Source organism: Astyanax mexicanus, chromosome 18 (assembly GCF_023375975.1).
Source record: "Astyanax mexicanus isolate ESR-SI-001 chromosome 18, AstMex3_surface, whole genome shotgun sequence".
NCBI classification, from domain to species: domain Eukaryota; kingdom Metazoa; phylum Chordata; class Actinopteri; order Characiformes; family Acestrorhamphidae; genus Astyanax; species Astyanax mexicanus.
This window is the reverse complement of record NC_064425.1, coordinates 24,978,066-25,050,154: the sequence shown is the minus strand read 5'-3', so window position 1 is coordinate 25,050,154 and position 72,089 is coordinate 24,978,066.

Here is a 72,089-nt window from a genome sequence, read left to right as displayed (position 1 = left end):
GCAAACCGATCCTTTGTTGACTCCACCCCAAACAAACCCAATCATTCAAACATCAAATAACAATTTAAATATCAAGCCAAATATACAGTATATGGATTCAGTATTGTGAAATCTGATCAAAATGTGCACTATAGAAAGCACAGATGTGTGTTTCTGTACAATGACCAAATTTGTTGTTTTGCTCAAAATATTGTATATTTGGGAATAAGACAAATTTAATTTATTATTTCCCCTGCAGAATTTTGTGCGCTATACTCCAGGCAGCATTCACCTTAATACATGCTATTATTTTTTTATTTAACTATTTATTGTTAAAAATGTAAAAAAGGTAGGCTATGATATGCTGCCAAAATGCTGTAAAAAGTGAATGTAAAAATGATTAATTTCAGGTAATTTTGGATAATTTTACTGCTCCATCCATCAATACATTTTGAGACAGTGTAAGGGACAGTTTGTGTTTTCAAATTATGAAGTAAACTTAAAATCGAATGTAAAAAAAATTGCTGATATGTTGTCTTGCTTCTGCATGACATGTCTTTAAGTTCTATCTTCTAAAGCCTATAAAGTTCTATGGGAATGCAGACCTCTAGTATGTACAGGAAGTGATTTTTTTTTTCGTCCTTCATCTTAAATTACAACTTCAAACATTTTTTAAAAAACAAAAATACACTGGAATTTTTTGATTCAGTGCAGCCATGGCCAGAGACGTTCTGTCTTCTGTTCCTCTTGACTCTTGTAATGTGTGAGTGTACAGGCTGGGGTAATAGTCTCCAGCCTCGTCCTTCAGCCACCCCTATCAGGAGGTGATGGCATGTAGATACGTGAGCTCCATCTATCAGTCATCAGAGATTTTCATTAGGGCTGGAATGAATGTGGAAGGTCGCCGGCGGAGTGGGAATGAGAGACTTCCTGCGCAGACGTTTCAATCTCATCTCGACTCCACCTGAGTTGCAGGAGCTAATTGCCGCCTTTGTGTTTGGAGGAGGAAAGTATTAATGCTTCCTTCATCACAGCTTCGGAGAGTAAATGAATCTATCAGGGACTAAACAGCACGGCAAATATCTTAGTGTGTGTCTTGGCGAGGCGTCTAGTTTTGAGACGTGTCCACTTTTGACTTTTGAATTAGGGACTGAAGTGAAAGGCATGGCGGCGTGCAAGCAAATGATTGCGAGCGACGAGTCGTCGATGTTTGAGTTGTAATCACGGGCTGGACAAACAGCCGGGGGGCGCTTTATTTTTTTCCGCTTTCTGACGAGTGTGGTCCTGTTTCCACGCCGACGCTCGAGAGGACCTCATTATCTCTTTGCGTGCGCCACTTGGCGAGTTTGCTTTGCGGATGCTCGTCTGATATTTCGCCGCTTCCCTTCCTTCCCAATTTCCCTCCCCAGTGATCAAAGGCCCTCCTTCGGCTGCTCCAACAGGCTCCGTGCCACCCCCTGCTCTACGCGATTGTCTTACAGGCAGGCTCAGGACACCCTGCGGGGGCCTTTATCCCCCCACCATCCACTACTGCACCAACCACTGCTGAATTACTGCGATTGGCTGCTTCTGTCACAGTGTGTGATTGCGACCTCTGGGTGACCCAGCGAGGATATATATCGGCCCAGGTTATCTACATAATGCACAGGCAGAGGGCGGCGAAGAAGCCATCAAAGAGATAGAGCGAGTCCAGACAGTCCTTTTCAATAGACAATGATGTCTGCTAAATGGCTAGAAAGGAATTTATACTTGGTGGTGACAGAAAGTGCTCCGTTTTGGGCCAAACACAGGTGGCCCAGACTGTAAGGGTCTAGTCTAGCGTAGGTCCTCTCTTTGTCAGCCATGCAAGATTGTGTGTGTGTTTGTGTTTGTGTTCGTCACAGATGTGCCAAAGCCGGCGCTTTCGTTTCGTCAAAAAGGCTCCCCCTCCGCTCCTGCATGCAAGTGCAGAGCATCTGTATAGCTGTGGTGAATGAAGCCTAAATGACAGATAAAAGCGGCCCATTGATCATCTCCCACCGCACATGATGCTTAATCCCCCCATAATGTGTCTTCGGTAATCATCATGACGAGTCCCGCGAACGCGCGCAAATGAAAAGCCAGCGCAGGAGTAAATAGATGAACATGCGCGCCGTCTCGTTTTTTAGGAGCGGGTCATTACGACACAGTGCCCAATTCCTTTTTTTTATGATATCGAACGATCAGTTATCCAGATGGCGGGAAAAGCGAAGCCTCACCCCGCAAATCTGCTGCTGTCCTGTTTTTCTTTTTGTTTTTTTTTTCTCCTCACTCTTTTGCTTCCATAGTCATCCACAGTCTGCAGAAGGTAATAAACAGCTGTTACCTTTTGTATTGGTTTCATAGGCAGGTATTTGGCCACATTGCAGCTCCCTGACCGACGACTGTGCAGCTGACTGGCATCTGCTGTGGAGCTCACGGCTGAGGGTTTAGGGGGGCTGCCCTGCTGGAGAGAGATGCTGTTAATGTAACAGCAAACTGAGAACAGAATGAAAGAACCTGTGACTTGATTTCGTTTGATTTGGACTGAGCAGATCACTGTTTCCTACATTAACCTAGATAGGTTTAGAGCATTGTAGAGCATTTTAAGCCCACCTGTTTCACTGAACTTAAAGAAAGACCTCCAGGATATGTGTATGGGGGGGCTCTTGCATTGAATGTTGAATTGCTTTTCTGTTTACATGGACAATTCTAGCCGGATGCCACCAGACACAATCATTGCCACCCAGTATGCTGTCCAATGTGGTTGATAATGCCTTTTTTACTGCCATATTCCCAGTACACACGTAACTTCACACGTCAACTGAGGAATGATAAGTGCTTTTTTTACGATTTCAGAAATGGAATAACCCATCCATATGGCATCCCACTATCAGGCCTCCAATATACTGCAATGCTAAACTTCTATAATTCATGAAGTTTTACCATAGGCATGGTGACCAGTGTTTAGCCTCACTCACACTCACACCATATAACTTATACAGGTGTGCATGTTACCAAGCCGTCTCCTGAGGTAATGATTTTTCAATAATCAATTTAAATGCTTCTATGTTGAGACTTTTGGCATTCCGTCTGTTCCATTGATTCAAAAGAAAATGATTTAAAACTAAAGTATTTCACTATTTTTTTATGTTTTTTTAATTTTTTTAATCCATGAACTAGTTGAAAGGCTCCAGACCCACTTCAACTCTGACCAGGAGAGGCATATTTCCTGGCAGTTGTTTTTTAAATGATGGCATGATAAACGCTCCAGAGTAACATGGAATAATTTCTTTAAAAAATTAGAAAGGATTTTTCTTTTTAAATTTTGAGTAATTACAAAAGAAATACAAAAAGAAATGTAGGTCTGCTCTTCTTTGCAGTATTGTTTTAATTCAGCCACACATGAGAGTTTTGAGCGTAAACAACCTGTTTTATATCATGCTACAGCATCTCAATCAGACTTTGACTAGGACACTCCAAATCCTTCTTTTTTTTATCCATTCGGAGGTAGACTTGCTGGTGTGCTTTAGGTCATTGTCCTGCTGCAGAACCCAAGTACACTTGAGTTTAAAGAACATTCAAATACATCTCCTTCAGGATTGTCTGTCAGAGAGCAGAATTCATGATTCCATCCATTACAGCCAGCTGCCACATTTGACTTTCAGTATGATGCCCTTTTTCTGAAATTATGTGTTTTGAGTTATGAGTTTTGTGCTACACAAGTTCCAAACAGATAATATTTTACTTTTTCCACATAGGGCAAAGTTGATTTGGATTGCTTTTTTCCCTTAATTAATTAAATCATGTAAAAAAGTGTTTTTTATATTAACTCTGTCAAGGATTGTGTAGCAGGAGCAAGGAGAGGACGTGGAGGATGGAGGCAAATGCGAGTAATTTATTAAACCACAAACAAACAAACAAACAAATAAAAGAGACCTTAAACAGAAACTCAGAGAACACAGAGAACAAAACACAACCTGAACCGACATAAACTTATACAAGAACCGACAAAAGAAAACAGAAAACACTGAGGTATGTATACACTCGGAGGGAACAGAAAACAGGCAACACTTGGGGGAAGGTAATGAGGGGGCGGAGCTACAAATTAACACAGGTGGGAGCACTAAAGACATGGGTGGAGACAAGGAGAACACAGAGAGGGCCATGTACTTAGGAAAGGTACGTACACAAACAAGAGGGCAGGAAAAAACACGTCTGATTTTCAAGTTTGAAGTTTGTTTGATAATCCAAAAAAAAATAAAAATAAGTATGACCAAAAAAGCAAAAACTTTTTTTATGCAACTGTACATCTTTTAAACACAGGAACTCCTTGAACTTTGTAATGAGCTTCTTCCTGCTAAAACAGAGCAGTTTTTAAACTCAAGGTCTCCACTCTGGCTCTGCTCTGAATTGCACGGAAGAAACAGTTACGCGTTCTGGACGTTGGTGTTTCTGTTGGTTTCTATTGTATTTGTTTGCTCATCGTTCACCTATTAAGTCCCGGCTGAGAACGAGGGCTTGGGTTTCGGATCGGCCGCTCCGTTAAAGCGTAATGCGCGTGTCATTTCATGAGGAAAATGGTGCATTTGGAGAAGCAGGTTGTGAAAATGGCACCTGATATGACCTCCATTTTAGAGAATGGTAGCAGGATAATGGAAACCCCGGGAGGTAAAGAGTGCTGCCTGCACCCCTGCCCTGCGAGCAGACCCCAGGCCAGGCATTAGAGAGGATGAATGACAATGTGGGGAGGCTCGGTCGCTGCATCTGCGGGTGCATGCGTGTGCGTCTGCGCCTGCGTCTGGGTTGGAGGAGTGTGGAATGGGGTTTGGGGTGAAAGTTTGGAAGCGATGTGCGCAGTATGGGAACATTCTGATTAATGTGTATCTTAATCTTAATCACGTGGGTGTGTCATTGCTTTGGCTTTTTTAAACATATGTTTTTACTGACAAACTATTAAACAATGACGAATTCAGCATTTGTATTTGCCTTGACCGTATGTGTCATCTGTGCTAGAGGTGGGCGGATCGATCCAAATATTGATAATATTGATATTATCGCTGGTATCGTAAAAAAATCGATACTCAAGCTTTTTTTTCTCAGAATTGCACTGAAAGGAAGAAAATTCCTGATTTTTTAAATTGTTTTTCTTAAGAACAATTCTATTTGAAAAATAGAAAAGAACAAGAAAAGATGTCTACTGAGGGGAAATTTTTAATTTTATTTTTGTTTTGTGGTTTCTCCTTATCTACCTCAAAAAATATATATATATTTCCTTATGTTTTGTTACTTTTCCATTGTTTCTATACAAAAATGTTAATTATGATAAAGTATTTTGTTATCACGTACAACTTTTGGATTCTTTGGATCTATGAAGCTTAAATTTTAAAAAGTATCAGTAGCAATATCGGCAACACTGGCCCTGCATTTACTTGGTATCGGATTGATGCCAAAATTCCCGGTATCGCCCACCCCTCGTGTGTGTGTGCAGAAATAATAACTTTTTTTTAAACATGAATTTCCGCTTAACCGTTATTTGTTTGCCCGTGGCTCTCTTTGTCTGTGAGCTGATCTCTGGGAGTACAGTACATGTATTCATTTCCAAAAACTGGCTTTTAAGTGTCAGTGTGGCGGACCCCCCGTTGCGGTAAGCCATCAGCTTTATTTGTTGATTTGTATGTCGCTCCCTCCCTCTCGCCTCGTGAAGGGGAAGCAAGCCTACTCGTGGGTGACCATTAGAGGCAGATAATCTGCGGTGATTAGATAGGTTTTTTTATGTGGCTTCACAGGCCCGGGCGCAGAGAGGCGAGAGAGGAGAGAGAGAGAGAGAGAGAGAGAGAGAGAGATAGAGGGAGAGAGATAGACAGAGCTTTTCAGAGCAGAAGAATAGAACGAGCCGCTCCAACAGCCTCTCCAAGCTGCTTCTGCCTTTTAAAGCGCAGCGGCCAGGACAGCTATTCACACGGGTCTGCCAATTAAGCACATTCAGCGGGGTGCTGGAGAGACGCCCAGCCAGAGGTAGGCGAAGGCCTCTTCCCTCTCGCTCTCATCTCATCTCATCTCCTCTCCTCTCATAATCTCTCTTTCCCCTCATCCCCTCTCCTCTCATTCGCCCCTCAAAAACTGCCATCCACTCTTTACCTGCTACTCCTGTGAAAATGACTGTGCGAGGGTTTACTCGCCCATATGAACCGCTATATGAACTTTTCCTCTCAGTGAGGGAAAAATGACCACACAGCACACCACAGCAGAGATGTTGAGTCTCGAATCGTTGGGTGCTGGTTCAAGTCACAAGTCGAATCTCAAGTCGCTTCTTCATTCTTTTTTTTATAATTTTATTTCTTTTTTTTAGCATTTCCAAGGAAGACTTGCTGCTTTGCTTTAGGCCATTGTCCTGCTGCAGAACCCAAGTATGCCTGAGCTTTTTCTGGTAAAGAACAGAATTCCTGGTTCCAACAATTACAGCAAGTTATCCAGGTCCTGACGCAGCAAAGCAGCCACAGACCATCGCACTACCACCCCCATGTTTGACTTTTAGTATGATGTTCTTTTCCTGAAATTGTTTTCCCTTAATAAAATTAATCATTTAAAATGCAGTTTATATTTACTCAGTTTACCTTTGTCTGGTATTAAAGTGTTTGATTATCTGAAAAATGTCAACAGTTTTTTTACCCAACCCACTCATTAGGACTCCCCCTATCACTAGTGATGCCCCAACACCAGGAGGGTGAAGACTAGCACATGCCTCCTCTGATACATGTGAATTCGGCCACCGCCTTTTTTTCGAACTGCTGCTGATGCAGCATTGAATTGCTTGGAGGAAAGCGCAGCGACTCGGTTCTGATACATCAGCTCACAGACGTGTTTGGAGTGATGAGGGGAGAAATCGCCATCTGCCCACCCAAAGAGAGCAAGGCCAGTTGTGCTCTCTCAGGGCTCTCTCGGTAGCCAATGGCAAGCTACATGAACAGGATTCGAACCGGCAATCTCCTAATCATAGTGGCAGTGCCTTAGACCGCTGGACCACTCAGAGCCCCCGCTTCTTGGTTCTTTATTACAGAATTTTAGTTTTTAGGTTTTAGTTTAGTTAGTTTACTGTAATTAGCTGCAGGCATTGCATTACACAAAACTGAACCCCTATTAAAAACCTGTCAGCTTGGACAGGGCTTCAAATAAGCATTTTAAATCATTGTATTATAATTATATATATATAGAAAACTGAATTGCTACACACAGTAAACAAGTTTGAAATGGTTGACTATTCTGTAGAAATTCACTAACCCAACAACAGTTTTAGAATATCTTAGGGCATTTTCATTTGTTTCACTTTATTCTTCCAAATATGAGTCTGTATCCAGGTCCAATTCCATGCTTCTTGCAGGATGTCGAAGGAGGGAAGATACATTTTGGTTTTAGGGATGGATGCATAGATGGATAGATTGCGTTTTTCAAAAAGGAAATAAGACAATTAAGACTGTTGGCTTAATAGACTTAAATAAAGAGTTAAAATAGCTTGAATCTGAACACAAAACACAACAAAACCCGAACAACCTTTCAAAGATAAAGCTGATCACGAGACGTGACGAGACACAATATTGAGTTCACAAGAAATAAACCAAAAATCTAAACTGCAGGTGAATTTTTAAATATATTGTACTTATAATCTTTCATAATAAACTTTGATTATGAATTACAGTATGTATAGTTCATCATACGCAGTAAAATATAGAACAGTATACACTCAGTACTTCAGCTGATTTTACCATAAACCTAATAACTTCTTCTTCTGTTATCAGAATTTCCCCCAGTGAGGGTCTATACAGACCTGGCAACCTATGACCAAATCTCCTCCATGTGTGTTCACACACGTGTTCACAATTGTGCTTCACTCTGCAGTTTAAACTGGAAAGGTGGGAACGTGTGGGTGGGAACATGAGACTCAACGGACCACACGATTAACGGAACACTGAACAGCGGATTAAAGTCAGCTGTTTGCTGCAAAACATGATCAAACATTTGTTTTGGTTACCTGTTTCGTCACCTGACAGGAAATACTATGCCGATAATATATCGAGAACTCTTGGCACAAGCCTTAGTTTATTACATCCCTTTTCTGCACAGATATTTATGTTAATATAAATTGTTCGATCTAGGTTAATTCCTCTATTGCCTTTCAGTGTTTTTCTTACAAAGAAAGATACAAAGAGAGTGTTTAACCATGCAGTCAATAAGTTGAAGCAGTCACATGACAAAATATGACCAATCATGCAACCTCACACAAACACACACTATCAATTAGTTCGTAATTGATAGCTTTCACGTTAGCTTGAAGTGAAAACTATACCAATGTTTTTTAAAGGGCCTCTTAACCCCCTGATTTTATCTGATTCCACCCTCAGCTCAAATTTGAAAAAAGGTTTGAAAATGGAAGGGCTAGTTTGGGAGGGGCACTGGGTGATGTATGGGTTTAGAGGCAGGGCAGGAGGGAGAGCTGATTGGCTAAGCTGTAGCAACAGCAGTGTGCCTCTTAAAATGGGGAGACGCAGATGGATGGACGTCAGCAGGCGGTAGTTATTACTAATTGACTGAACTGCATATTGTGATGTGTCTGCGTACCAAAGTATAAGGGACACATCATCCACACTTTTAGCCTATAGCACAGTTAAACCTGAGAGGGCGCTGCAGAGGTTTTTTAAAGGTTAGGATTTTTTTTTTAAATTAAGCAGGAATGGTATGTTTTACCATTTCAAATGAACACATTTCAGCTTTTTTAATGGAAAAAATATGCTTTAGTGTTCAGTGGCTCTTTAAAGGGCCTGGTTCAAAAATGAGTTGGTACAGAATTTTAGTGTGCCCTCTATGTAATGTCATATTTGTCACCCTAAACATATGAAAACACTGCTAACCTCTTAAGGGTTTTGCTTTATTTTAATATCCCAAATAAAGCTGTTTAGATTACAATCAATTTACTGAGATTGCAAACAGATTACCAGTGTCTTTTTAGGTTTAGGACCAGGGTACAGTTGGAGGTAAGTTTTTGGGAGGAGAGTGAAAGAATAGCAAAACTAAGATAAATTACAATTATGTTTAGTTCAGTTGGATAAAATATTCGGGCCACTGATGATTAAATGATCACAGTGTTCTGGGTCAGACTGGAGCAGATAAAGTGGGAAGTCTGCTCTAAATACATGCTCCTATACAGAAACAGACTAGAGGTCCATCTGTACCGGACTTTACCTACCTGCCAAATATGCAGGTAAGCCTGATACCACACACACACTTACACACTTACACACACTTACACACACACTCGCACACTCTCATTTGCACTCACAGGTCTGTAATAGCAGTCGGTGGAGTAGCCATTAATACTCTGAGTGGCGTAACCACCGTGGGCTGGCTAGTTAGTAATAGATGCTGTGACCAGTAATTAGGGTAGAGGCTGGTGTTAAAGTGTCGAGACTTTGGGAGACCGATTTGTGGAATAATTAGTCTCCAGCAGTTTATTGATGGCACTTTCATACTTTTCAATGTGTTCCTTCTGGCCCCTCGGCCCACATTAGCGACCCTCTGGGTCTCCCCAAACAGTCATCCCCATCTAATTAATTGAAATTAGGGCAGATCAAATGCATTTCAAGTTTCTCATATTGAAATTACCTGGGGGAATGAATTTCCAATTTAGAACTTGGGATTTCTGTCTTGTTAAATGGTGCTAAACGATGGTCTTAATATGCACATAGCAGCAATACAATAGAGTAATGGCTGCTAATGTCAGGGCATTGTTCTTGTTGCCTCTCTATTTGCCATTGTTCCATGTTTGTGCTTCTTTGTTTGAAGGACTTTGTTGCACAAGCCTTATTTGAGTCTTTCAATCACTGTGATGTTTAAGAAGAAAGCATTACTATTAGCAAAGAAATTAAAACAAATAAATTAATTAATAAATAAATAAATATACTAGATTATTAGATCTATTAGGTCTGTTTAACCTTTTTTAAATAACAATGTTTAAATAATAGAGTTTGTACAGTAGTTATCATTTTTTATTTATTTAAGAATTAATTACTATTAGAAAAAAAAGATTAATTCATACAATATATTGTTAGATTAGACAGTCTGTTTAACCTTATTAAAAATAATAATGTTTAAATAATAAAGTTGTTGTTATTTTCTAAATATTAAATCTACAGTAGTTATTGTTTTTTATTTGAACAAGAACTGATTACTATTAGAAAAAAAGTAAACAAATTAATTAATACATGCGATAGATTATTAGATTAGACAGTTGATCTGTTTATCCTTTTTAAAATAATAATGTTTACATTTTTTTATTGTTTTCTAAATATTACATGTACAGATTTATTTTTTATTTAATAAGAATTAATTACTATTAGAAAAAATATATTAATTCATACAATAGATTATTAGATTAGACAGTTGGTCCGTTTAACCTTTTTAAAAATAATAATGTTTAAATAATAGATGTGTTATTATTTTCTAAATATTAAATCTACAGTAGTAATTAACAAGAATTAATTACTATTAGAAAAAAGTAAATAAATTAATTAATACATACGATAGATTATTAGATTAGACAGTTGATCTGTTGATCCTTTTTTTAATAATAACGTTTAAATAATAGAGTTTTTATTATTTTCTAAATATTATATGTACAGTAGTTATCATTTTTTATTTAATAAGAATGAATTACTATTCGAAAAATAAAAGTAAATAAATTAATTAATCCATACAATAGATTATTAGATTAGACAGTTGGTCTGTTTAACCTTTTTAAAAATAATAATGTTTAAATAATAAAGTTGTTATTATTTTCTAAATATTAAATGTACAGTGGTTATCGTTTTTTATTTAATAAGAATTAATTACTATTAGAAAAATAAAAGTAAACTAATTATTTAATCCATAGGATAGATTATTAGATTAGAAAATTGGTCTGTTTACCTTTTTAAAATAATAACGTTTGAATAATTTAGTATTATATGTAGTTATTGTGTTTTGTGCTAGCTGAAGAATAAATGCAGAATAAATCAATTAAATATGTGTATATATAGATAAAACAAGTTTATACACAATTGTAACTTTAAACTTTTAAACACATTTCTGCACATATTCACATATCACTATTTAATAAGTTAAATCACTATTTAATAAGAATTAATTACTATTAGTTCATAACAGTTAATAAATTAACTTTTCCATGCAATAGATTGTTAGATTAGCCAGTTGGTCTGTTTAAACTTTTTATAATAATAACGTTTAAATATTATTATTTTTTTGTTTTCTAAATATGATATGTACAGTAGTTATCGTGTTTTGTCTTAGCTGGAGTATGAATGCAGTATAAATAAATCAAAATTAAGCCTAACAATTTTAAATGTAAATAATGTTAAGAGCCTTTGTACCCTGTATCTAAACCCTATTAGATAAAACTAGTTTATACAGAATTGAATTCTATACTTTATACATTTCTGCACATATTCACATGAATATTTGAATCGCTTTGCTATTTAATAAATATATATTATTAGTAGTAAATAAAAATAAATTAATAAATTAACTAATCCATATTATAGATTGTTAGATTAGACAGTTGGTCTGTTTAACCTTTTTTAATAATAACTTTTGAGTATTAAAGCTTTTATTATTATATATTATATATTTTTAAGTAATATATGTAGTTATCATGTTTTGTGTTAGCTGCAATATGAATGCGGTATTAATAAATCAAAATTAAGCCTAAAAATCTTAACTGTAAATGATGTTAAGAGCCAGTGCACCCTGTATCTAAACCCTAATAGATAAAATAAGTTTATTCAGATCTGAGTTTCTGAATTCCAGAGCTCTTACACTCTTACACTTTACACACATTTCTACAAATTGTTATCTAGCACATTCTGGACAATTTAACACTTACCAGCATGTAATATGTAATATAGCTCCAAAATATCTTGCTCTAGATAACTATAATAAACTCTATAATTACTAAAATAAACATTTCTGTGTTGATTAGCCTAATAAAGGTTGTTTGTTTAACATGAATGAGGCAACTATATCATCACCATATTGTGGTATCTCCATTTTTGTTGATCTTTAGTTTGCCACGTAATTTAGGCATGAACTAATTATCTTAATTAATCATGGGTGTGTTTTGTGTGTAACATGAAATAAACCAATCAGTGTGTCACATACCTTTTCCTTTAAGAGCCAGGTGTGCTCTGACTTTGGCACATACGTATCTTAACCCTTGTGTGGTATTTATATTTTTGTTACTCGTTTACTTTGTTACTTGTATTTAATTCAGCAAAATTTTACATTAAAATGCTTTACACATGCTTGCTTCACCTAAATTGCAAGCAATATAAACAGCTTACATGGTTAATATTTGCCCTTTACCTTTCTTATGTTACATTTCTTTCAAAAAGTGCTACTCTTTTTTATTGTTTTTTTAATAAAATGTAAAAGAAAATGAATTAAACTCAAGATGTGAGTAGAAAATGTGTTTAGTTTCAAATTTACAAATGAAGCAATGTTTATTAACCCTTGGCCAAACATACTGTATGTAATTTAAATGTGTGTGTGAGGGGGTATACAGTGTGTGTTTATCAAAAATGTGTTTTGACATATGTTTTTCACAAAAAATGAGCCAATGCCAATGAGTTTGAAATATGAAAATATTTGTTTTGTATCATCTGATGAAAAATGAAAACGGGTCCCACAGACCTGAACACCACACAAGGGTTAACAGTGTGGCGCTTTATGCATCTCAGCAAAGAAAACAGCACACCTATAGGACTGATGATAGGATGATTGATTGTTGTCTTTCCTGCTACCAAAATAACAACACATCAGAAATTTACCTGAACACACTTTCCTTTCAGACCACCACACTCATAGTCATTGATGTGGAAACGTAATCAAAGCATCTCATTAGTTTGATGCAAGGCTATTGCAGTACATGTTTTTGTAAAGTCTGTAACATGTTATTAGCAGCTCACAATTTTGTATTTTATACTAATTAAGCCTCTTTTCAGTATGTCAAATGTTTTATGTCAAAGTTAATATTATAACTTGTTCTTTATTCACTTGAATGGTTTGATCCTTGATTGATGGAGTTTGTGGATTTCATAACATGACAATTAAAATGATTTATGTTTAATATTTTTTCATGCAACTGTAATGTTTTAATTGAATAAGTCATACATTCAGAGTTATTTAACATTAATGAGTAGTTACATTCATTTTATATTACATTTGATTCAATTCAAGATTGAAGATTCAAAGAGTTTATTGTCATGTGCACAGTAAGAAACAAGTTTCCTCGTACAATGAAATTCTTTCTTTGCTCCTCGCCAAGTATGCCGCATAAACATAAAAGCAGAAAATACACAATAAAGATAGAATAAACTAACTAAATATAAATATGAAATTGGTGTTAATTTACATCCAGGATGGAAATATATACATGAAAACAGTAATGTGTTATGGATATTATTTACAAGTAAGTACATGTTATCTACAGCAGTGGAATATGAAAAAAGTGCAAAAAGTTCAGTAGTGCAATTATATATATATTATGTATTTGGTTACATTTTGTGTACATTTATAAGTTACATCTGGCCCTTTGAAGACAGCCATTATACCAATGTAGCCCTTGGTAAAAAAGAGACTGTTGATAGGGTGTAATATAGCAACGATCATCGTGACGTGTCTTGCGCAGGGTGAACGATAGGGTCCTTTCTGTTTAAGTGTGTCTCATTTTAGCACTTTAGCACCATTTTTTTTAAGAGTGTGGATGAATTCTCAAATGCCCAAATTTAGATTCTCAATGAACACAAATTGCATTAAAGCTGATACTGATCAAATACTGATTCTGAAATATAATATTCTATAGGTCTGAAGTGCAGACATAGCTGTTTTCTATACACATGTCTTGGTTGTTTCACACAGTGCACCATTGATTCCAGTACAGCCTGTTCTGTTGATGATGCTCATTTTGCATTTACTATTGATATTTTCTCAGTGACCTATAAACACAACCTGTGTTTATTTGTCCTGGTGACCTCTCTCTCTCTCTCTCTGTAGCTGATCTTCTGCAGTGTGAAGGTTGGATCCATGTGCCCTCAAGCTGCTTTTTTTTTTCACTATAGCGAGTTGTGAGTTGATGTCTGTTCTCTGATCTGCTGTTCCCCTGCTGTTGCAGAGCTTTGTGGAGGTGTGTCTGGAAGGCTGCTTTGATTCTGGCTTGTGCAAACTGTTCTGGTCTTGAGGGACTGGCTCTTCGGGGAGAAGCGTTCCGTATGTCCCTCCTAAAAAGTCAATCTTTTCCCCTTGTGTCTTGATTACGAGGCCTTATTGGCATTTACATCTGTATTAATCGGGCCACGCATGACCCCACGTGTGTCCGGCTGGGGCCGGCCCCGGCAGATTGATTAACAAAGGCTGCCGCTTCACGCTTGTCACCGTGCGCCCGGGCAGGGGGCCTCCAGGGCCCCAGCCTGCCCGGACCCTGAGGGACCGCAGGCCTTTGGTGGAAGCTCCGGACCCCGGACAGTCCTATAGCGCCGCGCAGACCCCGCTACGGGGACGGGATTAACCCTGCGGAATCACAATAGACGCACATGTCCCTTTGGCCGGGGCTGGCCTATTCAAGCCTGCCTTACTTACACCCTAATAAGGATTAGGCTTAATGAACTGGAAGGAGTTAACAATAAATGAAGAAGTCCTTTAAGCAGGCTCTAATTCCATTTCGTGTCGTGTCGCTTTTCTTTCCCCCATTCTGTCCCGCTTCTATTTGAACACAAGGTGTAATCCTCTTGAATATCAAAGGTGGGAAGGGAGTATGAATTTAGACTTCACTCTCGCCGGCTCCTCGACACATTAAACCCAGCCACCATCTGCCACGCTGACGCACCGCTTTCATTCCCAGCCTCACTGCCCCTGCCCTTATTTTACTCTAGTTCACAGGACTCGCTCTCAAACATAATGACTTTCATATGCTGTAGTCCACATACATATGTAAAGAATAAGAAGTCCACCTTAAAAAATTAAATAACAAATAAACAAATAGAATTACACACATTTTTGCACAATTTAACGTAAAACGTTCAATCAAAGGTGAACATACATCTCCTCATTCAATATATTTTTTTGATTTTGTGAATGTAATATTAAAGACCATATTAAAGCTATACAGGAACACATACAGAATTAATCTGTAAACAAAAAGTGTTAAACAAAGCACAATATGTTTCATACTCCAGATTCTCACATTATCCACATTAAGCTTTGATTAAAGATTTGCACATGCTAGGTTTTTTAATCTCAGTGTCTTCATGAGGTAGACTCTTTTTTTTTTCCATCATCTTGAAGGAGTTTCTGGAGGTGCTGAACAATAGCTGCTGCTTTTCCTTTACGCTGTGAAGCTCCAGCTCATCCCAAATCATCCATGTCAGTGGATCTGGTTTAAGTCAAGAGATTGTGGAGGACAAACACTACTTTTTGTTTACTATGTAATTATTAAAAAAAAAAAAATCTAAAACAATGTGTCCCATAATTGTTTCATTGTCTATAATATTAATCTACAATATAGAAGATAGAAAATACATGAAATAAAGAAATAAATAAAGAGAAAACTTTTGAATGAGAAAGTATATGTAGTTGTATAAGTAGCTGTCTCAGAACTAGTTGGTCCAAGAATCACATAAAAAAAAACACAAAATCTGGAAATTTATGTAAAATTTTAATTTTTAGGTTAATACATATACGTCAAACTATCAAAATAAATCAATAATATTGTACATTATCATTCATATTCACCAGTCATATTTTCTTTCTAATACTGCGGTAGAACCTCAAAGTGGTCCCTGCCTAATCTAATCCTTATTACTTATATTTATCCTCATTACATTAGGAGATTACTGCATTACATACAGGAGTTAGACAAAAAACAACTGACCGCCATGAGAAAGAAGCTGAAAACTGAAGGAAAAGACAGAAGAAGAGAAAGAGGAATGGTCACTCTGTTGGTCCGCTAGTCCTTCTCCTCCCCTCTAACCCCCGAAAGGGCTTAATGACACCGACATCTGGCTGCAAACTCTCTTCAAAGCGCAGCTCTGCCGGGGAGGGGTTGGCCATCAGCGGTTTTGTGATGTGTCAGAAGTCAGCGTGGAAGCTGATGTTGGGCCGGCCCTTGGCCACTTTGCTCTTAGAATGGAGCAGGTCAGGGTCCAGTGAGCCACACACTGCGCCCTAAGCCATTCGGAACACTGAGGGCCACTTTTTTACGGCTGTTGTGGTGTCAGTTCGTAAGTGCCTGCAATTCAAAGGCAATTACGTATAAACTAACACGGGGGTCTCAACTGATGGCAGATAAGGCCAAACTAAGTTCACCCCCTGTCTCACACTCTCTCTGGCACACACACACTGACCCCCACTTGCTGGGGTCAGGATAATCACTCTCTGCACCTCCCCAGCGCTAACTCTGATGGCTCTAGCTGAGCTCTGCGCTGATTGGATTGAGGGAAATGGAATGGTCAGATCTTTGTGCTCCTACTCTTAAGAGTCAGGCTCTGGCAGTGAACCTGATGGTGGAAAACATCAGTCGCTGAACTGCAGACGATCCTGAAGCCCTTCTCCTCGGCTCATGCTCGCTTTTATTATCGCTACAGATCTTTTCCTTTTAGAGTTCCTCCCAGAGTCTGGTGATATCAGTCAGGGCCCTGCTAATCTGGAGTTTGGCATGAGTCTAACTTTGAGCTGAGCAACACAATTCCGGTTATATCTCAAGCCTTGACTTAGAAATGAAAAAAAAAAAAAAAAAAACACTAAAAACACTAGTCCTTAGTCTTTTGGTTCATTTGTTTGGTTCATGCCACCCAGACCCCCCCCCCCCCCCCCCCCGCTACGCTTGTGGAGCTTGTGGAGCTTGTGGAGGGCTGCAGGACAGTTCAGTTCGGTTGGTGTTGGAGGCCCAGCAGAAGGAAGCTGCTGGAGATCACACTGAAGGTGTTGCTGAAAGGGCGTCATCGCGTCATCGCCGGCATGCACCAGTTCAGGCACCAACATCACCTCCTCACCCACCCCAGGACCAGTCACAGCATGAAGGGTGTGATGCAAGCTCACCAAGCTCAGCGAGGGAAAACCAAAAAACATGAGTGAGCTGGCCTGATGTACTGTTGGAAGGGAAAGAGCTTGATTTTTTTTTTTTTTTTGAAAAAGGCCTTTTTCTAAGAGGATTATGAGTGGTGACAAGACTTTTTTTCTTCTTCACTTCTTCATTTTTCTCAGACTTAGGAGCTCCAGCTCTCCCTTATGCACCAAGGGCTCATCTGGTGTTCAGCACAGACAAAACATCAATTACCGATTTGTCAATGCTGAGCATGCTTTCTAAATGCTCGCTCTTTGTTTCCAAATCAATCATTTGGAAGTATTGGCCTGAGAGCATTTCTTTCCCAATCCCTGGATAGTTATTTTATATTATTTAAATAACCAAAGACAGTGGATGAATAACGCATTCAAATGAAGGCTTGTCTGCAAGCGGCTAGATAGCCGTGACAAAAGCAATTGTTCAAAAGGAAGGACATTTGAAGTGGTGAAATATCCAAAGTTTACTTTTTTCTTTTTTTTCCTGTACATTTAACTTCACGGGCCGTGTCCGCGGAGGCGGCGCTCGTGTCAGAGGTAGGCTGAGTGCTAATTTCTTGGACGTCTCTGAGGGGAAGGCTCCAAATCAATCCCAGCTGTCAGTGCTGTCGACGCAGGTGCACGGACACAGTGGCGGCAGCGGGATTCGGGATGGAGGGCGGTGGCAGCGGCGGCGGGAGGGGGTGGCCGCATTTACATTTATATGTATATGTAGATGTGTACGCCATGTTCTGGGGCGACATGTAAAGACGTTGACACAGTAATCACAGGGCTCAGGGATGCCTTCTGTCCGGCGGCGTGACGAGCAGAGGCGAGCCGGACGTGGGGGAAACAAGCGTCCCTCAGATAACTACCTGCGCAGGCCGTCACTCCTCTGACAACACACAATATTATGCAAATAGGCGTCTGTGTGACGGCGGCCTGTAACCCAGTGTCACCGAAACACACCCTGCTGACTGCTGATCAACCCTCGCGCTTTCCACGCTCTGTCTGACTGTCTCCGTCTCGCTTTTTCTTCTCACTGTCTTTTCTGTTTCCCTTTTTTCCTCTTTTTTTCCTTTCTGTATATTTTTTATTTATATTAATATATATATATATATATATATACAGTTCTGGAAAAAAATAAGAGACCTTAAAAATATAATGAGTTCCTTTGATTTTATGAAATTGAAAACCTCTGGAATAATTTAAATCAAGAGGAAAATGGATGATCACAAGCCATCAAACCAAGCTGACTTTTTGAATGTTTGCACCAGGAGTGGCATAACGTTATCCAAAAGCAGTGTGTAAGACTGATGGAACATGCCAAGATGCATGAAAACTGTGATTACAAACCACAGTTCTTTCACCAAATATTGATTTCTAAACTCTAAACTAAAACTTTATGAATATGAACTTGTTTTCTTTGGTTCACACATTCCTTAATGTAGTATTGTGAAGATGCTGGATATCCCACCATCTACAGTACATGAAATTCTCAAACGATTTATAGAAACTGGAAAAAATCCTGTGTGTAATGGACAAGGCTGATGGTCAGTACTGGATGCTGGTGCTCTTCGGGCCCTCAGGCACCGCTGCTTGATTCTGTACTGGAAATCACTGCAGTGGCTCAGAAAAATTGTCAGATACCACTGTCTGTGGACACAGTTCACAGCGCTGTAATCCACAAATGCAAGTTAAAACTGTATAGTGCAAAAAAGAAGAAATTATATTTCAACACCCTCCAGAAACATGACCATTGTCTCTGGCCTGAAGTTCATTTAAAAAGAGAAATTGTTGACTCTATCCACAGTGTGTCGCCAAAATTTGACTCCTGGCTGCTTTGTCACGTTGCACCGCAGCTGCTGTGAATGCAGCTTAAGAGTTGAGCCTAACCACCCAGCCGTTTTGACCTGGAACCCATGCTAAGGCCTGTATTGGTTTTCAAAAGCCAATGTGTGTCCCTCTGCACCTCTGAGTGTTTTTCCTCACCTCTGAGTGGCTAAGCTAGGGCAGATGGGTGATTATGACACCTGGCCACTGTGGACCCTTCTCAACTCACTCAACTGGTAAAAAAAAATACATCACATCTCACCTCCTGACTCTGAGAAGACAGCTGCCTTCAAAATACGCAAAAAACTGACAAGAGGTCCTGAGATCCTAAAACTAATGGTAATGTATACTAGATGAACATGTATAAAAAAAAAATTGATATAAAAAATAACCCAAATCTACACTCTTGACTTTAAAAGCTACCTTGAAAATATGCTAAAAACTAAAAAGAAAAACAATCTAAAGTTAGCATAGCATAAACAGTTTTTGCTAAACTTTGCTAAAACCAATGCCAGAGAATACGAAACGAACATATTAACTGGCAAAAAAATAAATAAATACGCCATATCTCACCTCTTGACTCTGAGAGCTACCTTTAAAATAGGCTAAAAACTAAACCAACAAAAGCAAGCTAAAGCTAGCATAGAGAGCTTTGGCTAAACTGACAGAGGCTCTGAAATTCTAAGACCAATGCAAGCGAATACTAGACACATAAACATATAAACTGATAAAAAAAAATATCATTACTCAATTACTCCAATCTTAAGTCTTGACTTAGAAAAGGCAACTGTCCTTAGAAATGCTAAACACTAAACAATGCAGCTAAAGCTAACATAGCATAGAGGCTTTTGATAAACTGACAGAGGTTCTGAAATTCTAAAACTTATGGAAGAGAAGACTAAACACACATTTAAACTGGTATAAAATACTTCATATCTCATTTCTTGACTCAAGAAACAAAATACCTTAAAAATATGCTAAAACAAAACAAAACATACAAAAAACAAGGTAAAGCTAGCATAGCATAGAGAGCTTTTGTTAATCTGACAGAACTGATCTGGCTCTTAAATCCTTAAACTAATGGCTGAGAATACTAAGGAACATATAGACTGGCATATAAAATACGCCATATCTCACCTCTTGACTTAAAAATAGAAACAAAACAAAACACACAAATGAACAAACAAAACAAGCTAAAGCTAACATAGCATAGAAGCTTTTGCTAAACTGATGGAGGCTCTGAAATCCTGAAACCCATCGCAGAGAATACATATAAACTGCTTTAAAAAAAATCATATCTTATGTCTTGACTTAGAGAAGAAAGCGACCGCCAAAATGTACTAAAAACAAACAAACAAAACAAGCTAAAGCTAGCATAGCATAGAGAGCTTTTGTTAAACTGACAGAGGCTCTAAAATCCTAAAACTAATGGCTAAGAATACTAACAAACATATAGACTGGTATATAAAATACACCATATCCCACCTCTTGACTTAGAGATAAAAGGAAAAGAAAAGAAAACAAACAAACAAAACAAGCTAACACTAGCATAGCATAGATACTTTTGCTAAACTGACAGAGGCTCTGAAATCCTGAAACCCATTGTAGAGAATACTAAGAGACATATAAACTGGTTTAAAAAATACTTCACATTTTCTCTCTTGACTTAGAGAAGAAAGCGACCTTCAAAATATACTCAAAACAAAACAAAAAACAAGCTAAAGCAAGCATAGCATAGAGGCTTTTGCTAAACTGACAAAAGCTCTGAAATCCTAAAACCCATCGCAGACAATACTAAGAGACATATAAACTGGTATAAAAAAATGCTCAATATCTTATCTCTTAGAAAAAAAAGCGACCTTCAAAATACACTTAAAACTAAACAAACACAACAAAAAACGAGCTATAGCTAGCATAGCATAGAGAGCTTTTGCTAAACCGACAGAGGCTCTAAAATCCTAAAACCAATAGCAGTGTATACTAAGAGACATATAAACTGGTTTAAAAAATACTTCATATCTTATCTCTTGACTTAAATAAAGAAAGTAACCTTCAAAATATACTTAAAAACAAACAAACAAACAAATACACAAAACAAGCTAAAGCTAGCATAGCATAGAGGCTTTTGCTAAACTGACAGAGGCTCTGAAATTCTGAAACCCATCCCAGAGAATACTAAACAAACATATAAACTGGTTTAAAAAATACTTCATATTTTCTCTCTTGACTTAGCGAAGAAAGCAACCTTTAAATTATACTAAAAACAAAACAAAACACAGCAAAAAACATGTTAAAGGCTTTTGCTAAACTGACAGAGGCTCTAAAATCCTAAAACCAATAGCAGAGAATACTAAATGACATATAAACTGGTTTAAAAAATACTCAATATCTTATCTCTTGATTGAGAGAAGAAAGCGACCTTTAAAATATACTAAAAGAAAAACAAAACACAAGAAAAAACACGTTAAAGCTAGCATAGCATAGAGAGGCTTTCGCTAAACTGACAGAGATTAAGAAATCCTAAAACCAATAGCAGTGAATACCAAACAAACAGGTCTAAAATCCCCTCTTTTGAGGAGTTTTGTTGAGCGAGTTATGCTGCGGTTTCTCCTGCAGTTTGATTGAGTTGCTGGCTTCCTCTCTGAGTGGCCATGTGAGAAGCAGCGTCGAGGCCGCTGTGTGAAAACAAGTCGCACGCCGTGCCGCTTTTTCCACCACGTCCCGGAGTTGAACCGCGCTCCCAGACAGACAGGCAAGACGCCGGCGATTACATCTGTCCCCAAAGCGGGCAGAAATGTCTTTCCCTCATTTATATTATCACATTTGCCCTTCCTCATCCTCCCTGGCCAGACTAAAGACCATTTAAGGCACACTTATTAAACATAATCTAGTGAAGTTATTAAAACAAGCCAGCTTACAGAGATCCCTGCCACAATTCAATTACCTGTGTTGCTGGAGGGAGAGCCGGGGAGAGAAAATGACAAGTCTTCCGCTTTTATAGAGCAAGCGAGGAGCATCGTTACCGTGGCTTCAATTAACACAATGGGGACAGGGCGGTAATGAGCTCAGGGAGGATTTGACAAAGTAAAGTTGTGGTTCATGGCTGTCTGCCTGCCAGCGCTGAGGCCACTTTTAGGGGCACGCTGATCTCTGGCTGCCACTTCCCCAGTCGCCGGGGCTCTGCCGCTGCTGCTGAATATTCTTCATTCTGTCGCACATCAGCATGGCTTACTCAGGCCTTATATCAGTGAATGTGTCGGCATGTTCATTTATAGATTAAACTCTTCCAGAAATGATGTCTCTCTTAATGCATTTTCAGTGATGCTGAAGTTGTGACTGCACTATTGTGATAGTGGTGTTGCTTTAGCATATATACAGATAAACAGATATGTTGTGTTTATAATACACTGGCATAAATAATAATAAACATCAGTTCTTGCAAGCAGCTCACAAATTGCATGAATACAGGTAAAAAAATTCAGAATATATTTTCATAATATATACAGCTCTGGAAAAAATTAAGAGACCTCTTCAGTTTCTAAATCAGTTTCTCTGATTTTGCTATTTATAGGTATAAGTAACATAGGTATATGTTAGGTCTTATACATTTTACTATATAATAAAAAAAAGAATATACAATAATACACTGAATTAATTTCAATGTTAAATCCTATATCAGGATTTAAGCCTTAAAATATTTACAATAATGGGCCCACAATAAAAAAATAAAAAAAAACATGAATAAGCTGCTCACTAAATTTATCAGATTTAATTTTCTCTTATGGGATAAAACAAGCCATGCTGTGTTTTTAAGCATACCTCTTATAGCACAGCAGACCGACTGATAATTTTTTAGGAAAGTTGCTTTCAGAATTCATAACGTTAAAAAAATATGCCTATAATGTGTTATGTTTTTATAATAAATATTTATAGCTATGTTTATAATGTCGTATGAATGTGTTACCAATGTGTTACGACATAAAAAAGGGTCAACATTATTTTTTTTTATTAATAACATACAGCTCTGGACAAAAATAAGAGACCACTTAAACATGATGAGTTTCTTTGATTTTACCAAATTAAAAAAAACTATAATCAAGAGGAAGATGGATGATCACAAGCCATCAAACCAAACTGAACTGCTTGAATTTTTGCACCAGGAATGGCATAAAGTTATCCAAAAGCAGTGTGTAAGACTGGTGGAGGAGAACATGCCAAGGTGCACGAAAATTGTGATTAAAAACCAGGGTTATTCCACCAAACATTGATTTTCGAACTTTTAAAACTTTATGAATATGAACTTGTTTTCTTTGCATTATTTGAGGTCTGAAAGCTCTGCATTTTTTTTTGTTATTTCAGACATTTCTCATTTTCTGCAAATAAATGCTCTAAATGACAATATTTTTATTTGTAATTTGGGAGAAATATTGTCTGTAGTTTATAGAATAAAACAACAATGTTCATTTTACTTAAACATAAACCTATAAATAGCAAAATCAGAGAAACTGATTCAGAAACTAAATTGGTTCAATTCCAAGTCATTTCAGACCCAATTTTACACCTGCTATTTATTTAACACAATTTAAAGTACCTGTACCTGTATTCTATTTATTTATTAAATGTATTTAAAAAAAATAATGAATCTATTCTCATTCAGATCTTATTACTCACTCTCTTTGTTTACTGGACTGTTTTGGATCCTTGCAGCTGCAGTTTCAGTGGATTTATTGATAGAAGCATGCAGTTTGATCTGTGTGTGCATGCAGATAACCTTGAATCTGAGCCCCCCCCCCCCCCCCCCCCCCCCGCTCTGAAGCTTCACTCCTCTGCTCGTCCCCGTGCTCTACGTGTGTTCTCCAACGCAGTGGGTCGCTGGGCTATCACTGAGACCGGATCACCTCCCTGTCACGTCCTGCCTCTGTTTGTTGATAGTCTCCACTTTTTAATTTCTGCTTTGTCTTTAATCTCTGGTAGCTGGTCTGGGCGCAGTAATCCCTCAGATAAGTGGCAGACGGATTGTGTTTCTGAGAAGCTGCAGTCAGAGCCGGGCCTTATTCGTAAACCCCGCGTAAATATGAGCAGATATCTAGCACACTAAAAAAATGATGAGTACAAATTACTTCAAAACTTTCTGCATTTGCTTTTTTTTTAAGTAAATTTAATTTCAGATAAATTTACATAACTTCAACTCGGTTTTAAGACTTAAATGTTATATAGAGTAAATAAGTGAACTGAACTTCAGTCAATCCTTTCTTTTAGTAACTTTTACTTAATTTCTGCATACAATATAACCTAATTACAATTACTTAATTTATTTAATAATACTCTAATAATTTATTTATTTATTTATTTATGTATTTATTTTGTAAACAGACATACAGTATACTAAAAAGAATGGGTACCACTTTAAAATAAGACTACCTTTATAAAGGGTTTATAAATGATTTACAATTAGTTTATTAATGCTTACTAATTAGGTTGTAAATGCCTTAAAATCATTAATAATCAGTTATAACATATATGTAGAAAGGGCAACAATGACCTGTTGTTTGCCAAATAATGAACCCACAGCCATCTATATTTTTGCCCTTTCTACGTATGTGTTATAACTGATTATGAATGATTTTACTTAAGGCATTTACAAAATATTTACATTTCAGGAATGATAATATATTATGTATCATAAATTATTTGAGTAATATTGTATAAATTAAGTAATTGTAATTAGGTAATGTTATATGCAGAAATTAAGTAAAGTTTACTAAAAGAAAGGATTGACTGAAGTTCAGTTCAGTTATTTACTCTATATAACATTTAAGTCTTGAAACCGAGTTGAAGTTCTTAAATGTATCTAAAATTAAATTTACTTAAAAAAAAAAAAAAATCAAATGCAGAAAAGTAAATGTTACTCAAATGTTACCGGCTGGTGGGTGTGGCCGGGTGGGCTGGGGCTAGTCTGCCACTCAAACAGGAGAGTTTAGGGTAGTTTGTGTAACTTTGCTTGGAGGTCAAGAGCAAGCGAGGGACAGGGGTCGGAGGTCACACCTCTGGAGTCGTGTTAAAGCCTGGCTGCTGCTGGAGAGGTCAGACAGTGTAAGACTGCTTCTGAAATGCAGCACCAGAGCTTCTTTAGACAGCTGAAGGTGGAGAATATTATCTTAGCTGTCATTATTAAGATCAGTTTCTTGCTATAGAGCTGGAAAAATATGTTTAGGTTTCTCACGGATGACTCTAAAGAGCTAAAATAACCAAAGAACCTCTTTATTGACCTTTTTTTAAACAACTGATGCATATTATAATAAGCACATTTTAAAAATGTATTTCCAATGATTTTTTTTTCCATGTACCTTCAAGCCAGTAACCTATTAGGAACTTTTATATTTAAAAATATTAACAGTTAATATACATGAATGGTAATCCAAAAAAAAAAAAAAAAAAAAAAACGGAAATCACTTTTCAGATTTATTTAGGATGCGTCATATGTGAGAAAATAAGCCCACATAAAATTTGGACACACCTTCTCATTCAGTGTTTTTAATTTTAGTCATCCAAACTATTAAGGAACACATAAGGAATCATGTAGTAACTTAAAAGTATAAAATTAATCAAAATCAAACTGTATTTTTCTCACTATAAGGTGCACTTTAAATCCTTTCATTTTTACAGAGTCAGAGAGTCAGAGTGCCTTATAATCCTGATGCATCTCATGTAAAAAGTAAAGTAACTCTGCTGAAGTGCATTGTTACTAAAGAGTTTTAGTTTAGTTCTCCAGCACTGAGACTTAAGACTGGAGCAGTATTAGCATTAGCCATTAACTGCGCTAAGCGCTAGCTCTTTGCCGTTCAGAAGTATTATCATTAACATTATCCACTAACCACGCTAAGTGCTAGCCCTTTAGCCATTCAGACGTGAGTATATTAAGCTAACAGTTTTAGGAGAGAAATCCAGTGGCGAGATCTGCTAAATCAGAATGAAAACATGGCGATACCCCCTTTTCCTTACTGATGTTGCATAATGCGCCTTACGTATGGAAATAGACTAGAAAAGCTGTCATCTAAGCAAGATAAATATAGAAAATCTGGTTTGTTTTTCACTTGTTAGTTTACTAAACAATTCCATACGATTTTGTTCATAGTTTGGATGATTTGAGTATTATAATGCAGATACTGTCACTGTATATGTATGCACTAAACATTCTTCACTTTAGATTTATTATAGATTTCATTTTGTTACACTACATTATTTTTATTTTACTTTTTATTTCTGCTGTTTCCATTTTTCTTTTTTGTTTCTTCTTCTGAATGTTTGAAATTGTTACACTATATAAAACGTAAACATTTATTTTATTGCTTAAGTAAAGTTTTGAAAGTAATCATTTTTGTCAGTGTTTCTTGATAAAAACAATACCCTATAATATTGTTGTCAGGTGTTGCAGCAAGCAGAGGGTTAGGAGAAAGAACAAACCATAAAACGAAACTTAAACAACAAAGAAACACTGAGTGAATAAAGAAAACACATGCAACCTGAACAGACGTAACAACGTACAAGAACTGACACCGGAAACTAATATAAAGGGACTATATATGTATATATATATAAATACACAGGGAATAGGATAGGAAACAGGAAACATGGCGACAGGTAACAAGGGGGCGGAGCTACACATGAGCACAGGTGAAAACAATTGAGGTATAGACAGTAGAAAGTAAATAAACAAACAGGAGGGCAGGGGAAAAAACTACAATACAGACAGTGGTCCAGCGGTCTAAAGCGCTGCCACTATAAGCGGGAGGTCACAGGTTTGAACCCCCACTCATGCAGCTTTGCCATCAAGCTGCCAGCGCTCAGAGGGAGACAATTGGCCCTGCTCCCTCTGGGTGGGTAGATGGGTAGATCTCTCCCCACTTCACCCCCACGGTGATGCCCACAGCACAAGGCTTCTGTGAGCTGATGTATCGGAACCGAGTCGCTGCGCTTTCCTCCGAGCACACTGGCTGCTTGGCAATGCTGTATCAGCTGCTCGAAAAGAAGCGGTGGCTGATTTCACATGTATTGGAGGAGGCATGTGTTAGTCTTCACCCTCCTGGTGTGTTGGGGCATTACTAGTGATAGGGGGAGTCCTAATGAGTGGGTTGGGTAATTGGCCGTGTAATTTGGGGAGAAAATGGGAAAAATTAGAAATAAATATAAAAAAAAAGAATATCGCCCACCCGTAGCTTGTAGTCCATTTTATGGCTTCAGAAACAGTTTTTTGTTTTTTTTTCTGGTGAAATATGCTACCAGTTGATTTGTCGCACACAAGTTTCATCACAACTTCCAAGATATTCTAAATCTTAACCATGTTGGTGTTGGTGGACATGGATAAAACTAGTTTTTCCCTGTTCTCCATAGCTTGTGACTAAAATTGGATCCCCATCTGCCAAACCGTTTTCATTCTAATGGGTGTTTCCTTACTTTTGAGACACCCTGTACAATTAGCTCCACTGCTCTCACTTACTTCTTTATTAATTCAGTTTAATTTATATTTGATATGATACATCATTCCATAGAGGTGAAGACAGCTTGATAAAGAGCCTGTTAAGTGTTGTTGGCAGAATGTAGCAGCAAGCGTCTTCACCCTTCTTTGCATCTGCAATTACTAGACTGCAATTAGAACTCTCAGAGGACGAGGCTGAGCAAAGGCTGGTACCAATAGAATCACTTGACCACTTGGTCCCATCCATCCCGAGAGCCGGAGACATGACATCATGAAAATGGTGGATCAAGCCCTGCTCAGCTGGTCCCGATTGGTTAAGAGCGGCTCTGCTATTTTGCCAGTGATGTCATGGGAACCTGGCTGACCTCTTGGCGTCAGATGTTTATCGGGGGGTTGTAGCGTGCAGAGAGAATGGAGCTTTAGGCTGGAGGGTTTAGCCTTGACACCTCGGGCATGCGGCCTATCCACTCCTGGAAAAAAAGAGCCTCGGTCCCAGCCGGTGATGGGAAATCTCCTAATTCAATTAGAGGAGAATGAGCCCATCCAGAGTGATTTCATATGCTCCACAAATGCCTTGAGATCTGATACTTAATCTTGGCAGAACCTCTGCTGTTTTAAGCCAAGACATTAAAACCCGGGCTACATCCAGACGAGTGACTGGCTTCAGTCAAGTCCTCCCTGCTGGGGAGTCTCTATGCCTCCATGCTCTGTTTTTAGATTACTGACTGATCTGATGTAAACTTTCAGAGATCTGTTAGAAAGGACTTGCTTATTATTCTTATTTACTCTACTTTCTCATTTAGACTTTTCTCATTTAAACTTTCTATTTAAATGGACTGCAAGTGAAGCCTAACATTGATTTTATCAGAGTCAACCCTTTTAACCCTAGCCTGTTTTGGCGTGTTTTTTTTTTTCTTAGTTTTTGTCAGGTCCTATTTCAGGTCTTATAACACAGTAATTACACCAGACAGTCACATACCATGAGCTCTTTTACTCCAGAAGTCATACGGCTGCTCAAAAAGCTAATCATTTAAAATGTAAAAGGAAGCAGAATTGTTATATGTTACTGGAACTGTCCATGTTTTGGTCAAAATTTTACTTATTTTTGAATGTATAGACTTATACATACACAATACATTCACACCTAAGATATCTTTTCAAAAATGGTTAGACTAGAGTGTTTATGAGTTGAAAGCATAAGAATATTGATGATAGTTTATAACATGGCTTATTATTACTTATGACAAAATACATGGTGAAACAGCATTAGGCAGAGTTATTTTTCTTGATAATCACACCTCTAGGATACATGTAGTTTATTAAAAACCTGACACTCAGAGCAGCCTATGCCTTTCAGTATTTTGATCAGGACACAAAGAAACAAAGAAAACTATATGCAAAAATATAAACTTTGTAGTCTAAATAAATACAAATGTTTAGTGCAAAACAACTACTTAGTAAAAATGTGCAAGTAAAATAAAAACTATATAAAGATATAAAGTAGTGGCATACCTAGCTTTAGTTTGAGTGCAAGTAGTTTCACACTTTTTCTGTGGACACTTTTGAGTCATTGACTGATATTATTTGGTTTGAAACATCATATAAATATGTTTGAAGCACTAAAGGTAAATAATATTGGTTGGGGAAGGAGATCTCACTTTTTTGGGTGTTTTTCTCAATGGGTTTCTTGTAGATGCTTTACCACACTGGGATGTCATCACTATTTTTAGAAAGAGTATGTTTCGCTCTTTCTAACCATATATGGATTGTTTTTATGTTTTAAGGGATTCCTGAGTAATTAAGCTGAGAACACAAGGTGTGATTTTGGACGGAAAATCCGACCGTAGGGTTCTAAGGGTTAAAGTCAGAAAATGTCTGATTTTTTTAAGGTGTTTTAAAAGTGAATCAAACGTGAATCAAATTTGTAGCACCTTGACCTTGAACCAAAGTTAGCAGATATTGAGGCTTGAATAGAGTGACTTAGGCTTAAGTCATTAAAGACTCGGATTTCCCCATTCAAGCCTTGAATTGACTTGCAGTGAGTTAAAAAGAAAATATCCTGAAAAGAACCTGCTACTGTTGAATTTTGGGCTGAATTGGCTTTATTCCATTGGCGTTTCAATGGCAATGCTAGTTAGATACAGTAGGTCCTGTTTTTTCACTTGAGCCCAACCTCATGATTAAAGTGTCAGTCTGTATTATTTTGTTTATAAACTGAAAGAAGAAGCATTTCTGAGTGGAGGAGGGATAAAATATTTTGTTTAAGGGTATCAGTTTGCTAAAAAAAAAGGACCATCCTTGCTAGTCCTAATGTTTTAATTCTAAAAACCCGTTCTCCGCGTCTTTACATACTTACGTCACATGTGCAGCCTCTAAAAGAGGATCTGGCTCAGATTTAGTGAATGCGAGCGGCTGGTGGAGCAGTGGAGACTTCAGAAGAGGAAACTCAGAGCTTAGTATCTCATTCACTCATAATAAAACCAAAGAACGAATTCCAAAAAGGAATGCGATAGAGTCCGTGCTAAAACTGGGATTAATATCTGATTGGTGTTTGTACGGTGTCCCGTTTGGGGAATTTAGGGCCCTCTCTGGTGAGAATGGGTAATTGCAATGAGCATGCAGAAGAATCATTTCAAAGCCCTTTCTCGGGCTTTCTCTCTCTGACTGAACATAACCTGGAATTGGATTTATCTGCTCTGAAAGGAGACTGCATCACACCCGCCCAGTTTAAAACAATTCTTCTGCATGCTCATTGCAATTACCCATTCTCACCAGAGAGGGCCCTAAATCCCCCAAATCCCAAAACTTACGGACATCCACTTTAACAGTCCATAGTTGAGTTAAAGTGAGAGATAAAGCAGGAAAAACCGTCAAATGCAGGTCACATTTTGAGAAACACTGGCCTGAGCTTCAAGATATGTAGGCTTGGGTTCTAAGGGACAGTTTCGGCTAATGAATCATATCGTTCTATACTCTATATACTATTTCTTCCAGTATTAGATCCTGTGATTTTGGCCAGTATAGGATCAATATTGACGCTGAGTATTGAATTAACTGTAGAAATAGGTCTTTATTTTGGATATTTAGAAGACAAATGTTAAAAAATGTGATAAATACAATTTAAACAGTCCAAATGGCATTTTAGATATCTGAACATCTAATATCAAAAGCATTTAAAATTCACTTTGTAACCAGCAGTAGCCAAAAACTCTTGACTAGCAAAATTATGATTGTTAAACTATGTAATTTTTTATATGGAATTTACCCTAAACTCTCCTACGTATTCAGTCCCTCCCAGACCACAATCACCTGAATATTGACTTCACCTGTCTCACTCACTATATCCACCACTTCACTCACACACCCTGCCAGGTATTTGATTAGTTGCATCTGTCATCACAATTGGGTTTCACTCGCCCTTGATCTTTTTGTTTATGACCTTTTTTTGTATTTACAACTCTGACAGTAAAATTATGATTGTTGACACCCCTAAATATAAACTATGTAATTTCTTAGTTCCACAGATGCCCAGCCAACCAAACCACAATCAACAGCTTGCTTTCTCAACCATGCATTTGCTCATAATCACATGTTTTTCATCAACAGGGTCCAAAAGCTGCTTAGTGTTTTTAATTTCACCAATCCTCCTCTTTTATTATATGATGCATTGTTTGGTGGAGGCAAGGCCGGTATGATAAAGTGCCTGTTAAGTGTTGTTGGCAGGGAATGGTGGGAACAGCTTTGTCCTTCTGTCCTTCAATTACGAGCTGGAGAAATCTTTAAGGTTTCTCTCCCGGGTAGGACTGACTCATTTGTCTGACTTTGGAGAGTAAGTATGTTTTTTGGAGCCTCTTCCTCTTTTTTGAGTGGCACGTATTTACAGTATTTACAATAAAATGTTCCAGTAAAATAGTAAAATCTGTAATCCTCAAATCAGAAAAAGTTGAGACAGTGCAGAAAATGCTAATACAACACTGTGTTTATTACATTTACTTTGATCTTCATCTCTTGGTAGACAATATGAACCTAAAATACCTGTTTGTCTCATTTTGTTGATATACAAGAATTACTGCATTTCATGACATGCAACACATTGGAACGGTAAAGCATTTTCCACTTTGTAATGTTGCATTTTCTTCTTACAACACATGTCTCTCCCACACTCAGCTCTACCTGCTATCCCCAGCCTCTGGACTACGATACCCAGAATGCACCTTACCTGAGTATTGGATTCACCTGTTAACTCTCACTCCACACACAGCTCCCCGAGGATTGTTTGGTTTTCCCAATTTACAAAGTGTTATACCTTGCCTGTGTTTGTCTTTCCGTTTCGACCTTGTTTTTTGTTTTACTGACTACTTACCAATTTTCGCCTGCCCTTTGCTACTGCCTGTCTGTATATGAACCCTGGACTGATTTTCGTTGATGGTATGTTTGTTCTCTGTGTCTGCTGTTTACCTGTATTCACCATTCTCATTTTGACCTTCCCTTATATATCTACTTTATTTAACCCTTAGAACCCAATGGTCGGTTTTTACGTCCAAAATCGCACCTTGTGTTCTCAGCTTAACTACTCAGCAATTCCTTCACACATCAACATGAACCATGTATGGCTCAAAGGCGGAACTTACAGCTGAAAATAAATATCTAGTATAGTAAATCAGTTTGGTTATTAGTTGGAATAATGGCCATATTGGTCCTGGACTGCAGCCAGGCCTTTTCTTCTGAAGCCATACTTTTGTGATGTTTTTTGTTTGAATGCAGCACATGTTTATTTTCTGATTTGAGGTTTCAATACTGTAGCACTGATACTGAGTCTTTTCTCTAAAAGATCTTTTACATTCTCCAGATAGAACTGTCACATCCTGCTGAAAGCTCTACATTTAAAGGGTTCCCTCTATTTTTTTCCAACCTACAGAAAGGTAAACTGAACAGTGAGCTGTCATTGGCTGTTGACTCTTGACTGTTGACTCGCATTAGGAGAGAAGTCTGCAGCCCCAAACCCGTTTCTTTGGTGTTCAGAATGCGCAGTACTGAAGCTGCCACTTTGTTCTTCTGAAATCCCTGACTGTGGCTTTAAAGAACAGCTCAGAAAAAGATCTGATTGCGGTAAGTTACCCAGAAAGAAAGAAAAATATGTGAATGAATAAACCCAACATGAATGTCTCAGATATGTGAAGTAAATCCGTTATAAAGGCTTTAGAGAACCCAGAACACAAGGACAAAAAAAAAGGTGCTTGATCTGAGATCATGGGATATCGGAGCCATGCGTCTCACTGCGGCGAATCAACTCCCAGAGGACAAAATGTGTAAGATATGGATTAGCCTTGTGTCTTCAAGGCCAAAGGGCAAAATCACTCCCATAGTCCTCCACAGCATGTGCTCTGATATCCTCTCACCCACTCTATTATACGCTCGCAAATGCCTTTTGGTGGCGTGCTGGTTTTGAATGCCTCCCACAGAAAGCAGTAAATATTCATAGGTATAAATGTAAGGGTAGTTAAATGATGTATTGAGTTTGTGGCTTTGTGGATGCAAACACAAGGATACAAAAGGCTGTAAAGTGGTGATTTCGAGTGGTGGCATGGTTGTGAAATGCCACACTGTCACTCTTGAACGGTTCACACTTTTTTTTTTTTTTTAAAGGCTCTGCTTGACACCAGAAAGATAGCAGAAAGAAATTTATTCAGCTTTTATGTGAAAAATTCACTGACATACCAAAGATCAGAAGATAGCAGTATGTAAATTGATCATAAAACTGTGTTAAAAAAAATATTTAGATGGTGGTTTGGGAAAATCCACATCTGTCTATGTTGTGAGGTTCTATCTTGTGAGTGAGGATAAACACTGGACAATGTGCTTCTGGTCCTGCCCCTGTGTCTACCAGTGATCTCTTAGATCTGGACTCCATTGCCCAGAATTCAACACACTGACATAACTCACTCATTCACTCTCTTACATAACACATCATATGACACCTCCTAGATCACAATCCCCTGAATATTGACTTCACCTGTCTGACTCACTATACACACCACTTTATACACACACTCTGTCGAGTATTTGAGCGGTTCCGTCTGTCATTACAATACGTTTCTCTTGCCCTTGATCTTTTTGTTGAATTCTCTTAATGACTCCTGATGATTTTTGCCTTACCCTCTGATACTGCCTTGCCATTTTTGACCTGTTCTGTCTCTCCCTCTATGGTATGTTTACTGCCTTATGTTTTTTGACCATGTTTCTGATGTTGACCATGAATTTAGATTCTCTCTCTTTTTTTTTTCAATAAAGCCTCTTTATTTTATCTGCTTTTGTCTTATGATTGTGACTGGTGGCATCTGGCCAGGAATGTCCATGCAAGCAGACATGCTTTTGAAAAAAATCACGTCCACATTCAATGCAGGATTCCCTACACACATCCTTTACATGTTCCTTTAGTTCAATGTAGCATATTTTAGCTTACTTAAGCTCAAAAGTTATGGGGCAGGAATTAGTTATTGTGTCTCATGACTTTTGTACTGGCGTTACAATTTCATACCATTAATGTAACCATAAAATAGGTATTTTAAGAGAAACTGTTCAGTTTGGATGTACAGCTCTGGACAATGTTGGCATGTTCTCCTCCACCAGTCTTACACACTGCTTTTGGATAACTTTATGCCACTCCTGGTGTAAGAATTCAAGCAGTTCAGCTTAGCTTGATGGCTTGTGATCATCCATCTTTTTCTTGATTATAATTCAGAGGTTTTCCATTTGGTAAAATTAAAGAAACTCATCATGTGTAAGTGGTCTCTTATTTTTTTCCAGAGCTGTATATGGCATATGGATGAGTTTGTTATGAATATGAAATGAGAAAGCTGTGTAAAGGTGTAAAATGTAAAGGTTGCAGTGTCATTTGGCCTCTGACTCAGCAGCGATGGCGAGTGTGGTGTAAGTGGGCTGCTCTGCTGGGGGGCAGCCTGTTTGCCCTGTTCTCTTTGCCGCTGGTAACGCTCCACTGTTTGTTTTAATCACCTCTCTGTTTGCCAAAAAACTTTTTTTCTAAGAGATGCGAGCATTTTCCTCTGTGACGCAGGCGGGACACAGTGGGGACAGACTGTGTGCCTTGCAGTATTTTTTGTTTCTAATTTATCTTCTTCAGGAAAAAACTCTTTCTTTATTTCTGCAGTGTCCAGAAAGGGAAAGTGTTTTGCGGCCTGTAATGTATGTAATAATAATAATAATAATAATAATAATATTAAACACACGGACAAGGACAGGAAACGAGAAACACCTGGGACCCAGTAACAAGTGGGTGGGGCTACAACAGTGCTAATGAACAGGTAAGCACACAGAAGACAGGGCGGAGACACAGGATACACCCAGGGCATTTGTAGAGGAGGGTAAATAAGCACAGGGACAGACCAGAAAGATGCAAAAACAGGATAAGACCATGACAAGAAAGCAAAATAGGAGATGGATATGCAAAATCCAGCAATTACAAAACTCATTATAAAAACTAAATCTTCAAGATCAAATAATAAAAGAGAAAGCAGATCACTCAATTTACAGGAATTAGAGCAGTTAACATAATAGAATTAAGAAAACATGAGAGTTGTAAAAGAAAGTAATTTGAAGAAATATTTAATAAAAAATTAAAAAGAGTGAAAAAAAATACGATGTGATAAAAAAATTAAATAATAATACAATTTATTTTTAAATAAAATAAATGGCATCTGGCTACAATTGTTAGATAAAACAGAATAAAAAAATCTGAGTAATTTAGAGTATCCAATTTACCTGACCTCCATATTTTTGGACTGTATGAAGAAACCAAAGTCCCCAGATGAAACCCACACAGAAACAGTGAGAACATGGAAACTCAAGACTCTGCGCTGGGAGGCTACCATGCATATCTGCTCCAAACCTTTGGAAGATAAAGAAAGTAGCATCAAACTGATGGTAGTGTGCTGTGAGTGATGCTATAGAATAACCACTATTTACAACCCAAATTTACAAAATGTGCTTAAACCAGCATAATTGTATTGCCTTAACCTTACCCTAAACATAACCACAGTATGCAAAAATAATGCAGAATCCTTACTGTTTTAATCAATTCATAAGTGTTTTATAATCTCCATGAGAGAGAAAGCAACATGAATGTAGTATATCTGTAGCAGTACTGTTTTTTTTTTTTTTCAATTTTTCTTCAAGTACATGGTAGCCAGGTTTGTACATTGGCATTTTCATTGATGTATAGTAAATGACGATGGATGTAAATGTCTGATTTTGTATACACTTGTTAATTAAAGAATAAAAAAAATCATCAGTTGTTCCATTTCCCTCAAATAGTTTTTTGATAGTATGTGTGCATGACATTTTGGTTTGTTATAACAATCTCTGGTACCACTTGAAAATAAGACTACCTTTATAAAGGGCTTATAAATGGCTAAACAATTAGTTTATTAATGGTTACTAATTAGGTTGTAAATGCCTTAAAAATCATTAATAATCAGTTATAACACATACGTAGAAAGGGCAACAATATCGACGGCTGTGGATTCACTATTTGAAAAACAACAGGTCATTGTTGCCCTTTCTACATATGTGTTATAACTGATTATTAATGATTCTTAAGGCATTTACAACCTAATTAGTAACCATTAATAAACTAATTGTAAACCTTTTATAAACACTTTATAAAGGTAGTCTTATTTTAAAGTGGTACCCAATCTCTAATATCAATATGCTATTTAGTAAAATATCATGATGTTAAATCGTATCGGTGCCTCTCAGCCCTGCTGAGTGTATTTTTGTCTTTTTGGAAGGCGTGTGTCGGTGGAGTGTGTTTTCCTCCCTCTGCAGTTGTCTTCCCCTGTCTCCTCCCGCTCTATTTGTTCTCTGTTTTGTGATGTCTGCTGCTGGGATTATTGGCTGCAGTGCCATCCTGCCTGGCCTTGTCTTCTGGCTGCGAGAGAGCATCCACATGGCATTGTACCAGACGTCAAAGCGCTTCTCAATGGAAAGCCCTGCTCTCATTCGCCGCCCCTTTTGTTCGGGCCTCAAAGTTTATTTATCTATCAGCTGTTTCCCAGCTGTTTCCCACAAACAACTGGGCCAAAAAAAAAACGGGAGCGATCCGAAGCCAGCGTCTTCCACACTGAGCCCATCTGTTGGTAGCTCTGTTAGACGTTATGTATATAATTCCATTCCTATCTTTTTTTTTTTCTCTCTCCCCCTTCTTCTTTTTCACCCCAGAAAGCTTTTAGCTACATTTTAGCACACAAAAGCTGCAGCCCATGCCTTTGTAGTCTGAGCTTCTCTTTAAGAAGCTAAAGGGGGAAAAATCAATAATGTATTTGGACTCTCAATCTTCCAGGCCAGGGTAGAAGGTGTTTTTTGGAGGGGGCCATTTTTTGTCATTCATAAGCTTTGCTGACAAATCCCTGACATCATTTGTGGGTCGTATCGATAACTCCTTCCTCCGCCGTAGAGGACAAATAGAAATCATTTGTCTGGCTGTGCGAGAGGTGAGGCCTGTGGAGACAAAGGCCCTGCTGCCAACCGCCCGTGACATTGGCAGTTCATGGTATTACCACAGTGTTCAAGGTCAAAGGTTACCAGAGGGCGAGCAGGTCATCCTAGTTTCATCCCCGACTACTGGATCGACTGGATTGAAGAAAGCCTGATAGACACCACCTGCATGCTGCTCTGCTGCTCTGTAATTCCTGTGACTCTGATTCAACTCTGATTGCAGCTACACTGAAAAAAGGGGGATGTGCTAACTTAAGTTCATTCGAATATCAATATATACACCTGTCATTTTAGTGTGGGAGGTTTCATGGCTAAATTGGAGCAGCCTGGTGGCCAATCCTCATTAATTGCACATTGCACCAGTAAGAGCAGAGTGTGAAGGTTCAATTAGCAGGGTAAGAGCACAGTTCTGCTCATTATGGGTGACATACCAGAGTTCAAAAGAGGACAAATTGTTGGTGCACGTTATGCTGGTTCATCTGTGACCAAGACACCAAGTCTTTGTGATGTATCAAGAGCCATCCAGGGTAATGTCAGCATACTACCAAGAAGAACCAACCACATCCAACAGGATTAACTGTGGACGCTGCAAGAGGAAGCTGTCTGAAAGGGATGTTCAGGGATTGTTAATGCCTGGAAGATGCTCATCTAAATAACATTTAGCTAATCCTAACCCCAAACCCTAACCTTATCTTTTACATTTTAGTTGTATGAGTATACAATACATTTGTGACAAGGTATACACACAGGGCATATCCCTTAACCTGTGTCACTTTTTTCACTTATTGTTTTAATTCACTCCTGTCCTTCTTTAATGTCAAACCATCTCTCTTCTTTATTTCTTAAAACAATGCTTACATAGATATTTAATGATATCAGCGATGTAGAGAAATGCAAACAGGCCTTTTATTATGTGCTATGCACTGATTTTAATCCACTTAATATATTCCTGTCATGCGTGGTCTCTTGACACACATGGCACCAAAACGTGGCCTAAAATATGCCCTGGCACAGCTCCTTATTCATGGCTTGAGGAAGCTTGGGGAGACTGAGTGGGGGGGTGGGGAGACTGAGTGGGGGGGTGGGGTGGTGTGTGCTTTTTTTTTGTGTACGTATGTAGGTGTGTGTGTGTGTGTGTGCAGATGTGCAGTTTCCTTTTATTACATTATTATTATAGATGTGATATTACAGTGTGATCTACTGTATTATGCAACTCTGCATAATCTTGTAGTGGAAACATTTTTATCTTGAGGGAGATAAAATATATTGAGGGAAGCCTTGAATCATTTAGTCTAAAAAAAATATATATACATTTATGTTGATGAGTTTTCATGGCAATCTCAGTGTCTTAAAGAACCTTTGAAGAGCCTCCTTTTTAATTTTAAAGCAGAACTCTGGTGTGAAATTGAATTTTGGTGTAGTAAAACATGATAAATAGTACTAACCGTTGTTGAACCACTGCTCTCCTTCAGCTTTCCGAGATCCAGCAAATTTGTGTTTGTCTAAACGCTCTTTAGACTAGGTTATGGGCATATTCTTGCCCCTGCAGATAAATGACTTTTTACACTATTATCCAGGCTTAAAGTGGCTCCACACCTCATTGGTGGAATCTGGAGAGCCCTGATATTTAAAACGAGGCATTAAGATAACGGTGTGAAAAGCAATGTATCTGCAGGGAGAAGAACATACCCTGCACTAAAAAAAGTGTAACAACCATGGCGTGATTTAAAGTGCATTTTTATGTTGGTCTAATGAAAAATTTTGATTTCTGGTTCAAACCTGTTTTTCTCAGTTTGCCTGAAAGCAAATCCCTTCCCTATTGAAACAACTTACTTATTTACATGTAAAGGGCGTGACCTCCCTCACCATCATTACGAAGTTGTTCCCTTAAGTTACCTTATCTTAGCTACTGAGGGGTGAAGTTTTATATAATGGCTAAATGCTTGTATGCAGTTTTATAGGCTGCAGGGATCACAGTTCTGTTACTGCACTGATATACTGTCTTTCTGTGGCCAATTAAGGAATTAAGGACTGATTAGAATCTTTGAAAGCTTTTTCAGCCTTAATTGTTACTTAGTATTAAAATATTAACTTATTTTGACATTATTTAATAGAAAAAAAAAATTGTACACTTGTGACTATAGAAAATATAAAAATAAATAATGCATTTTGGCTGAAAAGAAAAGTTTATAAAAAGAAAAGTTTATAAAAGGAATTAACAGAGTTAAAATGTTTATTTAATTAGTTTATTCAAAGGTAAAACTTTATATGGCTGTAATAGAAAATAATAGGTTTTTCCAGATATAAAAAAATAGTGTAAAAATGTATTTATTTATTATATTATAATTATATTATATTATTATTATTTTATTTATTATTTATTATAAATGATCTTTTTTCTTTTTCTTTTTTCTTTTTGGTATTTGGGTTAAATAATATATTGATTGAGTTTAAATTAAAATGTTAGATTCTAACTAAATCATAAATATAAATTGAAAAAAAAAACCCGAATATATTTACATGTAACAAATTAGAGTATTTATTTATTTAGGTTGGTCCAAAGTATAATTTTTTTTAGTGTGTATCACCGAGTCTAAAGGGTCTTTGGACAAATGGAATAAAATTTCTGGATCTTGGAAAGCTGTAGGAGAACAGTGGTGGGCTATTTAACATATGTTGGTACTCTTTATCATGTTTTACTACACAGAAAATCAATTTAACTATGGAGTTTTCCTTTAAAGGTGTATTATAGTAGTGTAGAGCTGCAGTGAAATTATCATTAAATCCTTTTGCTCTTTGAAAATGGACAAAATGAAAATGGAACACAGACTTTTTTACAGCTTTTCTTTCATTTTGCCACTTTTTTCCCAATGAATAACTTAAATATAAAATTAATTGACTGCGAAATATTCAACGCATCCATAAATAGGAGGGTAATAATGTTTAATGTCTGGTTAATGATTAATGCAGCCATTGGTTATTAATAGTTGGGCACAACTTTAAATACAAGAATATCAACAATTAACCGTCAGACAGACCAATAGACTAAAGCTAGCTAATGCTAATTATATTATATTCAGTGTCGGCCAGTCTGGTCCGTTTGAGTCCTGCTGGTGTTGAGCTTGTTGCTGTTTTTAGAGTGGGAGCTAGACAGTGTTAATTGTGTCCAGTGTCTGGGGCAAAGGTTTATTTTAAAAAATCTATTTGGAGTTGGGTGGAGACGGGATTAATCTCCTTTATCCATAGTGGACTGTAAGGAAAGGTCATGGCTGCCCGGGCTAACTGAACCGTCCTTGGTAATTCATCTGTTTGCTTGCCTCGCTCTCTCCATCTTCTTCTTCCTTTCGTTCTTTCTTTCCTTCTTTCTTTCTTTCCATTCTGCCTGTGTGGCTTTCACAAGCCTGGATTTGAAATTTCTGTGGGGAGAAGAGGCATCTCGACAGCCTTGTTGTTCTCTACAGAATACCATTAACACTGAAGGAGGCTGTCAACTTTCTAAAAGACCCCAGAACCGTTCTTTAAAAGCCTCCCTCCCTCCCTCCTCCCGCTCTGTTTGTGGGTTTTGTGTTTGGATTGGAAATTCGAGTGCTTACTTTTCTGCCATTTTTTCCTATTTTTTGGCGCGAGCATCCCATTTTAATACGGCGGCAGAGGGACGTAAGGGGGGATATTAAACTTCCAGCGAGCAGCCGTTGAGCCACTACCTGCCAGTCTTGTGTAAAGCCCAAAAACGTACCTGTTGGCAGCTGCTGGTGCCGGCGTGATAACACATACACTAGCATCTCATTAACTCTGAGCGCTGGCAGGGGTGGAGCCGGAGAAACGTCTTCCGCTTCCCTCCAGTTCACAAAGAACACCGTGAAAGCAGGAAGCAGGGCTGAGACAGAGAAGATCCATCAGCAAATCCCTCAAAATGACAGCAAATCTGCCACTTAATTGATGTCATTAAGTGAGGCAGGTCTAATTCCACCTGTTTTGGATTTGCTACTTATTCATAATTTGCCTCTCAGTTAAACATACACCCGCCCCGTGCGCATGCCTGTGCACTTCCCTTTCATCTGGGTATTACACTCTCCAAATCCAATATGTTGTTCACTATTACGAAGAAGAAATTATTCCATATAGAGTTCAAAGGGCTTGTATTGCTCGCCTCGTATATGATGCCTCGAAAGTTTTAATCCTGAATATTTTTAAAAGAATCCTGTCGATCCTGGAAGCTGCTGTGTAGTACCATGTTGTAGTAGAGTAGTTGTTACGCGGGAGACGGAGGGATGGACGTAAGTGCAATATATACTTTATTAAACAAACAAGATAAAATAAAACAATAAACAAAACGCGGGTAACGCAAAAAACATACAAAAAAAACAAGGCTAGGATAAATATAAACTGAGGAACACTGACTAAGAAACTAAGACGAGGATACAAGAAACACAGACTAAGAAACTAAGACTAGGATACAAACGGACTGCAGGGATACAAAGATACGAAGGATACAGCATACAAAATATACAAAATACAAAATACAAAAGACTCAACACTGAACATTCAAACAGAAAGGCTTAAATACATGAGGAGAGTGAGAAACACCTGGGCTAGGATGACGAGGGGGCGGGGTTACAGACAAGACACAGGTGAGAACACTAATAGCTAGGGCAGGGCTGGGGCGGAGCTAGGGTGGAGACAAAAACAACAACACAAGCACATGGCTGGGAAACATGACAGGTAAACAGAGGGGCAGGAGCACAAGAGACAAAATAAGGCAGAAACAGAAGACAGACATGGGCTAAGGTGTAACAGTAGTGCTACAGTATTACTAATATTTTGAGCTAAATATTTTTTTTATAATTGTTTTTTCCCATTTTCTTTTTCTTTTCCATTTCCAATTTACACGGCCAATTACTCAACCCACTCATTAGGATTTCCCTTATCACCAGTGATTCCCCAACACCAGGAGGGCGAAGACTAGCACATGCCTCCTCTGATACATGTAATGTCAGACTCCATCTCTTTATGAACTGCTGCTGTTGCAGCATTGCCGAGTAGCATTCGGAGGAAAGCGCAGCGACTCGGTTCCCTTGCCTTGTGCAAAGCATGATAGTTTATTTAACCATTGTGTGGTGTTCGGGTCTGTGGGACCCATTTACATTTTTTATCAGAGGAAAAATTATACAATTAAATATTAATTCTAACTCAAACTTATTGGCTTTGGGTCATTTTCTGTGAAGAACATATATCAGAACACATTTTTGATGAACACACACTGTACACCCCCCTACACATTTATATTACATACAGGATGTTCGGGTCTACTGCACCCGGGGCTAATAAAGGTGTGTACCCTGTTCTCTTCCTGTCTGGGTGTGTAGTTTGTGTGTGTTTTGTTTCTTTCGTTCCTGTACAAGGTTGTAATATTGTTGTAGAATTCAATGGATACCTGTCAGAAATTGAATGCTCTTTTGCCCAAAAAATGAGCCACCATGCATAGCTGCCCAATGTGATAAGAATGCGACTAGGGTTGGTGGATGGCAGTTTCTCCAGTACAGGACGTCAAGTCTTTTTTTGAGCGTTTTAATCCAGATTCCATCCAAAACATTTTTCTGAATTGCCCTTATTTAGAGGGAAGGCCTGTTTTTAGAGAAAAATGGAACGAATATGGACCTATTCTATTTACAGGTGTACATTTTAGCCAGATGGAGTCCCTGAGAAAAATCAAGGAATGAGAGTTGTCCTGGACATGACTCACATGCGAAACCTTTTGTACATCGCACAAGCTGAGACAGGAGCTCCTAAAAAAAGATGACCTTGGTAGGAACCATACAGAAAACAATATATAAAATAACTGTATTTCGGAATGCTGGGTGCAAATGGAGGTAGGGTATTCAACAAAAGTTTGTACTCATTTCATGTTTCACTAAACTTCAAGAAAATTTCACACCAGATTTCTAATTTAAATGAATGTTAGTTGAGCATCTCTGAGGCCTCAACAATGGACCGTCTAAGTCAAGTGTTACTGTAAGGAGTTTAACTAACTCGTTTTAGCAGATTTTTTTTTTTACTTGTAGAAAGTTTTAGCAGGCCTTTCACGTTTATGCTTTGTTGTATGTTAGCTGTGTGGAGCGTTGAATGGACATCCACACGTAAACAGTTCATTCAGAAGGAGGTGGGAGGAGGAGGGAGTGTTTCATTTGGAATGTCCAAACTTTCTGCACGTAATCTGGGCCGCTGTCAGATAGCCGCTCAGAGTGAAAGAGGAGTGTTAAAAGTTGCTGACTGGTGGGAAAAGCCGGTAAAGAGGTGGACAATCAAAAGAGCAAGCGGGCCGGGGCGAGGCGAGGCGAGGCAGCCTGGCACTCGGAGGAAAGTTGTGAGTGGCAAGGACAGATGCAAGGTCAGGGATCTCCTGTCGATGAGGAAAGAGAGAAAGCGCACGGAGGATACAGGCCTATTTCTCCACACCGTTGTTGTGCCTATCCTCCTGTGCATCCAACTTCATTTCCACTTCAATTTTTATCAACCTTCTGCTTGCCTCTCAAGGAGATAGGATACAAGCTCTGACACGAATTAGCCCTCAGATTGACTGATACTGCGGCACCCAAGGGACGCCGGGTAAAAAAGCTCTCGCCTTATTTCCCCCTGTTGTTCCCCCGTTTTTTTTTCCTTCTTCTTCTCTTCCTCCTCCTCCTCCTCTGCCTCCTCCGCCTCTACCTCGTCTTGTTTTTCCCTGGTGCCTCCTTGTCAGTCACCTGTCTGGGCGACATCACCCTCCCCTTCAGAGTTGACAGACAGGCGCCGCCGGGTTCTGACGGAGTAATTTGCTCTGAATTTACAAAAACGCCCGGCATCAAAGATGGCAGCTGGGTTGTGTGGAAGTGATTGCATTAAGAGTGCAGTTGAGAGGTCTATTTCCACTCATCAGCGCTGCTGACAGACACACTACAGGTATTTTTCCTCAAGTTTTGGAGACACGTCTTCAGGGGACACCTCTAGAAAGGCACGTCTGCATCGGTTCCATTGGTTGGTGTTGTGGTTGGAGCTTTGGCCTTGCTTTGGCTTGGCTTTGAACCGTGAACCAAAAGTGGAGATGGTACACTTTCCACCACACTAAACCCATACGTTGTTTGAACTCAAATGATTTCATAAAAGTCATAAATTTTATGTTTTACATAAAATTGGAGATTTCTAGACAATACTCAACTATTTTAGTTGAGTTAGTTGAACATTTGTGCGCACTTATATACATTCAAACTGAAAAAAATCTTTGAGTTGAACCAGCTATATAATAAGTGAGTTTCGTCTGTTGTCATTAACAGCGTCTTTTACATTGGCTTCTGTCACAATCTATTTGCATCTATTTGGGCGTGTCCAACAGTTTCTGACAGACACTCACCATTAGTGTGTAGTGATTCCCCCTGGGCTACCTTAATATTATCTCAACTTCCCCTTTAATTGTAATAACTTGATGTTTTACTTGATTCCCCATTACTTAACTTTTTTAAGGGAACCGGTTTCCTCAAAGTAAATTCAACTCAAAAATTTGAGCAAACCAGCTGCCTTAAAAAAAAAAATTAAGTAAACCCAACTTATCCTGGCTTACAGTAAAACAAAGATAAAAAAGTTAAATCAACTTCCCCTTTAGTTGTAATAATTTGATGTTTTAATTTATGCTAACTTAAGTTTTCATTAATCATTACTTACCTTTTTTAAGGCAACCGGTTTCCTCAATTTTTTTTAAAGTAAATTCAACTCAAAAATTTAAGCAAACCGGCTGCCTTAAAAAAGTTAAGTAAATTCAACTTATCCGGACTTACAGGATAACAAAAATATAAAAGTTAAATCAACTTCCCCTTTAGTTGTTATAACTTGATGTTTTAAGTTATGCTAACTTACATTTTCATTACCCATTCACTTTTTAAGGCAACCGGTTTTCTCTCATTTTTTAAGTAAATTCAACTTAAAAATTTGAGCAAACCAGCTGCCTTAAAAAGGTTAAGTAAACTCAACTTCTTACAGGATAACAAAGATAAAAAAGTTAAATTAACTTCCCCTTTAGTTGTAATAACTTGATGTTTAATCTATGCTCATATTTGAATTCCCCATTACTTAACTTTTTTAAGGCAACCAGTTTCCTCAATTTTTTAAAGTAAATTCAACTCAAAAACTTTGAGCAAACCGACTGCCTTAAAAAATTAAGTAAACTGAACTTCTTACAGTATAAAAAAGATTAAAAAACGTTTAATCAACTTCCTCTTTAGTTGTAATAACTTGATGTTCTACGTTTTCATTCCCCATTACTTAACTATTTTAAGGCAACCGGTTTCCTCAATTTTTTTTTTTAAGTAAATTCAACTTATCCGGCCTTACAGTGCATCACACTACCACTCCAGACCCTGCAATAAAGATCTCTGCAGGCCTTACCTTCTCTTCTCTTGCCTTTAAATGCTCTCCATTTCATCGCACCTACTAGATGCAACCCCTGTGGAGTTAACAGGCAGATACCAGGCCTTAACTCATCTCAACTTTCATCACCTCTTGGAGGAGTTGAGGAGTTTACATCAAATGTAGGTCGTACATTTCCGTGGAAGAACTTCCCACACGTCTCTGCTCTCTTGGTGATACAGATCCATTTCATGATCTACATCGTCTCCTTGCTTTAAGGGAGGCTGGTAGTACCTCTGATGGTTCTTACTGCATCTCCTTGCTTTGAGATGGCAGTAGCTTGTGCTGCAACACTGATGAGTATCAGCGATAGGCTGTGTGTGTGTGTGTGTGAGGTGTGTGTGTGTGTGTGTGTGAGCCCTCTGGCTTCAGATACAGCAGAGAAGAGAAGAGTGCTGATCCAGGAGCTACAGGGGAAAGCGAGGGGTCCGCGATCGGGTATTGATGGAGGAGTAAGGGCTCATCTTTCGCTGTCCCTGGTCGGGGCGATTCCTCACCGATATTATTGATTCCTCGCAGAGGCCTCATCTATTACAGGCTGACTACGGCCAGATGAACCAGGGCTTTATTGCTGAGCACAGGCATTCCTCTCTGCTAATGCTACTCCAGCGCACAGGTCAATTTTAGGACCTGTGCATATTTAACAGCTGCTCTGCGTCCAGCTCAGCAACGTTATGTAATACAACAGATTGCTCTTGTTGTTTTAAATAAGTGTCGGGCTGTTCTCTGGAGAGAGCGCACCTTCGGGTTTATATGAATGAAGTTCAACTTATATAGCGCCTTTCTAGAAACCCAAGGACGCTTTACAATTTCCATGTTTTTACACACAAGCACATTACATCCACACACCGGTGAGAAGCGGCAGCCAATAGCGCACAGCGTACTCTCAACCGGAAACGACCGTCCACCTGGAGGACTGCATCGAGCACTACAGCATTTACCCAGGACAGAGTGCCAATCCATATCCGGGCACAATCATACACACATTTACACCCACAATTACACACTCACACACACAAATTACATACATACCACACACTTTTTACACATACACACCAGATCAATTTAGAGTATTCCATTTTTTGGGGCAATTTAGAGTATCCAATTTACCTGATCTCCATGTTTTTGGACTGTGGGAGGAAACCGGAGTCCCCGGAGGAAACCCACGCAGACACAGGGAGAACATGAAAACTCCACCCAGATAGGGACTTGAACCCAAGACCCCAGCGCTGGGAGGCGAACGTGCTAATCACGAAGCCACCGTGCCACCAACGTGACCAATGTGACCAATGTGACCAATGTGACCAAGATTCTAAGAGTCTTAAAGATTTGATAGTAAAGGCGATTGTTCTGTATTCAAATCCCAATCAGGAGACAATGAAAATAAAATTGAAAGAACAAATGCAGTTTTTTGTACGTCTCATTAACTTAAAGGTGTCCTTCCGCTAAAATCCACTTTTTCTTGTTTTTGTTTGTTTTGTTTATGAAATACAATAGGGTTTTGTTCCCACTGCCTGGACAGCTCTGCTGCGGCTCAGCCAACAAAACCCTGGGGTGGATTTTGTTTTTTTTCTGTACCTGGATTACTGTGTGTTTACATAGGTTTAAATAGGATCTCCAGTGGATTTTGCGTTTTACAGAGACTCTAAGACTAGGTCAGTGGCTGAACTGCACTTAGCAATGCATTACACATGTTGTAAAGTCACATATGACATTGCAAAGACTGTTATTAAAGTAGAATGTCTTTATTTTATGTGCAGTTTTTTTTTGAGGAACACTGTTTTTAAACTTTTCAGCATTTTCTCATGCATGTATTAACTAACTGAAGATCCTTTATCCAAATTTGGGACCTCAAAAACATTGGTAGATAGAGCTTTTGTACTAGATCTACATATTTAGTAGTATTAACTACAGCTCTAGAAAAAAATAAGAGAACACTTCACTTTTAGCCTAAATCAGTTTTTTCTGATTTTGCTATTTACAGGTATATGTTTGAGTGAAATGAACATTGTTGTTTTATTCTATAAACTACGGGCAACATTTCTCTCAAATTCCAAATAAAAATATTGTCATTTAGAGCATTTATTTGCAGAAAATGAGAAATGGCTGAAATAACTAAAAAGATGCAGAGCTTTCAGAATTCAAATAATGCAAAGAAAACAACTATATTTTCAAAAAGTGGAATTTGGTGGACTAATCCTGTTTTTTAATCACAGTTTTCGTGCATCTCATCATGTTCTCCTCCACCAGTCTTACACACTGCTTTTGGATAACTTTATGCCAGTCCTGGTGCAAAATTTCAAGCAATTCAGTTTTGTTTGATGGCTTGTGATCATCCATCTTCCTCTTGATTATATTCCAGAGGTTTTCAGTTTGGTGAAATCAAAGAAACTCATCATTTTTAAGTGGTCTCTTTTATTTTTTTTTCCAGAGCTGTATGTACAGCCATGACTTCATAGTCTGTTCAGGAGACTCACTTTCAGTTTTCTCTTAGGTAGATTTTTTTTTGTAGGTCTGGATTCAATATCAGTCTATTGTTCTGAGAACATTAACGGCTTCTTGGTTTCATTTCTTTGTGTTTTATTCCTTTTTTTCTCAGTAGGAGCTTCTTGATCAGCAACATTCTTTCAGGCCCTCAGCATCGAGTCATTTTCTCACAGTGGAAGGATGGATAGAAACACCTGTGGATAATTTCAGATCTGAAAAGGACAATGGAGCTTAATTTTTCTTCTCTTCAAACAGTGAAAGCTCTGTATGTGATGGGGCTTTTTATGTTTTTATGGGTCACGCACAAACGTTATTACTTACGAATTAAAATTAATATTGTGATTAATTAAACATTTTCCTCAATTGTGATTAAATTGTTTTATTTTTTTTTGTTTGAATGACAGACAAGAAAATGAACTGACTTTTTAAAAATAAAATAGTCTTTGTTTAATGTTAATGTTTCAGTCTTTTCACTTATTTGGCCAAACATCAAAAGTGCTTTTTTTATTTTTCTGCTAAAACAAATTGGTTGCCAAATATTTAATGTATCCTTAATCTTTAGAACCCTATTTATGAAGATTTATGGATTCTGGAAGCATTTACATCTCAAATGATGACACCTTTGGGCAGCTCAGTGTCTTCTGGTATAAAGCAAAATAATAGCATGTGGCTGGCTCCCAACATAACTGTGTTATAACTAGTGAAAAGGGAATTGACAAACATAGAGAAAAAAAAAAAACACACCAAAATAGGCTGGGGATCAAAGGGCTAAGATCTACTAATTCCAAATACCCTAAAACATCCCCTAAACAAAACTCAAATCTGAAATATTTAACCCTTAGAACCCTACGGACAGATTTTACATCCAAAATGATTAGAAAGGGCGGAACTTACTCTAAAAATAGCAGTTACATCCCAGTGCTGTAAATCATCTGCAAGAAAACCATTGAGAAAAACACCTAAAAATAAGATCTCCTTCAAAGTTCCTTGTTTTATTCTTTCATTACAACTCTATTTATTTTTGCTAGAAACACATAATCAGATGTATTTACTCTATTCACTCTCGGGTCTCTGAGTAAACCACATGACGTCATCATCGCCACTGATTCCTCCAAATGTTGAACAAAAAAAAAAAAAACGTGCAATTTGCTTTTCCCCCAAATAATATTATTTACCTTTAGTGCTTTAAACTTATTTATATGATGTTTCAAACCAAATACTATCAGTAAATTCAGACTGAAAAGTGTCCACAGAAAAAGTGTGAAACTACCTGCTTTACTCAAACTAAAGCTAGGTATGGATGGTGTGCACACTACTTTATATAGTTTTTTTTTTACTTGCACATTTTTACTAAGTAGTTATTTTGCACTGAACATTTTTTATTTTTTATAAAGATTACATTTTTGTATATAGTTTTCATTATGTGTCCTAAATAGAAGTGTTTTTCTCATCATCATTTTGTGGAATAACTCTTCATTATAAAATTTGTTGTTATTTATTATAAGCAGCTGAAAATGAATATCTAGTGTAGTAAATCAGTTTGGTTGTTAGTTGGAATATTATTGGCCATGTTGGTCCTGATCAAAATACTGCAAGTCATAGGCTGCTCTGAGAGTCAGGTTTTTATCTACATGTATCCTAGAGGTGTGATTATCAAGAAAAATAACTCCGCCTAATGCTGTTTCTCCATGTATTTTGTCATAAGTAATAATTAATAATCCATGTAATGAACTATCATCAATATTCTTATGCTTTCTTATCTCATAAACACTCTAGTCTAACCATTTTTGAAAAGATATTTTAGATGTGAATATATTTGAAGTCTATACATTCAACAATAAGCAATAAAAAACAGGCGCTTGGTGAAATTCCAGGAAAATATAACAATTCTGCTTCTTTTTACATTTTAAATGATTATATTTTTGAGCAGCCGTATGTCTTCTGGAGTAAAAGAGCTCATAGCATTTGACTGTCTGATATAATTACTGTGCTATAAGACCTGAAAGAGGAACTGATAAAAAACGAAGAAAAAACACACCAAAACAGCTTAGGGTTCAAAGGGTTAAATCTAAAATTGTGCAAGCCCTCCACCAGTAGTAACCCTTCGTTCCAGCTTGTTTTCAGCCCGGTGTTTGAGAGAGGGGTGTGTTTTGAATGTGAATTTCCTAAATGTGAAATTCACTGTGGCTCACCAATTCAGAAGCAGGTCCTGCGGTGAGTGAAGGGCTCAGACGGTGCTCTGTGGTTGGCTGGCTGGCTGGCTGGTGTTTGTAATGGTGCAGATGTGGAGAAATCCTCTCCTTGACTCCAGACCCTGGCTCTCCCTGACCCCCCTCTTAAGAGTCTGCCCAGCCAGCGCACACAGTCAGGTGTATTTCCCCAGAGACGCTGTCAGAATCCATCCTGTACACGCAGCCATTTTCCACTTCACATCCCAAGAGCCGAACCCCCCCTTCACCACCCCAACCCCTCGCCTCTAACACACATACACACACAGTCAAACACACACACAGTCAAACACACCCTACCCCTTTTTTTCCTTCTTCTTCTTCTTCTACCCCTTTTGGTTTGGTTCAGATTTTGAATGGCTGAAATACTGTAGGATCGTGCCACTCCAGGCTGAATAAGAAGACGACCAATCGCAGCGCAGGGCCGGGCGGCTTTGGGCCAAGGGTGGATTTGGCCTCCGCGAGGTTAATTTTCTCCTCCCCGTTTTTTTCCCCCTTCCTTTCGCTCTTTTGCCCGGCTAAAGGAAAGAATGACTACAGCTTAACGATAAAATAATGAATGTCATTTTTGAGGCAGAAGTGGAGGGAGGTGGAGGTGGGGGTGGGGGTGGGGAGGAAGCTGGTGGATGGTGGTGGGTGGTGGGGGGCTGCGAGCGCATTACTGTGCAGCTGAATGTGCCCCGTGCCAAGGAGAAGTAAATTTGAGTGAAGCCGTGCGATGTGACATCATTTACTCAGAAATCCCTAATTTGTCAGCATTAATATTTCAGCCGCAGCATTGCCTGTCACTGAGTGCCAGAGATGACTGATCAATCTATAAAACGGCCCGGGCTAATTTATTGAATATTTATGTGCAATGTCATGCGCGGGGCCGGGCGGAATTTATTTCGCTCACTTGCTTCTCTGGTTGAGAACTTTTCTAACTAACTGACTTTTTGTGGATTGGGGGTGTGGGTGTGTGGGTTTGGGTGTGGGCATGTGTGTGGATTGGGGTGGAGGAGGAGATACTGTAGAAGTAAGTAAAATTATTTAAAAAGCATTTTTTTTAAACCAAAGTGCTGTACAGTTACAATCCAAGAGAAAAAACATGCTTACATAATAACAACACAAAACAGTAAAGGTACATTCTGTAGGAAAAGAGAGCGTGCATGTGAAATAGTTACAGCAATAGACTGTGTACAGCTGGACAGAGCATCGTCTCTCAAACGTGAAGCCACCACAGGTCGGGCGCCCCCTGCTGTTCGGCTGCAGAAAGCTGTGTAACCCCACCCATCCCCATAGGTTTCAATGGAAAAACAGACAACTTTCAATCACGTTTTCTTTTCAATATACTGTGATACAACAGCTAGTGTAACTCTGCTTATATTGTCAAATGTTTATATCCCCACAGAATTCATTTTTTAAAACCTTATTCAGCTCTATTCAAAAAGGTGTGGTTTGTGTAAAAGGGCTGGGTTATACCTAGTCGGGGTGGGTCCAATAACTGTGTGAGCTCTGTGGAGTCAGACCTCAAGGGCGGGGTTATTCAAATGAGTAGGCTGTCTCTCCACAGTCTTTCTCCCTCCTCTGGTCTCTACTGCGCAGACTCGGGTTTCAGGATCGCCAACATGGCGGAAGATTTTGGCTTCATTTTCATTGAATGAATGGGAACGGCGACACAACTTCCATCTTTTTTACAGTCTCTGGTTACAGCAGTCCTAATTTCAAAACATCACACAGAGTAGTCTGCCCCACCCACCTCTCCCCAGACGCAAAGCTACATCGGGTTGCCAAGTTCAGCATGCTGAATCTACACAATCTACACAAAGTTAAGACTAGTAGGATAGGCGGAGAACGTAGAATAAAGCGAGAGGAGAGAGGAGAAATACAGCAATCATAAACTCTTCTAAAACCAGTATCTAGCGATGTGCCGGACTGCGTGAGACAGACCTAAGCACCGCCCGGGCACTGCGCCTGAGAGACAGCTACACCTTGCTAAGCTAACTATCTCTCTCAGGTACTCTCTGCCGCCTTGTTATCCCAGCTGCAACACACAGATCACTGATATGAATGTGAAAACTCAAATTTTTAAATAAATTAATTTAAACACCAGTTCCTAGTAAGCACATCTAGTGGTGGTGATAAATTAACTGACTGAATTAGCTATAGCCAGTTAGCTTACCTGTTCAGGAGAAAAGTAGCAGCTCTGGGTCGGTCTTATAGTCTTTTTAAGCTCTAAGTCTCCGACTTTCAACTCACTGCCAATATTCACTCTTGTTATATTCCTTCTTTGGTCACTGAGCTTTTTTGAGACATGCTGAGGCTTTTTAAGCTGTGTAGCAGCTGAGGTTTAACTGAACCAGCTCTGCTAGCTAGCTCCATTGCTGTGCCACCAATCCCTCGCCGTAATGTAGGTGCTGGCAACCTCGGGGGTGGAGTTAGTGTAGGGGAACAAGCAGAAGGCGGATACAGAGGACAAAATAACCACAGATATCCGGGATGGACTGCACAGTTAAAATAGGAATGTACGGGCTGAAGCCCTGCTGACAAGAGCTGCCAGTGCTTTCACTCAACATGTTTCCTTAATATCTGATGATAAATGATGTATCATTTACTACTAATAGATTTAATACTATCATTTAATACTAATAGAGGGACCATTGAGAGCATCTTGAGCAGCTGCATCACTGCCTGGTTTGGGACCTGCACCGTCTCTGACCGCAAGACCCTCCAGCGTATTGTGAGGACAGCTGAGAGGATCATCGGCGTCTCTCTCCCCTCCATCACGGACATTTACACCACCCGCAGCATCCGCAAAGCAACCAGCATTGTGAATGACCCCACTCATCCCTCACACGAACTGTTCTCCCTCCTGCCTTCGGGAAGAAGGTACTGCAGCATCCGGTCCAGCACGACCAGATTCTGCAACAGCTTCTACCCCCAAGCCATCAGACTCCTTAACTGCAGAGACTGAACTGATGGTTTTTCTGTACATGCACACACACTCTTACCCCACTTACCCCAGAAAATGGAAAGCACTAAAAACCCTACTACCTCACTGGACTCTATTGCACACTGTGTAATAGAGTAATTACTACCTCACCTGGTCTTTTTTGCACACTGCAAAATTTGCACATTGTCTTGTTATTTATTATTCTTTGTCTGTATGGTGTTGTATTGTCTGTCTGCACTTTTGTACTGTTGCACTATTGTTCTGTCTACACTGTGTTTATGTGCACCATGGTCCTTGGAGGAACGTTGTTTCGTTTCACTGTGTACTCTGTATATAGCTGAAATGACAATAAAAACCACTTTGACTTTGACTTTGAAAATAAGTTACATATAGGTCCTTTAAGTAGATAAAAAGCACAACGATAAAAATACATTTTCAGCCTTGTTTTACAAAAAACTGAAACTGAGGTGGTGGACCAGTGGTAGGCTATATCGCAGCACTGCAACTGCAAACACTCAATCACCCCTGAGCTTTAGCTGAGACTGAGGAACAGCCAAGAGCGACTGGTCCGAAGACCTCAAAGACCTTGAAAGGGAAAGAGGTTCCAATAACTCGCCAACGTCTACTGGTACAAGTCCATGCAGTGCCTTAAAAACACCCTGTAGCAAACTGGGAGCCAGTGGACGGAGGATAAAACTAGTGTGATATGGTCCCGCCTCTAGCAGCTGCATTTTGTACTAGCTGTAATTTTGCCAGAGAGGTTTTGCTAACGCCATTAAAAAAGAGAATTACAGTAGTCTAGGCAAGAGGAAATCAGGGCATGAACAACCTTCTCCAAATCCTGGTGTGTAAGAAATGATTTAATTTTGGCAATAGACCTGAGCTGATAAAAATTGCTATTTACAACAAGCAGAGTTTATTTGGCTGTTGAACTTAAAATCCGAATAAAAAAAATAAATAAGGTTTCTAACTTGGGGTTTCACAAAGTCTGACAGTTCACCAAGAGTAAATCACAGGACTTGGATGGGCCAAACAGCACGAGTTCGGATTTGTTTTCGTTTAACTGGAGAAGGTTATTGTTACACCTCAGCCCATGTCTGTCCTGTGTTTTTACCTCTTTTGGTTTTCTGTGCTCCTGCCCTGTTTTCCTGTCTTGTGTTTCCAGCCATGTGCTTTTTTGAGCACATGGCATTGTTTTGTTATTGTTCTGTCTCCGCCCTAGCCCTGCCCAAGCCATTAGTGTTGTCACCTTGTGTCTCATTTGTAACTCCGCCCCCTCATTACCTCCACAGGTGTCCCTAGTGTGTGCCTGTGTATATATACCTCATGTTATCCTTTGTTCTCTGTCGCGCTTTTTGTTTGACCGTGTCCTGTTAATCTTTCCAGATCGTGTTTTAATGTTTTGTTTAGCCTCAGACCTGTTGTGTTTTTTGTCTTCAGTTTTCCAGGTTTGCTTTATGTAGTTAGTTTCTTTGTTATTTTGGCCTGTTTGTTTCAGTCTTTTAGTTTATCTTCTGGTGTCAGGTCTTTAGTCTGTCTGCTTCTTATGTCTGTGTTATTCCCAGGTCTGTGTTTCATTCCCAGTGTTTTTCCACTCACCTGTGTTCATTTGTAGCTCCGCCCCTTCGTCCCAGGTGTTTCCTGTTCCCTGTGTGTGTGCACCTCTATTTAAGGTCCGTGTTCCATTTCCCCGGTGTCGATCCTTGTACGTTTATCGTCTGTCAGTGCTCCATGTTTTCCCCAGTTTCCTCAGTCCTGTTTTCGGTAGTTCCCTGTGTATTTTGTATTTGTTTTTCGTTAATAAATCCCTTTTTGTTTGCATTTGCGTCCGCCTCCGTGTCCTCCCTGCACCCGCACTTGACATCTGGTGTATAGTGTTTGTTTCAGTAACCTTTTTCTTTATAGTTCTTCCTTAGTGTTTTGTTAGTTTATTTTGTAAATATGGAGAATAAACCTGACTTGCGCTTACATCCTGCCTCCTCCATGTTACAGTTATAAGTCATCCACAGTTTAACCGGCCCATGTTTTCACTGCTTTAAGGAGTTTCTCACTACGTATGTGAATGTGGCGGAACCCGAGCTCCTTTTGAAAGTTTTGCTGCTATCCTCGGTGGACCACGGTTTATTCATTTTCATTCATTTAGCTGCTTCTGCTGCTCCTAGCTGTGAATGGTGGTAAGGTTTGTAAACAGCTTTGCCCCAAAACGCTTCAACGGGATAGGGAATAGAGGATAAAGGATAGGGTATAGAGGATAGGGAATAGAGGATAGGGAATAGAGGATAGGGTATAGAGGATAGGGTATAGGGGAGAGGGTATATGGGTAGGGGATAGAGGATAGGGTATACAGGATAGGGTATAGGGGAGAGGGTATAGAGGATAGGGGATAGGGTATAGAGGATAGGGTATAGAGGATAGGGTATAGAGGATAGGGTATAGAGGATAGGGTATAGGGGAGATGGTATAGGGGTAGGGTATAGGGGAGAGGGTATAGGGTAGGGGATAGAGGATAGGGGATAGAGGATTGGGGATGGAGGAGAGGGTATAGGGGTAGGGGATAGAGGATAGGGGATAGGGGATAGAGGATTGGGGATAGAGGATAGGGGATAGAGGATTGGGGATAGAGGATAGGGTATAGAGGATAGGGGATAGAGGATAGGGATTGGGGATAGAGATTGGGGATAGAGGATAGAGGATAGGGATTGGGGATAGAGGATAGGGATTGGGGATAGGGCATAGAGGATAGGGATTGGGTTTAGGGGATAGACGATAGGGATTGGGTAAGGGGATAGAGGATAGGGTATAGGGGATAGAGGATAGGAATTGGGAAAGGGGATAGAGGAGAGGGGAGAGGGTATAGGGGATAGAGGATAGGGATTGGGGATAGGGGATAGAGGACAGGGTATAGGGTATATGGGATATGGATAGATATTGGGATACGGATGGGGATAGGGATGAGGCCAGGAACAGCTCGTCTCCTCTTCAGTATGGAGCGAGCATTTGGCAAACTGCTCACACGCATAGTTCCCACACACACAGTCTCCTGCACTGTCACTATTCCAGTCAATGAATTACAGTGATGTGCCAGTGTGTGATTCGGCTGCGATGATTCACCGTCTTGTATGGGGTGTTCCGAGCGGGTGCAGTCCATTATAGTCCTCCACTTCTCCATAATTCCACTTTCATTGTCTGCGCTGTGCAGCGCTCCTGAGCGCCGTCCTCTTAGAGGATAATGCATCTGTGTTGGTACATTGTGGCGGGTTATTTACAGCTGCGTCTTGAGAAATGTGTTTGTTTGCAGGTTTAGCATGCAGCGGTCTGAATTACGGAGTGACACTTCAGCTCAGACAGCATAATTTCTGACGGCGTTTCAGAGCAAACTGCTGGGACAGCAGAGCCGGGCCAGGAGGGAGCCGCCGCTGCTGCATATGTCCTTCAAACGTACCCACTAAGGCCGAAGATTGCGAGGGCACGTTAGTGACGACTGCAGCATTTCCGGGACTCCTGCAGAAGCTGTAGGTGGTTCGGAACATACAGTAGAGGAGATAAGGGCTTAGCAGGCAGTTGCACCAGTTTCCGAATAAATTTCTCTTATTTTACTATTTGTAGGTATATATTCGAGTAAAATTAACATTGTTGTTTTATTTTATAAACTATGAACAACAGATCTCCCAAACTCCAAATAAAAATATTATCATTTAGAGCATTTATTAGCAGGAATCACAGTTTTCATGCATCTTGGCATGTTCTCTTCCAACAGTCTTACACACTGCTTTTGGATAACTTTATGCCCCTCAAGCAGTTCAGCTTTTGATGGCTTGTGATCATCCATCTTCCTCTTGATTATATTCCAGAGGTTTTCAATTTGATAAAATAAAAAAAACTCATACATTTTTAGTGGTCTCTTATTTTTTTTATGTTGGATCTTAAACCACGCTTAAACTAAGTACAGTAGTTAGTTTAAAACTAGTGGTGTGCAGAATTTCATTTTGATTGTACCTAAGATATTTAGGTTCTTTTCACACTCAGTAGTCCAAATAAAGGTTTGTATGTTCCCTATATTTTACATTTGTTTACTTGTTACGTTGTCCATTCTGTGAAATGCCTTTCTAGGTTTTGTGCCATAAATGTGCACAATTATATTTGACGGATGAAAACACAAAGGCACAAATCAAATGTAGGGTGTACTCACACTAGGCATGGTTTGGTTGAATTGTGCTGGAGCACTCACACTGCGTTTAAACAGTCTAGGCCCGAGCATGCTTATGTTATAACTCACTGCTCAATGGGCTTGCTGGTGTTGTGCTGAATTCAACACCCCCGCCATGAAAAGCACCCTCTCTCGGTCAATCAAGTCATGCTTTGTGCATGGCATGGATTGCCTAGTGTGAGTTCACCCATGGTGTCGTTAAAGTGATTAAATACACACAAAGCATCCAGTTCACTTCAGTTTCTTTTTTAAAGAGGAAGTTACTTCTAGGGTTAGGTATGTAGGTGTAAGTAAGTCTTAACTTCTACAGGTTTTTTTTCTACAGGGAAACTGAAACACCTGTCATTTTAGTGTGGGAGGTTTCATGGCTAAATTGGAGCAGCCTGTTGGACAATCTTCATTAATTGCACATTGCACCAGTAAGAGCAGAGTGTGAAGGTTCAATTAGCAGGGTAAGAGCACAGTTTTGCTCAAAATATTGCAATGCACACAACATTATGGGTGACATACCAGAGTTCAAAAGAAGACAAACTGTTGGTGCACGTCTTCCTGGCACATCTGTGACCAAGACAGCAAGTCTTTGTGATGTATGAAGAGCCACGATATCCAGGGTAATGTCAGCATACCACCAAGAAGGACCAACCACATCCAACAGGATTAACTGTGGATGAAGGAGGAAGCTGTCTAAAAGGGATGTTCGGGTGCTAACCCGGATTGTATCCAAAAAACATAAAACCACGGCTGATCAAATCACGTCAGAATTCAATGTGCACCTCAACTCTCCTGTTTCCACCAGAACTGTCTGTCGGGAAAATAAATTATTGTGGTCTAAATCCAGGTGTTTCAGTTTTATTGTCTAACCCCTGTCTAGAGATACTCTATGTTAAAACTAGTTGGCACTGCTTGTTAAAACCCGATACCTTTGTATTAGTAACTCGTAACCTCGAGCGTAGGGGCAGTTTATGTTTAAGCTAGTCTACTATCTAACTGAAGTTCAGCTGCTGCAACCGGCTGGTGATTCCATAGGTTCTTTTTGGCGACACTGTCCGTTGGCCGAGCACGCGTGTACACGTCTGGAAGGCACAGTACAGTACAGTGAACAAATCTATTCCTACTCCACACCTTGTATTAGCCCCTCCAATACCCTCATTATACCGTCACTAATTACAAATTCTCAAGTCAGTGCCAAGCATTAAAATAAGACAGTGCAGCGGCGAGCATATGGCATAATATCCTATTAATGAACACTCTAAATTCAAACTCAGGTCAGCTGCTCGTTTCGTGTACGTGTCACCGATCCAAAGGGGGGGGGAGCGGGAAAAAAAAGTGACCTTCTTTTAAAATGCACAGACTGATTTGGAGAGATGGGAGCCTGAGGCGAGCTCATTGTTTTACTTGTTTAATTTTTTCCAGCAATTATTGATATAATATTGTGAGGGTTGAGTGGGAGATGTTTTTTTTTTCTTCTTCTCTTTTTTCTCTTTGCTTTAAAGGGAGCAGAGGTGGAGATCACTTGCCTATTTGCATGTTGACTGCTTCTCTCTTCTCTCAATCTTTCTATTTGTGCTCTTCTATCTCTCTCTTCTGTCTCTCTGTCTGTCTCTCTCTCTCTCGCGCTCGCTCTCTCTCTTTCTCTCCGGGGGGAAAAGCAAGGCTATTTGCATTCGCTGTCACAACAGCGTGAGAAACAAGTTCCTCGTCATTCCGCTCCTCTCCTCACACACGGCGCTTTAATGCGGACTGCCAAACACCAGCGAGATGGATTTCTGATTCCTGTATAAAATAAAAGGGAGGGGTTGAAAAAAATAGACCTGTTTTAAGTGTACTTTTGTCTCTGTGTGATAGATGAGCCCGTAGGCTCTTGGTTGGGATTTTTCCAAGTTTTTCCAAGCTAATCTTCAGAGACGACCCTGTTTTTTTCTATCTGCTGCGATGGCTAAGATGAGGATTAGTCTTTACCTTTAAAAAAATAAAGAAATAAAGAAAACCTGCCTGTTTTAAATGGTAAATGTGGAGGCTACAGGCCAATAATACTCACCTCTGAACCGCCAAACGGCTAGCATGGTTAGCGGGTAATGCTAATGCTGCTCCAGCAGCGCTAGCCAGGGTTAGCAGCAGACTTCAGGCCGGTAATACTCACCTCTGCTAACCTCAGGTCCTGCATAGAATCGCTCTAGTTAGACAATGCACCTTCTTTACTTCCATTAACCCACACATGACACAAGACATGGCACTATAACCCAGGTTCACACACACACACACACATGGGCTAGCTAGCCCACTCAGCATATCAGCCAGGTTCAGCCGTGGTGAAGGTGATTTATACTGACAGGGATCCATTTCAGCCGGGCTGTGCCCCAGCCCCACCTCTCCCGAGGGGGCGGCTCTCCTATGATGGGGTGCGATTGCTCCAGCACCAGGCAGACTGAATTCTCATTCCTGTTAGAAGAGCTTAAAGATAGCTTTGACACAATAATGATTATTAATAAATAAATAAATAAAACAAATCAGATGCAACAAACACAAATCAAATAGTGTTAAACTGAAGGAGCTATGCAGTCAACAATGGTTTCTGCTGTTGCTAAGACCCAACAACACAGTGTTCTGGCACAATGTTCATAATTATGCCACTCTTGAGTTCCGAAACAAAAGACAAGATGCATCCTACCCAGCTGGCATTTCAAATGGGTGAATATATTTTGGGTGAGATGTAGAGGTGCCATTATCGACCTTTTTTTTTTCAGTACGTACTATATCTTGTTGACAGGAAGCCTTTCTTGCATTTCCATGACCAGCCTTTCCCACCAGTTTATACATCTTTTTATTTTTGTTACATGGCTTTTTTCAACAATAATACCCGTTATGGTATTATACAATATTATGGTATTAATCTCTCTATTAAGAATCACGTCTACTCTAAACATCTTTTCTTACTTTTCATTCTTCCACTGGCAAAATTCTTTTACTCCAGGATGGACTTTCCTCTTCTAAAATGTTCTTTAAAGGGCCTTTAAAAATGGTTCTATATAGAACAGACAACGCTTGCCCAACTACTACGAGTCACATAGCTGTTTTGGTTTCTTTTAAAACTCCTTTTGTTTCGAATCTACCACAGATCTACTGCAAAGATACTGAACTTCTTTTAACTTGTTGCTTCAGTGTGTGTCTCTTGCAAAAACTTGTGAGCTAATCAATAAGGGGAGATGAGTGAGCTTCTCCAAATCCACACGAGACAGAAAGAAGAATAGACAGATCTTTGAAGATGAGTTATCCAAACTCGGACAAAGCCAGCAGGAAAACGGCTCTGAATGGGAAGAATGTGTTTGGAATGGAAGAAACACGTGTTTTTATTTGGTGAGATAAGAATGTTTTAATCTATCTGGTTTATTTGTTGGGTTTTTTTGTGTGTATGTGTGAGTTTTTGAAGCTCAAGGACGGCGTCCAGATTGAAAGTGAGGAGAACGTGAAAGGGGCCGTGCGGAACGAGAGATTGGTCGTGTGCACAAGCCGAGAAACTTCCGGGAGCGGCGGTTCCAGCGAAGTACAGCTTGATAAAAAAGGTCATCCATGTCCTGAGGAAAGCTGAATTTATTGTGTTGAGGACTAATAAAAAAACGACCTTAATAAAAAAAAAGAAAAACAGCAGTGCCTATGCAGTATGCAAATGATTCGGTAAAGGACGGGGGGAGGGGGGTCCGGTGAAGTGAGAGGAGGCCACATGGTGCGCTGAGGCCTGGCCCATCACTCTTCATGCCAGGGCCTTTATGCTCCTGCCCTGCTGATAAGAGTCGGGACAGGGCACCTGTGGAGGGTCACCTCTGCTGAAGGTGAGGGCAGCTATACTCCACACTGCCCCCTGCTGTGGTCACACACAAGCTCTGCGTTAATACAGTGACCTGCACTAGTGCTTCAGTCTTATGCTTTGAGATCTGAGGATTGGATAGCCAGTCTTATAGGTTATATGGTTGTATATGGTCAGCTTTGCTTCTAGACACATCAGGGTGGTCTCGAGTAAGACTTTGTGTCTTGTGTATTTAGCCTTAAATATAGGATATATGGGTTTCATTAATGGAGACTTAAACTCTTTCAGATGTTCTTTCTCTCTGTACATACATTTTTTTCGCACTGTAAGGCACACTATCAATAAACGTCTATTTTTTGGTCTTTTCTAATACATAAGGCGCATATTAAGCAGCACTTGTTACGAACAAGTGCTGCTTTAAATGTTTTCTGAACAGCCAAATGGCTAGCGCAGTTAGCAGGTAATGCTAATGCTGCTCCAGCAGTGCTAAACCGGGGTTAGCAGCAGACTAAAGGCCGATAGTACTTACACTTAAGCACGGTGGCTTTACTGCTCCTTATAACCTGACTGGTAGAATTCAAACATAAGACACACCAGATTATAAAAAGCACTGACAATTTCTGGGAAATTTAAAGAATTTTAAGTGCACCTTCTAGTGCAAAAAAATACAGTACATTCTGTATATAGGGAATCCCTGACTAAAAAAACCTCGGTCAACAAAAGGGTAAAAATGAAATAGTAAAATAGTAAAATGGGCTGTTACTTGAATTGCAAAGTTTCTTTTCACAATATACAGTAGGTGAAAAAGTCTGAGACCTAACCCATTTTTTTTTTTATTTCTAAACATGAAAAGCAAAAGTTGACAAGTAAAGTAAAAAAGAAAAGACAAACACAAACTATACAAACACATAATATACCGTTACAAAATGGGGTGAAAGATGGGCGCATCGATTTAAAATGTGAATATAATATTTAGGAATTGTCAAAATACTGAAAAAAAAACAATAAGATGCGATTGTCAATAAAGTTATCCTCCGTAGTAAGGAGGGCGGTGCCAGGTAAATTAAAAAAAAAAACTTTATTTATGGGATAATCTCAATAACGTGTGAAAAAAGCGTGAAGACGATCTTACAAGAATGACATTGCGAGAAGAGAAGAACAGAGGATATGTATTGAGATCTGCTTTGTACTCAAGTTAGTCACTATGATCCAGTGCTTACCAGCTTAGCTAGGTAGCTAATGCTAATGATGCCACAGGAGGGCATATGAGCCACACAACATAGTGCAACAGTATAAACAACTGTTGTTTGAATCAAATTAACTAAAGCTGTTTTCACACCTAAAAATATCTAGACTAGATTCATACGCACCAAGGTTCATATTTTTGTTACTGTCACAGGCTGACCCAGGCAGGGAGACGAGGAAAGCGGACGCAAGTGCAGGTAAGGGCGAAACGAATAATTTCATAAATATATATATAAATAAATAACAAAGATAAACAAATAACAAAGAACACGGAATAATAAAGTAAACCAAAAACAAACGAGAGAAACTAGTGAACATAAACTAAACACACAAGAAGTACTAATGATAAACAAACAGGGAGTAAATAAACAAAGAAACAAACGAGGGACTGAATAAATACAAAACTAAACTGGGCAGGGATATAAATATATACAAGGAAATAAACAAGAAGCTAAACAAGACAAGGAAAAGTAAACTAAGCAGGGCAAGGGAGAAAACAATGGAAATAAACAGGGAACTAGAAATAAACAAGAAGATAAACAAAGAACAAAGGACAAGGGCTAAGGTTATGAAAACGAGGGCTAAGCTAGAGAACACGAGAACGACAAAACAACAGAGGTTAGTGCAAAGACCGACGAAGGACAAGTGACAGAGGAGGGCTATATATACTAACATGAAACACACTAGAAGTGGAAACACCTGGGGAAGGGGCGGAGCTACAAATGAGACACGTGGTGGAAAACTACTGACAAGAGACACAGAGGAGCACAGGTCACATGGGAAAAACACACAGAGACATGAGACAGGGCCAGGACGTGACAGATACATTGTGTAATTATTATTATTATTGCTTCAGTCTGGCTCTTTTGTACACTGCAATACAATGCAATTCATGACTGGAGATAGCAAAAATATACATTTACTACTATACATCTATAAATAAAAAACCTAGGTTAATAAATACAGTACATAAATAAATACGCTAAGACCGATTAGACAACTTGTTGGTTTGTAGGTATGTGGGTGCTGTTTTTTCTACTGTAGATATGGCGAGATATGAGTCTGCTTGGTATGTTGTCGTGCTAGACAGAAGAAGATTCAGAAGAAGAAGATGGATGTTTGAAAAAAGAAAATTAAAAGATAGAAGAAGAAGAAGAAGAAGAAGAAGAAGAAGAAGAAGAAGGAGGACAGACAGAGAGCATGGAACAGGCAGAGGAACACATTCAGGAGGACTGTGTTGCATTGCTGGCAAGGCCCTGGCATGCTCACTTGGCACATGGAGCTGCCAAGTTGTAGGATTTACCTCGAAGCCTGAGGGTTTTGACATGAAAAGACTTTATCGGCTAGAGGACCCTGCGGAAGGCTGGGAGGGGGGCTTGCTCCGTTGTGGCGATGGAGAGGAGAAAATGCAGAATGAATAGGAGAAAAGAAGAGAGGAAGACAGAGAGAGGGGAAACAGGCGAGCGGTCCAGGAACCACAGCCAAGTTGCCAAAACAGAGAGAGGAGAGAATGGGTGGCATGAGAACAATGATGTAAAACCATACAGTGGAACAGCTGCCTCTGGCACACCGTGCGCCATGGCTATATTCACATTGAAAGACACTTTGTGCACTCCCCCAACACACACACACTTGTGTGCACACACTTGTAGCAAGCTAAAATGAAAGCATTCAACTCTGTTCTCTAGTAAATATGTATGATTATATTCTTCAGCAGTGTGATTTACCTATTAACTCGATGTGAAGCATATCTGTGTCTATATATATATATATATATATATATATATATATATATATATATATATATATATACTGTATATGTGTGTGTGTGTGTTTGCCCCAACGTGTGTATATGAGTCTCCTCTTTCCATCACTTTAGGGCTGCAGGTGTGTGTGTGTGTGTGTGTGTGTGCGCTTGGAGGAGTAGAGCTCGTCTGCCGGACCGGCAGCACATGGTCAAGTGGTCAACAAAATGAAAATGGAAAATTGCTGCCACTTGTTCTTGCCATTGAAATGTGTGTGTTTGTGTGTGTGTGTGTGAGGGAGGGAGGGAGGGAGGGAGGTGGCCAGGTCACAATAGATGGCCTAGTTCTTTCTGTTATTGATATTCTGGTAAATGCTTCAAGAAAATTGCCCACCACAATCCCACCACACCACCACAACTAAGCGAAATATATTGTGAAACAATACTATATATATATATATCTGAATGATGTTGTCTAATGTACAGGAGATATGAAGACTTACATTCCAGAGCTATATTGTTTTATAGTAATGTATCCATTCCAGTTCTAACAGTTTTGGTTATTATTAGTTATTACCAGTTATTAGTGTTATTAGCCTTTATGGTACATAGTATTGTTTTATATAGCACTGAAATACATAGGTGCATTAAATCTAGTCTGGGCATCTTAATGTACAGTTAATATACAATTTCCAGATGAATTAAGCAAGTGAAATGAGTGGATTAGAGCGTAGTGCCCTATTTTAGTGATCTATGTCAATTGCCAGTCACAATTGCGTATCACACAGCTGGATTTAGGGCGTGTCAGTGTGTCTTTGGTATCTTATGGGTGCAAAAAATACTCCTTGTGTGGCTCAAAACATATTAAAAGCAAAAGGTACTAATACTCTTAATTAATCATGGGTGTGTTTTTGGCATAACGTGAAATAAACTGATGAGCTCTGACTTTGGCGCGTTCTTATCTTAATAGCTGTCTCAGCAGAGGATTCTGATCTGCACGTCATGCTGTGAAGGTACGCCAGCAGCTCATTTAAAGGAACAGCAAAGTTATTTTATCATTTATTCTGTCTATTGTTGAGCTAAAAGTTGGGTTTGTGCTCTGTAGCACGCGTCTGTGTGTGTGTGTGTTTAATGAGCATGTCTAAGATATGATTGCATAACTGACTGTTGACTGCTGTCAGGGTTTTAATCAGTCAGTGGAGCACCTGTGTTTTCCACTGAAAATATAACAACACGGCAGAAATTCAGACCACCACACCCAATAGCTCTGACGCTATTTTAACGGCAAGGGGTGCAAGGTAAGAAAATATACTGTTGATGTGGTGTAAGATAGCTATGAGCATCGCAACGCAACGCAACTTGTGCCGGGGTTACCATAAGGCCCTGAGAACGATATAAGCAGATAATTTCACAATTATATTCTTGCAACATATATATTTTTTGCATTTCACTTAAATTATCTTAAATTAAACTGTAAACTATATAAATAAAATAGAATAACCAGCATTGGTTACATAAAATAAATATATTTGTAATCGAGATTTGTGAGTTGAAAGAATGTGTAAAAGATACAGCCCTCTTCTTCTAATCACTTCTAATTTAAAAAAAATGTTTTAAAATGTAACAGTAAGATTATGTCAAAAGAATAAATTCAACCAAACTATCAAGAAAGGCATTGGAACAATGGAATTATTGTTATTAATAATTATTAACAAACCAGAATATGTTTTATATTGTAGATTCTTAAAAGTAGCACCTCTTGATTAAATGACAGCGTTACACATCTTGGCTGGATTTTCTCAGTCAGCTTTATGAGGTTAGGTCACCTGGAATGATCAGCTTTCAGGTAACAGCTGTGCTGAACTTGAATTTCTTGCCTCTTAATGTGTTTGAGAGCAACAATTATAAAGTAGAGAAGAGATTGGTATACAGTAAATAACACAATTTAAGTAATATTTTAATCCATATTATGGTAAGAACTACTCAACTTTTTAAATAAAGAAAAAAAATGTAAACCCAGAACTTCGAAAGTGTGCTCAAGTGCAGTCGCAAGAACAATCAAAAACAATATGATGAAACTGGCCCTCATCAGGCCCTCAAAAGAAGACCAAGGGTAACCTTAGAAACCGCAAAGTTAACAGGCTTCCAGATAAGAGTCACCTAAATGATGATTCCTTATGTGTTCCTTCATAGCCTGGATGACTTAATTTAGTAAAGTATTAATTTACAAAAAATTTAAATTTGGTCCCAGTATTTTTTAAGCATTTCTATTGGTCCATTTATCACAACATTTTGACACAGTGTTAAAACAGATCTCTAATGCACTCCTTATGTGAAAAGTGCTTGAAGCAGTTTTATGAGTATTGAGTTTAGTAGAATCCATGGTGAATAATAGAAGATGCTGCTTGTGACATAGCCATTTTCATTTCCTACCAAATAATTGGAGCCGCGGCAATTATTAGAAATGCAGATATTAGGTTTTTTACATATGCTCTGTTTGGCTGAAAGCGTGTAAAGCCGTGGAATGACAGTTGGGTTTACATATGCAAAATCAGATATGTCTCAGTGTGTGTTTAATACAAATGCAGCTCCAGTACAGCAATGCAGAGGTAATAGTGTGTGCAGCGCATAGCGTGCCCATTTAACCCCCCATATGTTTAATCACCACCATTTTCCACTTCATTTCCATATGCCCTCAGCCACAGTCACTCACACAGCCCCAAATGATAAACACACTCAGTGTTTGCTTACAGATGTGCTCAAATTAGAATATTCTGAATATTCTCTTCGGTCGGGATGCGGACGCTTTTGCTCGTGTCGGTGGAATTTGTGCTCATGCATGAACTGCAAATACAAAAAATAATATTTATTCAGGAGCTATCGATTCTTATTTAAATTAGGTTTGCAGATATTGGATCATTGGAATTTAATAGTTTTCAGAATTTTGAATAATAAAAATACATTTAGGTCTTGCCTTTATTTTTCATTATTTTTTTATAAGCACATTTTGCGTTATTTTACATGATTTTTCAGTTGTTGTTTTTTTATCCAAGAGTAATGAAATATGGCACAGGAACTGTTCTATGTCCTGTAAAAATCTAAAGAAGGCTGCCCTGACCAGCATGATATATTGTATATTGATATACATTGGTTGGACAATGAAACTGAAAGACCTGGTTTTAGACCACAATAATGTATAGTCCCGACGGACATTTCTGGTGGAAATGGAAGAGTTGAGGTGCACATTGAATTCTGCCGTGATTTGTTCAGCCGTGGTTTTATGTTTTTTTGATACAATCAGGGTTAGCGTGATACAATCAGGGTTAGCGCCCGAACATCCCTTTCAGACAGCTTCCTCTTACAGCGTCCACAGTTAATCCTGTTGGATGTGGTTGGTCCTTCTTGGTGGTATGCTGACATTACCCTGGATACTGTGGCTCTTGATACATCACAAAGACTCGCTGTCTTGGTCACAGATGCGCCAGCAAGACGTGGACCAACAATTTGTCCTCTTTTGAACTCTGGTATGTCACCCATAATGTTGTGTGCATTGCAATATTTTGAGCAACTTACCCTGCTAATTGAACCTTCACACTCTTACAGCTCTTACTGGTGCAATAATGTGCAATTAATGAAGATTGGCCACCAGGCTACTCCAATTTAGCCATGAAACCTCCCACACTAAAATGACAGGTGTTTCAGTTTCATTGTCCAACCCCTGTATATCTGACAAATATTGCTTGATGTACAGGATACATATAAATACCAGATTCCAAAAGCTTTGGGATAAAAGTGCATGGTGTTGCCTTTGTGGTACTGACAACAAGTATTGTTATATTGCAGTTAAATATCATGTTTGCATAAAATCTAGTCTGAACACCTTAATATACACTTAGTAACATATCTTATACTAATGTCTATAAACACAAAAACATTGGGAATAGAGTGTTGTATTGTTTCTTTCCAGCTTTGAACTTCTTGCCAAAAATGATGAATGAAAAAATTGAAAGCAGGTGTATATATGCATTATGAATGCTACTCTTTATTAACATATAATATATTTATTCTAAAACAGAGTGGGCTCCTCTCCCTCTATCCCCTCTTTTTTTTCCCTCTCCTCCTGTATCTTTGCTCAAGGGGAGTTTCAGCTTTACACTTCCCAGCATAGCTTCCCCGAACTCCAGCCCAAAACCTCAGAGTACACCCCCCTCCCTTCTCTTTCATCTAGGGCCATGGAAAATAAAAAAATCAACAAAACTATATATTCAAAAACACAGAATTTCAGACACAGGAATTTATTTCCGTATCTTCATCTGCATCAAAAGTACTTTTCCACATACTTTGCTTGTATGTAATTACACATTCCCACCATAGAGGTCTCTAAATCGCACAAACGTGTGCAGTCTTGCTTTAAAATAGATAAATGAACCCTTTAACCCTTTTTCTAGGGAACCCCCTGATTAGATTCAATTGTTTTTTATGATATTTAGGTATAAACACGAACCAGCGAACCAGTTAACAAATTTAAGATGCTTTTGTGGTGTTAATTCAGAGAATTCTTCTCCTTTTTGCCACTTTCTAGTGTAAGAGAGTAGAGACTGTACTGTACTGTACTGTTTGTGTGTGTGTGTGCTGGAATCAGAAGTGATGAGTAGTGGTTATGGGGCAGCGAGGGCTGGAGATGGAGGGGAGACAGTGAGGGCTGAGGGCAGGGGCATATGGAGAGCCGGGTCTACGGTCAGCATTTTGCCTCAGAAGCGGAAGGTGCCTCTCTCCATGTGGTGGAGAATCAGGGCGCCCTCTCTGCTGTTCCTGCTGCTGAGAAACAACCAGCCCTTTACTCCAACCCTGACCAAACAACAGCTCACTCTGCTCACTAAACACTCCGCACTTCTATCAGTACCTCTATCAGACACATTTCATTACTCTCACACAGGGAGTGAGGGAAAAACTGTGGCTTAAATTTTAAAATTCCTTAACAGACCTCGGCCCATATATGGGCTACAAGTGTAGGTGATTTAAAACCATTTTTATCTTAAGTAAAATTAAGCTATAATACACGAGAGGAAGTTCTATAATGTTTCATATTAGCACTGCTGTGATGCGGTCATAGGCACAGTTCCATCATAGCTGTTTATTGAAAGATTTTGAGTTAAAGAGGACGAGAAAATTTGAACGGTTTGGTTATAAAAATTGTTGAAATCTAAGCTTACTGTAAATAAACGGAAGCACTTTACTTTACTCACTCAAATAAACTGTTTTTTTTTAAGAGAGAAATCTGTGTAGATTAAAGACCTGCAGAATTACAGAGTCCACCTTACATTCAGCTTAAAATGTCCTAAAATAACTGGAAAATATATACTCTTAAGCTTTTATTTTAATTAAACAACAACTTGTAACCTTATATTGGTGGCCTCCCAATGGTGTGTAATCACATCCCATTTGGTTTGTAAGCGCTGCATCGTTGATCAGTTACCTGTATGTGGCGGAGTAATACAGTTAGAGATTTGGTTACAGTGCATTACTGGCTAATAATGTCACAAATGTCATAAAATGCCTCTCAGCCAATCACATTGCAGGGTCGGAACTAAAAGTTATAATATGCCCTGCAGACTCCTACAATAGACATTAGGAGAAGCGGTCTATTGCATAATTCCACAATTAATCATTTTAGATCAGTAAGAGGTCTCAAGCACAAATTCTTACATTTAAAAAAATACACATAGAAACGAGTCAACAGTAACTAAACAAAAGGTTCGGAGGACATGAACTTTTTAAAAATAATACAAACAAAATGATTTTAAATTCTGTATGAATTTAGGACAGCACACACAGTATGATTTGTATTTTTTTTTTTCATTGTATATACAGTATTTTTGTATTGTATTATTTCTAATATTGTATTATATTGTATTGTATTATTTACAATATTTAAAATATTTAAAAATATTTCCAGTAATATTTCTCAACAAACATTAAACCTGTTTATCTAACACTCAAATAGAAATCCTCAAGACGCAGCCATGTAATATCAGGCCTAAAATATATAAAAATAAAAATGCTGGCCTGTTAAGAGGGTTAAATAGGGATACACTTGTATCTTGTATCAGGTATTCACTCGGTGCATACTCAAATACATACATTTGTTTCTTCACTGTTTTATTGTTTTATTACCAAATTTCATACTAATAATGCTATAAATTACATGACATTAATATTATTTACACACTTGTCACTCAATTGTGTGATGATTCAGACAGAGCTAAAAAAAAAAAAAAAAGGATCCATCCAAACCAATAAAACAAGACAATCATATCCGACGTATCCGTTTCATCCACATCACCATAACCACCGGCTGAATTGCTCTTTCCATGATCAACTTTGGTCAGTATTGCCACTTTCAGACTGCGCTCTGTTTTCCATCAAGCCCTGCCCGCCTCAAAAGACCTGCCATAAATAAGGAATTAAAAATGTATGCCATGCAGAATGAGCACCATTGATCTCCTAGTAAGGAGCCCGTATTTGCCCGGTTCCTTGATTGTCACAGTTAGTGTGAATTATGTGGAACATGTGTTGAATTTACAAGATAAAGGGCTGGAGCCTGATAGCTCCAGATGCCATTTGATGTGACTGCAATGGCTTCTTTGACAGACAGGGCAAGCGTCTGCGCGCCCCCCTCCCCCGCCTGTCTTGTTTTTGTTATGAGAGATTGTGTGCTAAATGGAGTGTATGCTCGGCACACTCTGTAAATTTGGTATCATAATGAGCCCCTTTCTTTTTTGTCTTAGGCGGCAGAACGCAGAGAGGCAGCAGTGAGCCGTGTGCGTGCCGCGGCTGCGCGGCTCAGCCGTGGGGCACTCTGGCCTTTTTGCATACACACACACACACACATGTTCCACTCACACACACATTTCCACACACATTTCCACACACACACACACACACACACACAGTACTCAGGCCGCTGTTTAGGCAATATTGATGAACACAGAGCGAAGAGAGTCTCTAAATGAGGCTCAGCAATGAGGTAGAAAATGAGTAATGTTTCTTCAGAGAGAGAGAGAGAAAGAGAGAGAGAGAGAGAGAGAGAGAGAGAGAGAGGGGGAGCCATATGTTTGCATTGCAGCTTCATCACCACAGCAGTCCACAGCAGCGGCAAACAAACGCATTCATCAGTTTTGCTCATTTTTAGATTTTTCCATCTTAGAAAAAAAAGAATCTTCTTTTCTTTTCTTTCAAATTTAGTTTTATAAATAATCTAAGTGCTAAATTTTCGCAACGTTGCCCTTCTAACTATTCCTCTTACAGCTTGTCCAGCAAATATAAACCATGCCCTAATCATCTGCTTTCTCTTTCTCTCCCCATGTCCTGAGCTGCTGCTGCCAAGTGCCCATCCCACTCCAGCAGAGTTTAATAAAACCATTCTAACCCCTTTTTCTTCCCTTCCCTCTCTGTTCTCTCTCTCTCTCTCTCTCTCTCTCTCTCTCTATCTCTCTCACATGTACTGAGATGCCCGGCCGGCCGGCCTGCCTGGATGTGTCCATTCGTGGTTCCAGCTTTCTGGAATCAGCCCTGTCCTTCTACTCATCTGAATTATTACACAACCTTTCTAACTCCTGCTTTTTTTTCTCTTTCTTTCCTTTCTGTTTTCTCTATCTATCTCTTCTACATGTATGGAGATGCCCTGTTCCTGATGTTCCCAGCCTGGCTCTCCCGTTTAAATCAGATTTCCCTGTGCGACTTTACTTCGATTTGGTACGATACATTGTGTGAATGCAGTAATCACACTCAACCTTTTTTTCAAGGGCGGTGGTCTCGGTCCAGTCTCAAACCAATCATGAAGCAGTTTGAATAAATCAAATTTACTCTATCAGGATTCAGAGATTTATCTAGATAGATTTTTTTTTTTACTACCGATCAGAAACTGGAATGCTTGATTGAAAATAAGCTGAAATGAAATAGGAGTAACGAGGGCATTTTTAAAATGTAAGAAGTAAAAAGGTCAAATAATTGTGTAGAAATGTAAGGAGTAGAAGGTAGAGATAATTGTGTAAAATGTGACAAGTAGAAA